Genomic DNA, 72,089 nt, shown 5'->3' on the forward strand with positions numbered 1-72,089 from the left:
AAAAATATACGTATCACATTTGTGTTATTACAAATTGACTGATGTATAGTAATAGGTAGATATCAATCTATTGTCCATAATGATGTATAAATGTAAATCGTCGTGAAAAGTTGAACATCTAACGTAGTTTACTTATAAAGTACAACATTGCGAGCCGGTAACTTTTTATTGACTATTCCACATTTGTAGGGTTTAGGGGACTGGTCGGCTCTTTTTAACCCTATTTAGCTCTGTTGTACTGAGTATTAATAATCATATTAATAATGTGCTTAAAATTTAAGGGTTGGGGATTTAGAGTACTATACTGAATTGTTGATAAAGGAACTGTATACTCGTGCTAATGTGTGACATATATTATACGAAGTACTATTTATCAAAAAAAGAAAAACCTAAATGCATCAGAGTGTATCCGTGCTAGCGCACGAAATATACGTATGTCGTGTACTTGTATGTATATGCAATGTAAAAGAAAAGGAATTATGTGGAAGTTATACTGTTATTGATTTTTTTTAAACAAGAAAAAATAAAAATAAGAGAAGTTGAAGTGATATGGTTAAAGTAATGGAAGTTGAAGTAATTAGAAAAATAAAAAGAAAAAAAATTAAAAAAATAAAAACAAGTAGAATGCATAGAATTGCTCCATTCAAGAATTAGAGTGTTGTGGTTAAATGTTGGAAAAATGACTCTACAATTATAATATAGATATTACATAATATCCTTCGGACAAAAAAAAAATGTAATCGATATTACATAACATCATGAATCAAACATCCCTAAAAATTTAAAAGTTTGTATTTAGGATGATAACACGCCTTTCGTGTATACCAGTATATAAAATAGAATCACAATGATATATTTCCTTTGTCTTCATTTATAGGATGTTTCTGGTGTAAAATTTCACTATCCCCAGATTACCCCTATCTGAATTTCCTAACTTAAATGCATTATTTCATTTTATAGTTCGTTTTTTATTTTAAAAAAACAAGTAAAGTGAAAATTTACGAAACACTTTTTTTCAAAAACATAGTAGCATAACTACCCTACAGCAACTGCTCCCTTTCATCAATCACATAAATTTACACTTTCAACTGTTCTCGCTCCACAAAAAAAAAAAAAAAAAAAAAAAAAAAAAAAAAAGTATTGAAATTCAGTTGTCAACTATATTATTTAATAAATAATAACATTTAATGTTCAGAAAATGAACAGATATATGAACTAAAATTGAACTTCAATCTTTGAACGTTAAAACCAATCACTATTCACAATATATCATTTTAAATAAGGAAAATTTGTCAGAAACAACCTTTTAAAGTGTCCACTTTATTTAAAACAACCTTTTAAGTTTTTTTTTGCAATTTCAGACCACATTATAAATTTTTTTTATCAAAGACAACCAAATGCTACTTTCCGGCGTTTGACTCTATTTGTCCCGATGTTAACCACTAGTGTGCAACGCACATGAACTCGTATATTGCTTAATACACCAATTTTCACTCCAATTCACTCGTACTAAAAGAGGGATGAAAGAGAAGCAGAGGTTTTAATAGGAGTTAATTGGAGGAAAAAGGGGTGTATTAAGCAATGTAGGAGGTCACGTGACTCGCACACTCGTGGTCAACGTCGAAAAGTAACATTTGGTTGTCTTTGATAAAAAAAAATTTATAATGTGGTCTTAAATTGCAAAAAAAAAAATTTAAAAGGTTGTTTTAAATAAAGTGGACACTTTAAAAGGTTGTTTTTGACAAATTTTTCAATTAAATAATTATATATTATAATTGTACTAATGATTCTAAAAATATCAAAATAACTCTTTCTTCGATTAATTGCTATCATTAAATCCATTATAATATTTTAATTTTCATTACGATTCTGAATAACTCAATTGCACGCTAGCAAAATATGGCAAAACATTTTACGTTTATTTAAATCAGCATTACTATATGGAGTAAAAAATATTGTTAAACAGTAACATCTTTCACAATCTCATTTTTAAATTCAAATAATAAATAAATATTATACAATTAAACAAAATAAAAACCAAGTAACCACCCACTACACCACTAACCACAAACCCAACACATGGTAACTGTAAAAAGTAAATTACTAGGGTACCACGATTTATTTTTATTAAAAAAAATAATGAAAATAATTGGGTTTTTAAAAAACGTCTACACCCACTATCTCTTCCTTTTTATAGTCTTCCAATTCCCCCCCCCCCAATATCAAATATAACCACCAGTTTTGAACCTCCTCAACCATACATTTTCAATTTCAAATATGGAAATAAAACTCATTGAAGAAGAAGAAGAACATGAACATATAGAAGAAGTGCAAGTATGTTTTATTTTTGAATCATTAATCGATCAGTAGTACTTATGAAGTTATTACAAATACCTTTTCAATTGTTTTTCTTTTTTGCTTTCCCAGGATTTTGATGGAAAGGGAAAAAGACCCTATGACACTGACGAGGGATCTACATCGTCTCCACAGAAAAAAAAATTTAGGGTACGCACTCCATTTCATTTACATTTGTTTAAATATATTTATATAAAAAACCACTTATTTAATATGGGAAACTAATTGCACATTCTCTTATAGTTTCCTGATGTTCCACAAGAACACGATGAATGTCATGATTTTGATTGGAGAACATACAGGGAACGGCTAAACGCCATAGTAACCCTTGTAGATATCTAAAGAAATGTGACTGCATTCAGCGTGTACGAGTTCTACAAAGTCTTGATTCAAAGTGGGCAGGTCCTATGTTACCAAAGGAGTTGTACTTTCAACTATGTGACTGGGGGGATATTAAACCTATGTATCCCGATAAGGGTAAAATGAAACAGATTTGGGGAAACAATGTACTGATGGAAAAAATTTGGTACCACATGTCTGAGAAGTTGCCATGTTAGTCTGTCGTGAATGGGGAAGGGATATTCCGTACTACGTGAATGGTAGCCCCGTACGCCGGAAATGGACTTGGCTTCATGATGATCCTATGGAACGAAAGATCAAAAGGCCCTTCCCCGATTTCCGTTAGATATCATGTATAAGTAATGCAATAGACGAATGTCCTTAAGTTTAAGTTTGTTGTTGCTATTGAATTTCAGTTTTGTTAAGTTATGATTTATTTATGTATGTCATTATGTTAGGCTAAGTTTGTGTTAAAGTAAACTAATTTTAATTATTATCATATGCAAAAGTATTATATTTATCATATTTTAAATTATATGACATCAAGAGTTGAGTATGTTAAGAAATTATTTTTTCCTTATTTTGTTTTTCCCTAATCAATCAGATTTCATATGCAGTATCAATTCTGAATTTACGCAATCATTAACTTGGTACCACAGAGTATTTTAGAAGTATACAATATTAGTACGTTGTTAATAAAAAATAAAATAACTTATTAATATATTTTTGTTTAAAATAAATTGTTTATACATTTTTTTAATTCAATGTTAACATGTGAAGTTATACACTTTACATATTTGTTTGTAGAGGACAACAAATATTATACATTGTTAATCTTTATAAAATATTTCATGTCACAATCTAATAATATTCATAATCCTATTGAATAATAATACAAAAAGTCATCGTCAAATATAAAAATAAAATATATGATAATCTAAAAAGTCCAATGAAATCATGAGAACAAAAAAATATAAAGATAAATTATATTTATGTGGGTAATAAATAACATTGGTACTGGCAATTTTCCTTATCCATCCTAGAAGTATTACTATTTCCAACGTGCTAAGTTAGAAGGGCATAATGAATATGTAATTATCAGAAACATTGTACGATACAATAAACATCGATTTGATTCCAGTATATTTTGATTGAATTTTTAATTTCACAAATAAGTTTTTACATTTGAATCCATTATAAAAACAGATAGGATACAATAAACATTTTTATGATACTATTAATTTTCGTTTTTATTTTACAATCAATTCTGGTGAGAACAAATACATTATATTTTTCCCGCCAAAATTTGTAATTATGACAGTACTTGGCGGGAAAAAAAAGGCTTATAAAAGAGGGACTAATCCATCTACAATTTCATAAAGGGTTAACAATACTCATCATTTTAAACCTTGGTTTACATTGTTAATTAAATTTCAAGTACTTAGTTGAGGTTTCTTCAATGGAGAAACGTAACCAATGCAAAGGTAACAAATCATTCTTAACACATGTTTACACTCCCTCTTTTATGTATAGTAATATAATGCTGACTACTTTTCACTATTATGCAGCCCCTAGCAAGGTCGAGCAGTTGGAGATGCAAAGAATGAAGGACTGCCATAACTTTCGAATCTTTATGAGGAACGTTTTGTACCACATTGGGCCACTTGACACGGGGAAGTTGGTAAGCTAGTGTAGGGCTATAACGTTTTGTACCACATAAGTTGTTTTCCAGACCTCTATATATGCATAATGTTATTTTAAATGGTAATCATTAATATATTGTGATGATGCTTACATAACATTCTTAAACTTCACGTACATCAAAAAAACAAAGCAGTAATATAAATTGATTCATAAAATCGAACTTAATGATAGATAATAGTAAAAATTCATAACTTTGCATACAAAAGCATGAATAGATCATATGAAATCCCTTCTTTTTTTTAGGGCTATTATTTCTTCACAAAAGATTGCTTGAACTCCCATGCATCGAACACTCGTCGCTTCATCATCCCACCATATGTTTGAATGAGGTATCGTTTACCTGAATTAAAGGCCTCCCCTCTCCATGGCACCGTCCAATTGCAGGTTTGACATTGCTGCATGTTGGAAAGGTTCTCATGCCCTCTACAAGGACTGTCATAAATATCCCGACAACAATATTTTTCTTGCTGCGCCCAATCGACATCTTTGTTGTCATTGATCCTTTTTCCGACTACAAAGTTCCAATCAGAATTAAGCCGTAACAAATTCATAAGATGAAAAATCTCATTAATCTTAGGATATAAATATGATTCACAAAAATAACGGGCCAGTCACCAAATTTCTCATGGACTGGATAGTATGGTTCTTCTTCCTCCATAAGAATTAGGGAGAAAATATGATGGTATACGAAAAGAAAATTATGTATAGGTGGCAAGTAAGAGGAAAGGGGTGGTATTGAGTAAAACCTACAATTACTGGACTCGACATTTATAAGAATGATTTATTTTCGTCACCTCGCTAATATAATTTAAAATAACATAATAATATTTATTAACTAATGACAAAAAAAGAACCGTTCATAGTCAAATTGTGGACAACACCAGAATTAGATTTTTTTTACAGTATCATGTCGAACTATAAAGTGTCACAAACGTTAAAATAATTTTGAGAGACTAACAGTCATACGAATTACGAAGTTGAACGTAGACATAAATTTAAGACATGTCTAGATAACATCATTAATAAATACCCTTTTACATTTCCTGGATGATAATAATTGGAAAACGAACAACCTTTCCATTTAACAATGTAATTTATTCAAGTTTCCAAATTAAAAATTTAAAGTTTATTAAGTCTACATTAAAATAATTTTAAAAGTTATTTTGGGGTTTACATAAAATAATTTTTTTTTTTTAAAATACACCCTTTTAACTTCCAAAAGTGACACCCCCTACAAATAGCTGTTTCACATCCATCACCCACACCTATCCATTTCACTTGCCAAAAGTCCACAATACATATATTTTTTTTAAAGCACTGCCTTTTACACCACGACATCTCCAAATCAAGAAGAGCCATACTACTCGGATCACGAAAAATTTGGTACATGGGAAACAATTTTTATAACCATGTCTACCCAAAAATTTATGAAATCTTCTACCTCCTAAATCTAATGTCGTTGAACTCCAAATACAATGAGCTTGTAGGTATAAGGATAAATGCCAATGAAGATGTGGACTACACTCAATTAGAGTCATTTTGCTGCAAGGATCTTATAAGAGTCAACATAGCTACTTGCGGGATCAAACACGGTTGCTTTGAGGAATTAATGGATTGCGAAATTTGCAACTAGAGTACTCCTATGAGGTAACGCGCAATATCAAGAGGGATCAGATACCTCAAAAACACATACGGTGGAATGCGGAAGAGTAGGGTTTACAACACATGGCCAGAAAGACGTTGGTTTATCGAGGATTGAAGATGGTCACCAATTAGCCGATGTCAATGATATGATGTTAAGCGTTTGCATTCTCTTTAGTTAGTTTAAAGGCCGCTTAGTTTAAGTAGTCCTTTTTTGTTTTTTTTTTCTTTTCCTTTTGTCAAGTCATTTTCTGTTGTTTTTCAAGTTTCATCCTTAATAATAATCCGTATTCCAGTTTTAAGATCATAGTACTACATTAAAATAATTTTGAGTTGAATAGACATATTCCGTATATTCAAAAATTATTCTACAAAATAAATTTTGACACAATAAACATAACCAAAATAAAAACGGATTTAGTCATTAGTCAAACGCTTCGAAAAAATATGGCTCAGTAAAAGTTATGTGTATAATCAATTATTGGGACAAAATAAGTCTTCTATGACATAATTGGCTCATGCATATAATCATTACAAGTCCCTCTTTATAAAATTATACGATTAATATGTCGAAAATATATCTAACTAAATAATGATTTCTTAAATAAGAAAAAGATTCTTTTAAATCCCAAATCCTTTAACTACGATTATTAAAAAAGTGTAAAATACTACAATAAAAAATAAATCAAATGATGCACATACTATTAACGCGTCTAATATCTATCGTTAACATTGAATATTATACAGTAGTCGTATTGTGTATGTTGAATTCTTGCTTTCATTGTTCTCCCTTTCGAATTATTATTTTTTTTTTTGCTTTTTAACAACAAAGTGTGGTTTTTTCAATATATTTTCCGTTTGTTTTTTAAATAAAAAAAATTATACATTTACAAATTCCTGTGTTCAAGGATAATATGAAAAGTTTTTGTTAGAAAATAAATAAAATAAAAAAAAAGGTAATGTAAAAGGTTGGTGTGTATTTAATAATGGTATTTGTAGTTTTTTTTTAAATAAAGTAATAATTATAAGGCAGTGAAGGGACGTGCACCTTCCTCATAAGGGTAAGGTGAAGCAATTCACAACCTCTATTTAAAGTTACTTCAACTTCTTAACATAATCCTAAAAATATTAATTGTGCTATATTAACCTTTAAAATGGCAAACCCAGGTAGCTCTTCATCATCTACTACGAAATCCGATTGTCGGATGGTTGGTTTGCAACACACTTTATCTTTTTTGCAAGGTCGTTTAATTGAGGCTTGCAATCAAGTACAAGCAGCCGAAAAAAGACGAGAAGAGCTTGGGGTCCTGGTTGAAAAAATAAGGGTAATATGGCTTTGGAAAAGCTTAAGGAAACCGATCCACAACAACATCAACATGCATGGCCTGTACCGAATGACAATTTGGTTGATGGTAGAGTTGTTGCGGGGGAAGACGATTTTACAAAATTGTGCCTCTAAGGCAGTACAATCTTGGTTTACTAAATTAACTTAATTGTGTTTTATTTTAAGTACCTATGTTTTAAGTTTTCTATGATAGCCTTAAGCTGGAAGCACTGTTTGTGACGTTGGTTTTTTGTTTCAAGAATTTGCAGTGATAATAATAATGTGTTCTGTTTTAATACATTTTTATTGTCCTTTATGTTTCTAAAAATTCAAATATGATATTCTAAATACATAACAAGATTCCGTGTTTAGAATATTGATGTATTCTAAATGTTAAATTAAAACACGGATATTATTAATTGTTAAAGCGCATACAATAATGGACAACAGACTTAAATGTTATAGGAAAAAATGAGAATGTGATCCATATTTGGTTAAACACACACATGAATGTAAACCAATCTCACTAATGTGATGCTATAAACAGTGGAACGATTCTAGGATTATAATTTAATTACCATAAAACGTATTTTTAGTGGAAGATTATAAGTAGGTTTTCTAATAAAACATCATTTAGGTCTGAAATTAACCTTAAGTGAATTAAAAACTAAATTATGCTTGGCTTTAAATCCTTGTATTTTAATAAATTCAGGAGATATCACGGGTTCTCCCTAACAAGTATAATTCTAATAGAAAAAAAAACAAAGATTGTGTATAAGAATTCAATATATTTACAATTTATGTCTCTGTTAATACGTGTTATTAAAGTAAATATAGTAGGGGTGTACATATTCGGGTAAAAAAAACGAAATCCAATTCAAATTAAACCGAATTATCAATTCGAATCGGATACAAACTTCGAACCGGATCGGATTGGATTTAGATTTTTCTTTAATTCGGATTTCCGGATTGGATCGACCTTACCCGGATTCGATCCACTCCAAAACGAAAACCTAATTACAAAAGTAATCTTGAATATATTAATGAGTTTACAAGTTCTCTCAAATTTAGCTAAAAACATGCAGTACTCCCGCCGTTTCTTTAGTGATGTCCACTTTCTATCATTCATTACTGGAAAAATACCGAGAAAGTGGACATTCATAAAGAGACGGACGGAGTACTACATACAATAAATCAATGATTTTACGCTTAACTATTTATTTCAATCATGATTTTGAATCCGTTTGTTAATATTAAAAGTTTATATAATTCAGATTTCTTATAGGATTAGAATAATCTGATATTAATTCCGATTCGAACTGATTGGATCAAAAGATAAATTCGGATAAGATAGGATTTCAAAATTGAAAACCAAATGATATTTCGTATTTGGAGTAAATCCAAACCGAAAACCGAATGGGTACCTCTCACATAAATTTTTGAATTCCCTAATAAAACATAAATTGTTAGATTTATATTGACATAGGGAATGACAAACAACTTAATTTTAATATAAATAAACATTACACTATTTTAATAATCAGATCGAAGAAATTATTACAATCTCTATAAAAGCAACTGACACCTCTGTAAAATGATCTGTTTAGAAAGCGATGCAAATCATAGAACAAAAGGTTTACATAAACTATGGTTATTTATTGTTGTTAGTAAATAATAGTAATGTAACCCTAAACCGTAAACCCTAAACCTTAAACCCTAAACCCTAAACCGTAAATCGTAAACCTTATACCCTAAACCCTAAGCCTAATTCTATGAAGCAGTAATGATCATTATGTATTAAAGAGAATCATTTTAATATAAACTAGATCATATTGAAACTTATATAACAAAGACATTGATTTGACATCAACATCAAAATTATGTTTGCTAACCAAACCCGACCAACATAATAACTGGAGATGTCATTTCCCATTCAAAATAATAATGGTCATAATTTCACATCAATATGCAACCGTTACAAAATTTTGTGAAATTTAAAAATTATTTGATAAAATTAAAAAATTAATTCGACTGTAACAATTACAAAATGATGCAATGAAATAGTAAGAGTTCTTGAAAATGACAAATTCACTCAATGTCAATTTTGATCCCAAACGTAAATAAACATCCTTTTAACATTTAAGGAGTCATATTATATATAGTAAAATCACCCCCTACTTTTATAGATGCAATAATATGGTACAAATTGATAAGTAATATTATGAAATGTGTGTTGATACCCTCTGGTGTGGTTGGTCATATGTCCTTACTAGTCACAATTGAGCCAAGTTCAATTCCTGACTACACCATGTTTTTGATTGTTTGATTTATTTATAATTTAAAATACTTATTTAAATATACTAATAATAATCAACACAAATTCACTCTTGATTACCTATAAAACATTTTATTTTCCTACATTCCATTATTAGTACTTTTAAATATCAATGTTATGTCACTACACGTAATTTAAACATCTCGAGGTGTAACTTGTGTAAGTCTGAAAATCTGAGAACCCCACCACAATACCAAAATCTTTTTTACACATCTAAGAGCATCATATTCAATTAAAAAGTATTTTCCACGTTAAAATAACATCAAAAGAGTATTAATAGGATCAGAAGTACAAATTCGATTACTGATTCAAAAACAACACATCACTTAGGAATTCGACCCAGAAACAATGGATGGATGTGGGGATTGACATTCGATTGTTGAGTAGTATTCTGAGAATTCATGCCAGCTTGTCTGGGAACGCCGCTGCCAAAACTACTGAGGTTCATATGTGTTCCAGGATGTTGAAATAGTTATCCAACTAGGCCTTGATTTAGCCCACCATATGAGTTGTACTGGTAAAACCCTCGAGGGTCAACATAACCATACTGAACTTGAGCACCGTAAACAGAGCTCATATTACCATTATGCTGCTGCGAATTTACTCCATACATCTGGTTTGTATCAACAAATATACCATTGTGAAAAGGATCATCATCCTCACCTTCATCATCAGGTTCCTACAACATAGGCATTTTTTGAAAAAATAAGTTCTTAATGATACCAGTAATAAAAAAAAAAAAAAAAAAAAAAAAAAAAACCTTAGTACGTGTATTTCAAACCATCTGACTCATAAACAACAAAAAAATTGTACCTGGATGTTCTTCATCTTCCTTTTCTTACTCCCTTCCTCTGATGGGTGTTTGTTCCTTGTAGTCTGTGCCCTTCCTGAACCTCTTTTGACTACAGGATCCTTGATGTTCCTTTCTTCGGGGGGTTTTGCATTCTGTTGAAGATTTTGTTGGTTTAGCTCCTTCGGCCTGAGCCTGTGCCGGCCAAACACCCTGTTCATTGAAGGGTCTGACCAGTCTTGTACACCATTTGTTGATCGAATACCAATTACAGCTTCAAGAGTAGCACTATAACACCCCCGATTTACTAACTGAAAATAAATAAGAATTAAAGGAAAAATAAACAACCTTTAAATAAAATTGCGGAAGTATACTCCTAAATCGAAGGTATTACTGCGACACTCAACAACCTGTCAAGTGTTAAGGCTTACAAATCCCAATAAATCTAGGTGAGCTATTTACAACTTTACGAACTCTTTATAGCATACTAATCGATCACTTAAGCTCCCTTTAGCTACGATCACTTGATCAAACCTGCTTATACAAACTTGACTGCTCACCATTAAGGACAAATTTCAAAATAGATCGTCGCAGGGCTACCATAAGAAAAAAAAAACATGGCCGCAAACACAAGTAACAGAACAAAATAACACACACGTCAGCAAGAAGTTGAGTAATCATCACATATCAGAATACAAAGAATAATATAATAATTAAAATTACTAGATCAATTAAACAATGTAGTTCGAAACTACATTACACATTGTACTCTGAATATAACCTTCATCGATTCAACCTCGAATAATAATACGAACCTTTACTCAATATATCCCATAAGTGTTCCATGCTCGTTTTACTATACCTAGCCTTGGACATGGGTAATTCGAATAAAACCAACAAGCATAAAAACTTGAATACTCTCAATAACCAGAAAACACCTTAAACCAGACCACATACGGGTCAATTCCCACTGTAGGGGACCATAGAAAAATGAATAATAAAGATTGTACCTCATTCTTAACTCATGATTCATCCTCTTACCAACATGCCAAGGACTAAGGTATATAACGTCGAGCCTCAAACCAAGAACAAAATAATAATTCTCAACCTTTTGATCTCATACATCGATCAAATAATAATTCACAATTTAATAATAATAACTCCACAATGGCACAAGTTCCCAAATAATACAACAATTCGATTCAAAAACATCTCAACTCTTAGGGAAAAATAGTACTAGCACTCAAAAATAATTAACTTACAACCCAAAAATAATACTCTGCATTAATAACTCTAAAACCTCAATAAAACAATACTCCCTATAAAAACAACATTAGAACCCTAGAATAAAACATAATCAATAATAAACAATAAAAGTAATACGATACTCATATCTAATCAAATCATATAATACTAATAATCAATCATATACATATACGAACTTGATCACACGAATTACAATTATAAAATTTACACATAATAATAATACAGAGTGCAAATAATAAATTATATCACACATAATAATATGAAATATCAAACATGTCAAAGTTTCGTGTGATTACCTCTGGACAATAGCACAAAGTCGGGTGACATTAATGTATGACTCTCGTATGCTTTGAGTTTTACAAACCTAATATAGTAGATAGGCTTTTCTATTGATCACATCATAAAACATTATTAGATATGATCATGAGAATGAATTTATTTTCTTATGAAGAAAATATCAAATCTTGTTTGGTTTCACGCATTGCCAAAAGAAAAAAATGACGACATTCTTTTTTTTTTTTTTTTATAAAATAATAATGTATGGTTAAAGGATATAAATACTATCAAATAAGATAAGAAAATGAAATTTAAAGTATACAACTCTAATTTTATAATTTGTAAAATCTTAAAATATACGGGTATTACAATCTACCCTCCTTAAAAGAATTAAATTAGAAAAATAACATACTTGTAAATTTGAGAGAAAGTAAAAATTTAAAAACCGAAATTTTCTTTATAAAATATATAGATAGGATACTAAAATATTAGGGTATTACAAGCACGAATTTTGTTTGTTGCTTCCTTATACAATTAGAGTGTCACCTCGCTGTGCATGGCAAACGATGACAAGTATTGATGTCTGACATTTATTTCGTTCTGCTTTTTCAGCTTAATAGAATCATTAGGGTCGTAGTATGACACACTAATGCCTTCGTAACCCCGTACTACACTCTTCCTCCAACGATCCAGAATGTATTTCGAAGGAGTAAAATCAATGTCTTCTTTCTCAATGGCACTGATAAGATGTCTGCAAAGTATTCCACAAAACTCAAATAGTTTGCATAAGCATAAAAATTCATTATCTTTGTCCACAGAAACCTTAAACAATTTTCGCCTTGCTTTCCACACAGGAATAGGAATCTTCTCTTCTGCGTCATACAAAACTTTATTCCCATCATTTTCTGTCCTCAACACATTTGTGTGCCTTAGACCTATCACCTCATCCCTTACCTCCAGAAATTTTTTATTGGTGTACGCATTGCTAAATACGCACTCCGCAAGAATTGTGTTATCATATTCAAAAGGATTACTGTGTGATTGGAAATTCAAATCCTTCTCATCTTTGACTTTCTTTTTATTGCTTTGTTCAAATTGATTCATGAATTGCAACAGTCCAGTGTTCAAACTAACGTATCCTTTAATGCATCGGTTTTGTCCTTCACTCCGTTGGGTGGATGACATCCCCGCCCAAAAACTGCCCCTCCAAAAACTTGGGGCCCAATGTTCCCTATTCTCGAATGTGTCATTGATCCAATCGTTGTTTTGCAACCGATATTTTGTCACCATATGTTTCCAAGAATCCTCAAATTCTTCTATAAACAGCGAATCATGCACGACAACTTTCAAATCAGCTTGTATCTCGATAAATTTCTCTAATTTTCCTAGGTTCCTGTGAGCAATCTGCAGAATGTGCCATATACAAAGTCAGTGTGGCACATCACGAAATACCTTCTTAACCGCCTTACCGATAGCTTTACACTGGTCGGTGATGATGCCTTTTGGCGGCTTCCCCATACACTGCAGCCATTGATTAAAAACCCACTCAAATGTTTCTAAATTTTCATTAGAAACTAAGGCTGCACCTAAAATGATGGACGACCCATGATGATTGCAGCCAACAAAAGGAGCAAATGGCATTTGGTACCTGAACAAGGTAATATATTTTTATTCATTAACATACAAAATAATTCAAAATGATGCTTTAAATTATAAACATATCCTATAAATTATTAACCTAATCATTTTAATAATGTATACACACAAATCCTGGCAGTACGGTTATTTAATTTATACACAAGATATTTTAATTCATAACCAGATTATGTAAATTATAAAACAACTCTGAAGGACCTGAACAAGGTCATATGTTTTAATTATATACTTTACATAATAATTAAACACGATGCTTTAAATTAAAAACAGATTCAATAAAATATTAACTTAATGCTTTCAATAATGTATAAACACAACTCCTAGCAGTACGGTAGTATTAATTTATAAACAAGATCAGATGTTTTAATTAATAACCAGATTCTGTAAATTATAAAACGACTCTTTAATTAGTTTGACTGTTTAATAAATTTGACTAATCCTAACAGTTGTATTAACCAATTTAAATCATACAAAAAACGAAACAAATCTAGTGGAGGCAACTCTTACTTGTTTGTCAAAAATGTTGTATCAAACGAAACAATGTCTCCAAAGTCTTTGTACTGCGCACGCGCCCTTGTATCAGCCTAGAAAACATTCAAAAGTTTGCCATCTCCATCTGTTTTGATTGCACTATAAAATTCAGAATTTGCTTATGCCGTTTTTTTCAAAATGTTCTTGTACAGCGTCAGCATCCCCACCAAATATGACACGTCGCCGAACAATGTTTACCGCATTCCTCAAATCGCTCTTGTTAACAGTTACATTTTGTTGTCCTCCTCTTGCAATAACAATAGAGTTGAAGCTTTTGGTCATTGAAATTCCCGCTGAGTCGTTTAAAACCATGTTCTCATAAGCACCATCATCAATGCCCCGATAGTTCACCATAAGCCGGCTATCATTTGGAAATAGGTCATGATTATGGGACAGCTCACAATTCTTAATATATATCCTACCATCAACTGACAAACGTGCCTCAACCAAAACCTTACACCCTGGAGGAGGACTTGATATCTTCCTTCCAGTTTTCTTTTTCCTCCTATCTTTCGTACCCATCTTGCACAACAGTCTAATACGAGACATCATGTAGTCTTTAGGCTCCTTGTCCCCAACACCTCGATGATGTACTCCTTTTTCACGATACTCATCCATTATTATACATGTTCGAACAAAATATTCAAACCCTTTCTCAAAGGCATACATATGGCAAAACCTTGTAAATTCTTCACCGCTTGCAAAATTCATACCCACAGCTGGAATACGACTTTGTTGTTCTTCACCGTTTGAACCATTCTGAAAATCATGTCCATTTCTAATGTTATTAACCTCATCATCAACCTCTTCATTGCCAATGATATTAAACTCATCATCTTCATTCTCAGAATCATGTCCACTTCTCTGGTCATTAACCTCCACATTAGCCTCTTCATTGCCATTGTTATTAATCTCAACATCATCATTCTGAGAATCATGTCCATTTATATTAAACCCTAATTTATCATAAAAATCAAATTAGGAATTTTAAACGAATTAATTCAACAACTAACAAGATTACCTGCAAATACTTGTAATTGATTGACGAAATTGATACGAACACTTGAATAATTTCTTCACAATTCGTTCCCTTAATCAAATTGGTTGTGTTCTTCGCCACCAAATTTTGGGGGAAAAGATGAATTCATGGGGCAGCAGAAGGGAAATCTCTTTCCTTAATTGGGAAATTAATGGTGTATTACCCATTAATCGAGACATTAATTGTTGCCGCCCACACAAAACTTTGCCGCCCACCTTCATGAGTTAGGCGCCCAACATGAAATCTTTACCGCCCAACTTTCCCTCTTCTTTTTTTTGTTTCCATAAATACATTGCTGAGTTGGCGTTTTTTGATTGGTGGTGTACAAAAAGAATCTTGTACACTTAGTGTACCCCTAGCCTTTTACACTTATGAGAGCCTTTCATAAATTTTCCATTCCAAGCATAAAACAAGCAAAATTAAATTGCCAAGAGTAGACGGGTGACCAGCAGACTTTCGAAGTGGAATGCAACAATAGATACAAGCCAAAGGACTACGACCCTTGAGAATATGGTGCACTGAACTAACTATATTCTTGATTTACAAACTAGTAAAGTATGCATTGATGCACATGAAAAGATCACACAATTACATATTTCGCCTTTGAAAAAGATGCTAATTTATTTAATTAATGATGTATCGAAACAAAATGTTCCAAGCTCTTGTGCACATTTGTTCCCTGATAAATTTAATACAACCTCAATGAAGGATTTCCATGACCAAAAAAAAAAAAAAATTCAAACCAAAATTGTGAGTTGGACCTTCCTGTCAATTAGATATTGTTGATGAAATTAACAATAATCACATCTGTGTTATTTGTATGTGGGAGAATTTGGTATTAGAGGTATCTCTTATTACAAAAGCAACCTTCTCATATCACCAAAGTTCGCTTGTAAAGCTGTGAGGAATTCCCCTGAAAGGAATACAAGCAAAAGGTGAAAAAATTAGTGAAGCACAACATATACAAGAGCACATAGGGCTTGTTTGGCATCAATTTTTATTTAAAAAAAAAAAACCAAAAACAGGAAACATAAAAGGTGCTTCCACTTTTTTTGTCAGTTTTCAAAATTATTACTCGTACTGTTTCAATAAGTTTGACTAATTTTTTATTCATTATATGACATATTACTACCTCCGGTCCAAATTACTCGCAACTTTGGAATATTTTATATCTCACAAATAATACCCCAAAGTTGCGAGTAATTCGGACCGGAGGTAGTATATGATTTTGAAAAACAAAACCAAAAAAAAAAAAAAACCATAGTGATGCCAAAAGAATTTTTAAGTGCGCTATACAATCACAATCATAGCTAAAACCTTCACTATTTTTATTTTTTATACATTCACCAAATGAAAGATTATAGCATGTACATGGTCCCATATACCAAGAATATTAAGGATAAAAAATAAGCATATGAGACTGGAAATTGTGAATTCCCTCACCTCCAACTTTTCCATCAAAAACACGATGATCAGCAGATAGTGTCAAGTTCATTTTTGTAACAACAGCAGGTTCTTCAATTCCTGAATATGAGTAAAATTATGATGAAATTTGCAGCAGAAGAAACAATTGATCAAAAGTGATTAAACATAAAAGCGATAACACACCATTACTTCCAACCACAGGTTCAACAACCTTGTTCCCTCGCCCAACTGCAAGAATCCCAGCCTACAAAAACGAGACAAAACAAGGTAAACCAAAGTTAACTACTAGTAAGAAACAGTGACAATTTATGTGCCTCATGTAATCATTCAACAGTAAAAGCATACTAGATCAATTTTTATTCAAACTGTTTTCCACTTACCTGCGGAGGGTTAATAATTGCGCAGAAGTTGTCCACTGGGAACATTCCTAGATTTGAGATGCTGCAATAGCATTACAAGAAACGTTGGAGTGATTTCAGTTCTGAAAGTTCAACTTTAAGTATGTTGAATTAAGAGACTATAAACTTGTGTGAAACACAAACCTGAATGTTCCACCTTGAAACTCATTGGGTTTCAACTTTCCGGCCCTAGCCTTTTCAGCCAATTCTTTAACCTACCATCAGCATTTGTTTTAGGATACTCACGTATTAGTTTGGTATAAGATCATATTTATTCAAAACTAATAACAAAAAGTATATGCATATTATGCACATTGGATTTCCTTTTGTAGTAAAAGGTTTGTAGATACCATTTGGGTTAGTCAGCCCAAAATTATATTGGATTTCCTTTTATATTTACCATTTGGCTTAGTTATCGATAATTCAAATATACCCATTGACAACTTATGCATATTGGATTTTCTATTGTAGCCATTTGGGTTAGTCATCCCATAACTAAATATTTACCCATTGACATAACATGGATAACAGATATTTGGATTTCTGTCTTTCAGTACATGTAATCTAATATTAATAAATTAACAAGCTAAACAAAGAGCATCAGCCGCACTGGTGGAGCCAGCATGGGACAAGGGGGGACACCTGTCCCCCCACTTTCCCAAAAAAATGTCAGGTTAAATACATAATTTTGTGCAATGTTGTATTAGCCAAATGAGATAGTGTAGTGGTTAGAAGAGTGGGCTTATTTACTAGAGGTACAAGTTCGAACCTTGTTGTGCTGTTTTGCAATCTTTTAATTTTTTTTTTTTATAAAAAAAAAGTGTAGTATTCCTTCCAATTTTCTTCTTTGCTGTGAATTTGTGATGTTTTGCAATCTTTTGTTTAAAAAAAAAATTATTAAGTGCAGTTTTCCTTCCATTATTTATTAACAGTTGCTACATATACTTATTTAAATTATAGCATGTCATTTTCCCACGTTTTATTACAAAAAAAAAATAAAAAAAAAATTAATTAATATAACTGTAATTTTTCATGAACAAAACCTTGGCTGTAATAGGATATTACTATTTATGCTTTTACGCTTTTTGAAAGAAAGAGATATTATTATTTATGCTAATTGCATTTAATTTGTTAGATTATCCAGTGTTTGAATTTTCGAAAATTCCCAACCCATAAACAAAGATTTCATGAGGAAATTTTGGTATATGATGTTAGATTTTTTACCCAGTTTTTTGTATTTTGGATTTTTTGATTTGTAAAACTTTAGCTATTGAACTTTCAGTGTTTTCAAGTATTGATTTTTTCCCCGAACATTTTCGTAAAACAATATGTAATATTCATTTGTCCCCCCGATTCAAAATTCCTGGCTCCGCCACTGCATCAGCCTTTGCTGATACCTTACCTCTGACGATATTGCAGATATGGTCTTCTGGTCAGCATTCCTTATAATAGGAGTCATCAGTCCCTGCAATCAAGGAAAATCATGTTTAGGAAAGATGGTGCATAGAGCTTTAAAGAAAAAAATTGAACCAACAAAAGAAACCTTCTCAGTAGCCACTGCAATTGATATATCAACAGAATCATTGATGATAGTTTCACCCTTCTCAGCATCCCAAAAGCCTACAAGAAGACTAAATCAGAATCACACAAAACCACCAAATGTACAGCATTGACAACTTCAAGCAGTTTTTTCTATACCAAATCAGAACAAGTTCAACACTGCATTAGAAAAATGGTTATAAATACTGATCAATTATACAATAACTTTAAAAAATACTTACCATTCGCATCTGGCACATTGCGCAAAGCAATAGCAACAGCTTTGATGACAATGTCATTTACTGATACCTTGACATTATGCTTTTCTGAATACACAAAAAAGGCGTTGGTAAGCTTAAATGTAATGATGCAACAAAAGTACCAAATAAGGAGGCCCAATACCTATAAGTTCCTTCCTGAATGACATCAGAGGATCTAGTATAACATCTGCCAAGACAACAATAATCATCACATTAAATAATAAATAAAAAGAGGTCGTGGAAAAAAAGGGGCATGACAATAAGAGAGAAAATTTGAAAATTTCAAACCTGTAGATAGGTAAAGATGTGGTGTACTTTGTTTTGATTCCAACAAACGTTTTGCAATAACCTGTAAATGATAGATACCAAGAAGGCAAGATGTACTCAGAATATATGAAAAATCTCCTACTGCAAAGAGAATAAAATTTGGAAACAAGCATGACATAAATATTGATAACAAAATGATATGACTTGGACATTAAGATGATGAACTTTTCCTCCTCTATCAAACTAGTAGATACTAAAACCTGAACCATAACATGTAATATTGATATAGACATGAAATGCATCAGATATGCAGAGCAAATATCAAATAAAATAGTACACATATCTACATGGTACAGAAAATAGAAAAATAAACTGCCAACAAATCAACAATCTCACATTAGACATATCAGGTTGTACACTTCACAAACCTAGTAGTTCAACCATTTAATATGCCTTTGCTGAGGCCAGAAGTAGCATAATCTAAGGCTGTCAAGAGAATATGATGGAAAATTTAAACTTTCTCCATATGAAAACATTAAAATTTAGACAGTTGTCCATAAATTGGATAGGGTAACCACCTTCCGAATTTGGCTATTTGAAAAATCTTCATACAAAGCGGACTCCGGTGCACTAGAAGGTTTACTTTGCAGAATTGACGGTGATGGGGATTGCTCCTTTGGTGCAGCAGTAGTAGATGACCCCTTCCCTGACTGTAGTGCAGCCAAAACATCTCCCTTTAACAAGGTACCACGAGGCCCTGATGGATTAAGCAATGACACATCAAGACCAAACTCTGAAATCAGCAACTTTGCAGACGGACTAATTCTGTTAATGATGCTTTTCTGCTCTTTAAGTTCATTTTTCTGTGGTAGAGCTACTGACTTCTCTTCTTTTGCTACAGGGCGAGAGCTGTATGATGCCTTTACGGTTTCAATATCCTCTGAGGCCTCCACCTAGCAATGGAAAAAGTCCCAAGTTGATAAATAATACTAAGCAATGTATATATAAAACAAGAGCAAAGGTAACAATCAAGGTGGGGCTAGTAAAATAACTTTGAATCTAAACCTCTAGCTCCACTTCCTACCCACCCCCAAGAGAGAGCCCCACGAGAGAGAGAGAGAGAGAAAGAGAGAGAGAGAGAGAGAGAGAGAGAGAGAGAGAGAGAGAGAAGGGGGGGGGAGAGGTATGCACTTGAATAACATACAGTTACTGCAATTGGTTGACCCACAATGACATCTTTTGAACAATCAGGTGCCAAAATTACTGCAAGATACCTGCATCAATTCAGGAACCACATAAGTCACAAAAATGTACTGCAACTTCTAGGCATTTCAGCACCCTTCAGGAAATTATAAATAAAAAAGCAAGTGAATAGCACATATTAAGTCTGGCATTAGGCTATTTGTTTAAGTTAAGGCTCCAGTTAGTCACAAGATCCCAGGTTGATCATAACTTTGCTTCAACAGGACATTTAATACGGTGACAAATAAGAGTAAACAATAATTGGTTACACAACATCCAAACAGGCTTTCCTTTAGATTAATGGTCTCAGAAACAATAATAACACAGGTGCAAGTTTATACCATGGTGATAGAAGGGGCAAACTGAGACAAGGTACAAATAGAGTATTTCAAGTATTGGCGTATTGCAGTGACCATAAATGTGAATCCAATTTAACACAGGAAATAACTCTCAGCAACAAACAGCCTCTTCAGTTCATGGCTTGTAGCAAATGCGTATTAAGGGTTGAGATTCTCAGTAAAGATGTCACGTAAAATTGGGATAAAGGTTTGTGCTAACATGTTACAAGAAAGACCACTGGCCACCTTCTATAAAGATCCTTTTGGCTGCTCGAAAAGAAGTAATCCTGTCTTACATGAAATTTACAAGCCCAAAAACAGATACATAGAAAGGCATTAAGGCTCTTGTATAGAGGGGCGATATGAAATGATATGGAGCTAATTCCCAGCGGGCTTGCAAGAAGCAATTCAAATAAAATTCCTTTAAAAAAAGGATTTTTAGACTCCTCTCCCCCTCCCCCCCCCCCCCCCCACCCATCACACACACACACACAAAGGAAAAATAAAAACCAAATTGTCTCTTAACATATTTTGTCCATGAATCCGTTAGTGGGCCCACCATTTAACATTTTATTCTTATTCCAGTTTCATTTTTACATATATATATAGGGGACGGATCCAATGAGAATAGGTCCATATGTGAGAGAACCCAAACTTATATGAGAAATGAACTAAAATTTAGAACATGTGAGTAAAAGTTTAAAACATACGAGTAAAAATTTAGAACATGTGACTCAAATTAATTAGAACATCTGATTTAAGAATAAGAGAAATGACCTAAAATTTAGAACATGTGAGTAAAAATTTAAAACATACGAGAAAATTTAGAACATCTGTGTGAGTAATAATTTAGAGCATTTGATTTAAGAATTAGAATATATGTAAAAACTTAAAAAATCTATTTTATGAAATTTGGAACATACTTATGAGTAAAATTTAGGGCATTTCATTTAAGATTTAGGACATGTGAATAAAAATTTAGAACACTTGATATAAAATATAGAAAATGTGAGTAAAAATTAGAACATTTACTTAAATTCTAGAACATATGATTAAAAATCTTAGAATACATGTTTTACAATTTAGAACATTTAAGTTAAAATTTTAGAACAAGTTATTTAAAATATTTGTAAAATTTAACTTAACTAATTTATTGTTTAGAACATGTTAGTACTAATTTAGAGCATCTTACTTAATTAGAACACTTGAGTAAATAATTAGAACATTAGATTTAAAATTTAGAACACACAGAGTGTTCTCACATAAGAAATGATTCTCACATATATATATATATATATATATATATATATATATATATATATATATATATATATATATATATATATATATACCTCTTTCACCTCAATTCATATACTAAAATCAGTTTCGCTCCTATTTTTGTTAGCTTTTTCCAGCAATAACAATGCAGTTTCAAACCATGGAGTGATTATTTTTTTCTTTATTTATTTAACAATAAATAAGCAAACATGCAAATTAGCACACTAAAATTGATTGAGGACGTTATTTTGCTGAAGAATTCAAACACCAAGCATGCTTTTTATTAATTTATTAACCACCAAATTTTCAAAAACAAAATTAGGGTTCATGTTCAATAGAAAATAGGGAATTTCTTGATGTTAAGCAATTTGATCCAATCAAGCATATTTATACACTAATTCAATTGTCAATGAGCTATTGCCCCTTAACTACTTAAACAAACCTCATTTAATCTCTATTTGAATGCCTCTATTTTAATTTAAGCAAATAAAAATAAAAATAAAAATAAAAAACCAAAATTTGAAATACCTCGATAAAAATCTTCTTTCTCTCTTGATTATTATTACCAGATAATTAAAAAAAAAGGCATAAAATTGTGCTGGTATTTGGTTTTAATAATGTTAAGTTTTGACAAGGTGTTGAAGAAGAATAGGTAAAATTTGTTGAAGAGTTAAAGAGGGAAAGGAATGGAAAGAGGAGGATTGAATAAATGATGGCGAAATGTAGAATCAAAAGGAATATGGAGGATAAGGGAAGTACGAGGGATATGGTTCTAACCATAACCATATATTTCTCTTGTGAAATGAAGCATGACAAATCAAAACTAAGAGAAAGACATTGAAAAACAAGATGTTTTATATTAAAATGGAGTAAAATTTAGAGGTTAAAGTAAATGTACGAATGGAGGTGAAGGTTGAGGAGAGTCAGAGAATCGTGAAGATGAAAGAGGATATAGAAGGGGATGAGCCCCACTAACGGATTCATGGATGGAATCATTAAGTGGTGGCAAAATCAAACTTTATTTTTTGAGGTAAAATAACACTTTTATCTGTTTGGATGATAAAAGACAATTTAGTTTTTTCCTAGATGTTACCAAAAAAAAAATCCTTTGAAAATTTTGGGAAAAAAAAAAGGAAAAGAAAGGCTAAAGTAGCACACAATACATTACAATGATACACATTAGACACAAAGATTCAGTAGCATGCAAGTTCAAAAGCAAGGAACAAAAATTTAAGACACAAGTTGCATAATGAGTATAAATTTTCTCATCGTCTTAAACTTGTACTGACAACAAATAAACTAGACGCTACTACTTCTGATAACAAAATTTTGTTGTTCTCAAATCGCTTGCCAAATGAAAACTCACAACAAACACAAACTAGCCCCACACTGTGTATATGAAAAGAGTTAAATTAGTCACTAGATAAAACATAAACTTCATGGAAGATCAAATATTGATCGTTGTACAAGGTTGTTTTTGTCCTTTGCATTAAGTTGGTTGCCTGCAATATTTTAGTACTCCCACCGATTGTTTTCTAATTGTAATGTTCTATATTCACGCTTGCCATTGTATTACTTCGACCATTGATAACTTTAATTACTAACAAGTACCTAATAAAACTATAGAAGTATTGTACAATAATGAATTGTTCAAGATCCTACATGACTATCTATAGTTCTTTACTCAAGTATAAATCATCATAGATAAACAAAACATGTTGTGTAATAAATGTAAAAGTTGGAACATTGTAATTAAGATAAACAGAGGAAGTATTTTGTACTTCACACATTCCCACATAAACACACGAGTCTAGAAATTTTGTAATTTTTCAATCCGTAGCCTAGGTGTTGATTCACGAGATAAACTCCTTAGCAAGAGGGTAATGTATATACACATTTCAAAAGGAAAAGGAAAGGAAGATGCCTAGGGATAATGTAGCTGAAACTGTAAGCTATAAATTGCCATTTCTAGTTTGCTTAGTAATTTGTACACGGTGTTCTATGTCATATGAAATCTAAGTATTTCACTGAGAAGCTCCCCTTTCTTTCAAAGTAAATTAGAGAGCACCATCAAGTTCTTGGTTGATGCCTTTACACATTAACCCCAATTCTTCATCCTCAATTTGGGGGCATTGCTTTACAATAATGGTGGTGAAACATTTTTCTTTTGCAATTCGAACATCAAGTATAAATAGAAACACAATGCTTTAGCCATATGTCTAGTAAATAAAACCTTAACTGTTACCTTTCTCGCATGCATCTAATACAAATAAATTCTAATATCAAGCTTCCAGTTTCATTTTGGTATACAAGCCATGTTCTATCAACAACATTTTATCCAATACAATTGACTAAATCACAGAGTGCAATGTCACTAACATGACATAATTACTATTAATGGATTAATATAACCACTGGAACATAACATATTAGCCAAAATATGGGTGCACAAAGTGGATAGCTTTTTTCAGAGTTTAAATTAAATAATTACCCCTCTTCAAGACTTTCATACTCAAGAGTAGCTTTGTCTGTTTCTATTTCACATAGAATATCACCGACTTCTATCTGCAAATTCATTTCAACTAATTAAAGAGATAAGTCAATAGCAACATTGGCTAAAAACTATGGTCTACAAAAACTAACCTTGTCCCCTTCTTTCTTAATCCATTTTGCAATATTTCCTTGGTTCTAACACAGAAATATAACAAATACCAAACAACCAAAAGTCAGAAATAGATGCAAGATAGGCAAGAAAGCTAGCACTGAATAAAATTTATTTTAAAAAAGACAGACATGAAGGTAGTAGCCCTAATCTGTATCATAAATTCTTACCATTGTTGGCGATAGTGCTGGCATATCAAGAACAGCGTGAGCAGGGAGCTCTGAGGTGTCAATCTTAACAGCACTGGTTTCCAACTCTTTATCTTGAGATGCAACATCTTGTGGAGCTGCATTTGCCTCTTTAACTTCTGACCCACCACTAATAGCAGGAACTTTTGTTATATTATCAGGGTCCTCGACCTTCAAAGAGTAGAATGTGCCTTTTATAAATGTTACGATGATCAAATATGCATGCAGAATATGTAAGTTCAACCTTCAGGTGTTATAGACGTGTCTCACAACTCTTTCAGTATTTCACTATTTTGTAATTCCTACTACTGTTATTCTTTGAGAAGTTGAATCTCTCTTTTATAGATTACTGATTGATGTATGATATGATTATTACAAATCTGCATTACCAATGGAATCTAAGCGATCTCTAGTTTGAACAAAATTGCATTCGATCGACGATAACACAAGTACAGGGAATTATTGAGTCGTGTAAACTTTTTTATGAATAATTCATGATCATTCATCCTGTAGTTGACATGACCTTGATCACACATAAAATACAATTACTATTACTCTTACTGTAATCCAATCTGATGTCTTAACATATTTTATAAACTTGCTAGCAACATTTACATAATGCTTTGTTACAGATAAACAAATGTTTTTCAACGGGAAAATGGACTTATTGAATCAATAAGCCTTTGACTACAAAGGCAAAGCTGCGTACATCTGTCCAATGAAAGAAAAAAAGATGTACATCAAGAGGTTTCAAGACACCTCCAAGCCCTACCTCAACAAAAATAATTCTCGGTAATTGCTGGCCCAGCTGTTAATTTTTATGTCTGTTGTATGCTAGCCAGGATAAGGGCAGACCAAATAACCCCAAAGAAAAGAACCTAATGCAGGATATATCCCCAAGAACAGCACCACAATGCATGTATTCTTTTCAACTGAATTACAAACAATAACCCCATAACGACACATCTCCAAAAGCCCCATTTCCTGGCTTCTTTTTGCAGCTATAATCTTATATCTAATTGGAAGGTGTTAGAGAACATTAGAGAGATACTCAAAAATCTCTTAAACACCTAATAGGTTTTCTCGCAAGTAACGGAAAACCCTAGTACCCTACTATACAAAAATGAATGCGTATGTCTCTAAATACATAAAATCACACAACACAGTTTAGGATGATAACCTAAGAAGGCCCCATAACCTACAAGTTGTTCAAGGCATTCAAGTTTACGCAAGGTGGGAGAGCTGGAAAATAACATCGGATATTATATGACATTAGTTTATAGCATGTCAAAGCAAAAATGGCCCAAGATTGTCTAAACTACTAATTTATTGAGAAATTATAATTGTTGAAACTTTTAATTTGTGGTGTCATGAAACTTCAAGGGCATGGCTCCATACACTTGACTACCCCAACCTGCCCAAGCCTCTTTAGTAGGATTGGGTAACGTTGATTTTTGATGACTTGGTGTTACAACAATGCAAACTAATGATTATGCTCTCTTTATAGAATTACCTTCCATATCAAAATGAAAGTAGAATACAGAGGTGTAAGTTCTTTTTAGAAATTTATAAGAAAGAAATTGCAAGAAATTACACTGGAAGGATCCACAAAAAATACAAAATTTCGCACAAGCTGCACAACTGAGAATCCCAGAATTCTAAATCAGCAATGTTCAAACTCTCATATTATTGAGCACCTCCGACATACTTGCACTTATTATTTTTTAGTGTACTACAAAATTTTACTTGAATGGGTAAAGTAAAACGTTTTGTGCCAGAATACACACATATAGTTTGAAGCTTCCTATTGAACTGCTTTTTTACTATATTGTGGTTCTCTACATTTAAACAAAAAAACTATAACCAAAATTAGCAAGATAAGGAAACATGGAGACCAATTCAATTTAGTTTATATCACATACTTGTTTACTAAAATCATATCAAGTACATCATGAAATGGATTATTACACTTAATTATACATATACACAGTCCATAATATTGTGTTTGACACGTAAGAAAACTCTTATTCACAATTTAGCCTTCGTAAGAAAGTAGGTGTGGCAGGCATTGCAGATAAACTAAGAGAAAATCTCTTACGTTGGTTTGGGCATGTAAGACGGAGACCCGAGGGTGCACCGGTTTGAAGAGTGGAAGAGTGGAGGACTTAAACAAGGGAGAGGGAGACCGAAAATGACTTGATTGGAAGGAGTTAGGAAGGATATGAGGTATATGGATTTGCATGAGGATGAAGCATTGGACCGTAAGAGATGGAGGAGGAAGGTTTATGTCGATACACGGAATAATCAAATTTGGTTCATGTTAGCCGACCCCACTTTTGGGATCAAGGCTTTGATTGATTGATTGATTGACAGCCCATAATATTGTGTTTGACACGTAAGAAAACCTTATTCACAATTTAGCCTTCGCAAAAGAAATATCATGAAAAATAATTGAAGAGTTAAGCAGCATGCTCTCAAGTGTTATCAGTTAACCACAGATGAGTTCAGGATATCTTAATTACATAATGCAATGTCAAAACCATCTCTACTAGCTTCAACAGAACAAGAAATTCGTAAATAATAGTAGTTTACCGTTATTGCAATTGCTTGTCCTACAGGTATATCATTTGAACCTTCAGGTACCAGAATCTTTGCTAGATACCTACAAAAGGTTTTAGCTTAGACATCAATCACAAAAGTTTACAATATGAGTCTAGAAACAAATACAAACTTACATGAAAATGCCTCAAATTATAATGAGAGAACTGCACAATACATAGTTTACAGCAACAACAAATAGCCATATTTAAGGGCACTAAAGGTCTAGTTCCAATATTTTGAGTACAAACTATGTGCAAATGCATCAGCAAGTTATTTTTAAAGTAATAAGATAGCCATGATAGTTCATATCACAGATATATTTCTTTAACTACAAAGCAAGGCTAAAGCGACAAAAACATAACTTAAATTTCATTATTAGTATGCAATAAGATTGGTTCTACTTCTTATAGTGTGTTTAGTACAGAAAGGTGCTTCTATTAATTACTTGTTGCTTTATTGTCCATCCTTATTATTGCAAAAGCACAACAATAATCATGATGTTATTGCTTTAGAAATTTGGCTTATTGGAAAAGAAAATGCTTAGTTTTGAAGAGGTAAAAGTTGATTTTGTACTCTAAGTTTCGTTATCATGGTGCTTCACCAAGATGATCAGATCTAACTAGAAATTGTTCTATGAGTTTATGACAAATGCCTTTCAAAATATAGGTTTTGCAAGGAGCCAACTAAGCATCGTTCTCCAAGCTTAGGGTAAATATCTATAAATTAAGGGGCCTTCTCATTAAGGAAATTCCAGCTCAACTTCAGCTCTAAACCACACGCACTCTTATAGAGGTTTTTAGCTATTCATATGCTAGGATTTAGTATGAAAACAGAGAGAATATCAAGCAAGAGAGAAGAGAATTAAGCAGCCAAGATATTTGTATTGCATTGCGATCACAATACAATAGCCTTCAACTCGAGTTGACTTCATCAAAGAACTCCCATGTGGTCTCAAAATTTTGTAACCCCTTCCACTGTATCAAGACTTCCATGGCAGACTGAGAGTCTCGCACCACCAGCACAGCCTCAGGTTCTACCTCCAAAAGTCAAATCAGCAGACAAGTGCACAGGGAGTTGGGTTGGGGTATGAGTGGCTCCAATAGCCTTCTTCAACTGTGAAATATGGAAAACAGGGTGGATTTTGGCATAAGGAGGAAGCTGCAACTTATAAGCCACCTGACCTATGCGTTGAATGACAGGGTAAGGCCCATAAAATCGAGGAGAGAGTTTGTCATTGGACCTCCGCACCAAAGACTTCTGCCTGTAAGGCTGTAATTTCAGGTAAACCAAGTCACTAACCTGAAAAGTACCCTCACGCCTTCCCTGATTCTCATAGTGCCTCATATACACTTGTGCTTGAACCAAGTGATACTTCAAGTCATCCAACATGGCATCCCTCTCACTCAATTGTTCTTCCACAGAAGAAACAGTAGTACTGCCAGCAGAGAAGCGAACCAGATTTGGTGGATCACGACCACAGAGAGCCTTGAAAGGGGTGCAATTGGTGGCGGAGTGAAAGGAAGTATTATACCAATACTCAGCCCAAGGTAGCCAACGAGACCAACTATGAGGCTTCCCATTCACAAAGCACCTCAAGTAAGCCTCTACACCTTTATTTACCACCTCGGTCTGACAATCCGTTTGAGGATGGTAGGCCGTACTACGCATGAGCTGAGTTCCTTGGAGGCGAAATAACTCTTTCCAGAAAATGCTAAGGAATACTTTGTCCCTATCCGAGACAATAGAGCAAGGTATGCCATGGAGCTTGACCACCTCTGTGACAAAAGTGTGGGCCACACTCTAAGCGGAATAGGGGTGTTTAAGGGGAATGAAATGCCTGTACTTAGTCAACCTGTCCACGACCACAAGTATGGTATCCCACCTCGAAGATTTGGGTAACCCTTCTACGAAATCCATAGATATGTCCTCCCACACCCTTTCCGGAATGGGTAAGGAGAAAGAGTCGAAGTTTTATTTTGCTGACAAACATGGCAGTGCTGCACATATTGCTGAACATCCTTCCTCATACCAAACTAGAACCATTCCCCTTCCCCTGCTAAACGTTGGTATGTTTTGAAATCACCCGCATGCCCTCAATCACTGTGCTTGGGAATCACTATCCTCCCCTTGTATTTCAGCACCCCATTATCCAAACAGAACCACTTAGGAACCGATTCTCCTTCCTGAAATTGTGATATCAGCCGGAGGACAGCATCTTTCATAATGAAAGATTGGACATAATCCCAACGAATGCCGCAAGAAGTGACCAAAGTACAACACTCCATATCAGGAGAAAATTGATGAGCTAAGGCGTCAGCAACTTTATTCATGGGTCCAGGCTTATAATGAATGTCAAACGTATAGCCAAGTAGCTTGCTCACCCACTTTTGATATGCTTGCCCAATTTCTCACTGTTCAAGGAGGTACTTGAGGCTCTTTTGGTCCGTCCTCACAATAAAGTGACGGCCAAGTAAGTATTGCCCCCATTTCTCAATGGCGAAGACAACAACCATCAATTCCTTCTCATAGATTGGCTTGTCCCGATTCCTTACTCCTAAAATCTTGCTATAATAAGCAATGGGGTGTTCAGCATGAAGTAACACTGCCCCTAGACCATGCCCCGAGAAAATCAGTCTCCACAATGAACGGAAGAGAGAAATTAGGTGCTGCGAAGATTGGAGCATTGACCATGGCACTTTTAAGAGAGTTAAAAGCTTGTGTAGCAGCCTCAGTCCAACCAAACTTATCCTTACACAACAAAGTGGTTGAGCAATGAGAGCATATCCTGGAATGAATTTTCGGTAGTAGCCTGTGAGGCCAAGGAAGCCCCGCAGCTCTCTCAAGATCGAGGGAGGAGGCCAATCAACCATAGCTTGCACCTTCGCAGAATCAACTTCCACCCCTGCTGCAGAGATCACATGACCAAGGTATGCTACTCGGGACTTTCCTATTTCACATTTTTTGGAATTGGCATACAAAGCATGTTCTGCCAGAACCTCCAGCACTTGTTTCAAGTGAATTAAATGAGTGGCTTCATAGGGACTATAGACGAGAATGTCATCGAAGAAGACAAGAACGAACTTGCGAAGAAACGGCCTGAAAACCTCATTCATAGTGACTGAAATGTCGCTGGAGCATTAGTGGCCCTCGTGAGTGCAAAAGGTCGTCTTATGCACGTCTTCAGCCTTGACTTGACTCTAATCTGGTGATACCCAGATTTCAAATCGAATTTGGAGAAGATAGCTGCCCCTCCCAACTCATCCAATAACTCATCAATTATTTGAATTGGATACTTGTCCGGAATAGTTTTCTTGTTAAGAGCCCTGTAATACGCCAAGATCCATCTTTCTTTTTGACCAACAATACCGGCCTTGAGTACGCACTTGAAGAGGGTTGAATAATTCCTGCAGCCAACATGTCAGCTACTAATTTCTCCATCTCATCCTTCTGAGATAGAGGGTACCTGTAAGGCCTAACGTTAATCGGGTTAGAGCCGCTACGAAGCACAATAGAGTGTTCAATTTGGCGTTGCGGGGGCAACCCTGGTGGCATATTGAAAACTTGTTGGAAATCGTGCAATAAGGGCTGGTACACTGCTGGAACAGGTGGTGCTTCTTTCTCCTCCACACTGCTAATATGATTGAGTTCGAGCAAATAGCCTTTTCCCTCTTTCTGAAGAGTTTTGAGCATTGCCTTCAATGAAATGCCAGTCCGACCCAACTGAGGATCACCCCGTAGTGTAACAGTCTCGCCATTCAATTGAAATTTAAGTGTCTGGGTCTTCCAATTGGTGGTTGTGTTCCGGAGCTTTTCCAGCCATTGAATCCCCAAAATGACATCCGAATTACCTAAGGGTAGAAGGAGAAAGTCTTCCACAATTGTGACCCCTAAAGGTCCAATAAAACGCCCTTACATTCCATTTCCCCTTGCACTGCTTCCCCTGTTCCAAGCGTCACACCGAAGCTCTTAGTGGTCGATGGCTGGACTTGTAAGTGTTGGCACCCACCAAGGACAAGAAATTATGCGTGGCCCCTGGGTCAATCATGACCACCACAGGCCTGCCGTTGACAGCACGAGCCAGCCTCATAGTTTTAGGCCCACTTAAACCCATCACCGAGCTCTGGTGGTGTAAGGCTGATTGCGGCAATGGTATGGGTTGCGGCAATGGAGTGGGGACAGGAGGCTGCTCGGGGGTGTCAGGTAGAGATTCGACCATGGAGAACTCACCTGAATCGTCCCAGTCATCGTCATCCACCGTGAGAAGCACGTTGAGTCCCCTCCGCTGGCATCGGTGATTGATGGTCCATTTTTCATCGCAGCGGAAACATAACCCGAGTTCCCGTTTCTGCTACAGTTCTTTTTCCGACAACCGGCGTAGTTCGGCAGCTGGTTTGGTGGTAGATCTGGTGGTAAAAGGGTGGGTTGGGGTGTTTTGGGTGAGGTGTGTGTTTGGGTTTTTGTTTTGGTTTGTGTTTGGGTTAGGACGAAGGTTTGGGTAAGGTGTTCTCCAGGTTGGTAGGCTAGAAGAGTTGGATCTGGGCTTTGGGCTCAAATTTAATTTTTCCTCGACCCGCATCGAAAGATCCATAGCCAGATCCAAGGTGGGTGGGCTAAGGATCCGAACTTCAACCCGGATATCCTCCTTGAGTCCATTTATATATTGCCCTTTGGCAATCTCTTCAGGTACTCCGTCAATAGGAGCTAAGAGCTCAATAAAACGGCGCCGTTAGTCCGCCACCGAGCCAGATTGCTCGTGGGCCAACCACTGCTCATGCAGGGACCCCGTCGCGGTGGTTCTGAAACGGCGCAACAGTTGCTTCTTCAAGGCTTCCTAAGTCTGCAAAGGTTGACGACGGTGCTCCCACTGGTACCAAAGCAGGGCGTCGCCATCAAGCGCCACCACCGTGGCCTCCAGTTGATCTCTCTCCTCCGACAGACGGTAGAAATGGAAAAATCGCTCCGCTCGGAGGATCCATCCATCTGGATTTGTACCGTCGAAGATGGGTAAGTCGAGCTTTCGCAATTTCCAATTCGATTGTCCACCTAGGAATCCACCATCTCCATAATCTAGGTGGTGTTGCGAAGAAAAGGGGTTATCCCACTGATATCCTTCGGCTTCCCGTGGTTGCGGACCGCCGGACATAATAGACCGCACCTTGGAACGGAGCTTCTCCTGACCTTCAGCCAACTGGTTGGTGACATCCGTTTTAAATGTCGCCATAGCCGTGGAGATCTCTCGGGCACACGAGCAGGAAGCCCAAAAATCTCCTGCTATAGTAAGTCCAGTCTCTGACCATGATTCAGTCGCGCCATTGTCTTCTCCGACAAGAATCGACACTGCTCTGATACCAAATTTGAGCAAGAGAGGAGAATTTAGCAGCCAAGATAGTTAAATTGCAATCAGTGTGATCACAATACAATAGCCTTCATTCGAGAGGAAGGAACTCTCCCAACAAGCAACCTCAATAATTTTCTGTATATCCTTCCCCTATGTTCACCGGACTCGGCTAAAATGTCGGAGTGTCAGTGTCGACACGACGCGGATTCGGACACGAAATTCGTGTCGGATTCGGCAGTGTGCACTCGGACACTTCAGAGAGAGGGGAAGGGCAGAAATAAAGCTGAATTTTAAAAATAAAAAAAATAAAAAAAAAGCCTTATTTTTCAAGCAAAGGAGAAATATAGCTATGGATAAGTAAGAAATTTGAGGGAGCGGGAGGTTAAAGAAGAAAGACAATACAAAAAATCTGAAAGTAAAAAAGTCAGTGCTTTACAGCTGTATTCCCCCCTTTTATTGGTTTTTTATTTATTTTTAAAATCCCTTTTTACTGTTGTGACAATTGTGTGTTTGTGTCCATAACTTTTTTACCCCTTTATTTAATTTCTTGCGGTGAGTTACTGAGTTACTTAGTACTTCATCTTTATCTTTTTTTTTTTTTAAAAAAATAAATAAAAAAAAACCCAAATAATAAGTGTTGTCATAGTTTTAGCATTATATGGTATAAATTTTTTGAATATTAAATGAAATATTTAAATATTTTGTAATGTATAATTTTTTGCAAAAAATGAAAATGTCGTGTCCCCGCACCCGTGTCAAAATATAGGACAGAATCCCCGTGTCCTAAAATTTTGGAAATTGGCGAATCGGACACTCGGACACGTGTCTGTGTCCGACACACGTACCCGAGTCCATGTAACATAGTCCTTCCCTCCCCCTATTAGCAATACTTATAATCAAAATTAGCCTAACAAACTCAATTATTACAGCTAATGCAAGGAATCAAAATAACAAACTATTTCTTGAATTACTATCATGCCCTTGATCCCAAAACTGAAATCATAACTAACTGTTGTCCAGCTCAGCCTCCAGCATTTGCTACAATATTCTTGAACCTTTTCCTAGCATATGTGAAACGGACCTCAGGACGGGGTTGATCTCTTGCATCATAAGTTCAAAAGTAGTAGTTCGGATGATAAAGGCACTGGGGAAAGATTGAAATCAAATAAATAATGAAGAATTGTGTACGTTTGATGAGCTTGATATTTTCCACAGAGTATTCATGTGAAACTGTATAGGCATAGTGTAAACTTTGCTCATATAAACTAAATTTTTCACTTCCATAAACCAGTGGAAATGCAGATGAACACGAACATGAAAATTACAATCAACATCAACTAAAGAGAACTAATTGTAGTAAAAGTATAAAACTGATATAATAAGCCTGACCATGTTTACCTACATGACGAAAGCACATGATTACCCAGAACAATGCTTACATAAATTTGATTATTCCCTAGTAATTACGTAATAGTCAATTAAAAAAAAAATCTTTTAAATAATACAAAAGTTGTTTGGATCCCATCTGTGGATCCAATGTATCACACATGATTAATGAAGAAAGGTCAAGCAGCTTGAAAAAAATAATTGATTCTTTAGGATCCATCCATCCTACTTTCAAACAAAAGGAACATAACAATTGATCTAGGCCTTGGGATTTTCATGAGGGTCAAATTGATAAGAAAAGGATACATAAAATAAAAACCCCGAGGAGGTGACACAGATTTACAAAAGAAGGGCCATGAACAAAAAAACCTATTCCCTTGAGTTATTATAAAGTAGTTCATCTACAAAATCAAGAAGAGTCAAGTGGCACTCAACCATTTTCACAGTTCAGCAAACAAACCCATTCATCCATAAGTAAGGAATAAAATTGCAAGACTGCACACCTTCTAAAGAAAAAATTCGTTACTTAAGAGCATCATCAGTGATTTTTTTTTTTTTAAATAATCTGTGGGTCTTAATATATATTTACATTGTCTCAATGACTTTCAATCTTATATAATTAATATACTCCAAACTTTGCGCTAGATATATGAATGGAGCTAGTTCTTAGGTCCATATTGCTTTGTGCTTAAATCTTAATCCAAGACACTATCCAAAAGGTATGATCCTCTTCAATTGACCACAATATGTATCAAACATAGAAAACCCTAAATTTTATCCTTCTAAGCGAAGAATTATGAGTCAAAGTTCAGATCTTCAAAGTGCTCAATCTCCGTTAAAATTAACGTTGAAGTAATTTCCAACCAGTATGAATAAGTGATTGCAAGGAGATAACACCAAAGTTGAGAACCTCAAAGTGCTCTATCCCTATAAATTTACCGTTGTAATAATATTCAACCAATATGAATGAGGGACTGCTTACAGTCTAACTCCAAAGCCTACCACAAGTTAACAATGGATTTTGGAATGGCTGAAGTGTAGTGGTTGTTAAGGTAAATTTGATTGACAAAAAAAGAACAATTTAACTAATACTACAATAAGAACAAGATATATTTTGAAATAAGTTGCCCCTAGCATTAGCCACACCTATGAAAATATTGGTTATTGAAACTACAAAGCCCCAATATGCAAGAGATACTACCTATATAAGCCCGTAGTTAGACCCATGCTTAATGATCCATAAAGAGTGTAAAACTCATAAAATGAAACAAGATGTCATTAGTTACAAATTTATAATTGGTGATAAAATTTGCTCAAAATAGAAGTTACTAATAATTTACCCTTCTTCAAGGCTTTCAAACTCCACGGTAGCTTTATCAGTCTCTATCTCACATAGAACATCACCCACAGCAATCTGAGAGATGAAATTAATAGTAAGCGAATTAATCCGTGAAACATTAACATTAACACTTTGTTTGGATAGAAGGAAATTGAATAAAAAAAAATAAAAAAGGAAAAGAAGAGAAAGGAAGGGGGACAAACTCTCTTTTTTGGGTAAAGGATTGGGGAAAGGAAGGGGAAGGAGAGGGAGGGATCCTTTTTCCATCTCTCTTTAATAAGCATAATCCCTCCAAAATTGGAGAGATCGGGAGGGAAAATGGAGATCATCTCCCCCCTCCCTTTCTTTTCACTTTGCTGCCTCTTTCCCTTCCCTTCCCTTCCTTCCTTATTTGCTATCCAAACAAAGCGTAAAGGAAAATATAATTCAAGAGTGAATATAAAGTTCAAATATTACAAATATATAGTTCACTTTTCACTATATTAGGGTACATTTTCAAATATTACAAACATATAGTTCTTATTTACTTCGGCAGTGAAGATACATTTCTGAATATAGCAATTATGGACAGATAAGTTTGTAATTTTTGAACTGTATGATCAGAATTTTTGAGCCATATGTTCATCCATATCCAAGATGCACACTATAATTCCCATTCCAAGGTGTATAAAATTGCAGACCCCCCCCCCCCCAAAAAAAAAAAAAAAAAAAAAAAAAAAAAAAAAACTTACTTGCTACTTACCTTATCTCCTTCTTTTTTCTTCCATTTTGTAATGTTTCCTTGATTCTGCAACAAACCACTACTTGATAATAATTCCTCTAAACGAAAAGAGAAAAGAAAAAAAAAACAAAAAAAAACTAGGGAATAAGCACAATTTTGCCTAAGATGATTAAGACAAATACATACCATAGTTGGGGACAAAGCAGGCATTTCGAGGACTATGTGTGAAGGTATATCTGCAATACAAGTAAATGCAGTGGCTACATTAGAAGCAATAATAATGGTACAGAATTAAAAATGCCTTCATTTGTTAGTTTAATTTCCCTAGTGATCAACATTGTGATGATGTAATGCTCAAAACATCACAACGTTTAGCATATAGTTTAACACATACACTTTGAATGGTGTAATGTGTGCACAGAACATGCTCACTAATAGTCATTTGGTAAATTATAAAGATACTAAATTTAAGCTCTTGCGATGAATGAGTTGGGTCAAACCGTCCAAACATCATTTTGCAAATTTATTTTTATTATTTCAAATACTAAGATGTAAGACGAATAAATAGGCTAATTTTGAAATTTCTTCAAATTTATTATAGATAAATGTTATCATAAAATTTAAGCTATTCTAAAAAGTACATAGATTTAATAAATTTTTAAAATAAGTATTGTAGATAAGTAACCTCAAGAATTTTATTGCGATTCAAACTCTAGTTTCTCTTATATGTTATGGAGTATTTTTTTTTATTTTTCTTTTTACTGCGTACTCTTTTAAGTTCATGTTTAATTAATATTTAGAGACATAATGCACTTAGGTGGTGCTCATGCTCCCAAAATATTCCTATTTCACATGTATATACATCAACTGTGTTAAAAATTATATTTTAAAGTGACAAAAATAAATAAAACGAAGCAGCAGCCATGAACCCACAAGTTCATTTACAAGAAAGAAGAGAATTTGTGGGAAAAATATTGGTCAGCATGGTAGTGAACAACATTGCTTGGAGAGATTACCCCTTTTGAGAGTATTGAGTGCTATAATAAAGCAGCCTATCACAAATAGAGTATTCATCAAGTCAATAATACAATGATAATAAGCATAAGGCCAAGCTATTTGTGAGAGTCTTAAGCAGGAGGTCAATCAATAAAGTGACAAATTCAGGCAAAGAATATTAGCCAATGTCAAAAAGTAACTAACGTATATTCAAAAATGTTATCACACCTACGTATTCCCCAAATGGTGTGACAATTCATAATGAACTCTATCCCATTGTAACTTCAACTGGTTGTGCACTCCTTTTTTGTTGTTTTAGAAAAAGAGACATACCATATTACACACTAATCATATTAGTCTCAATTCCATAGCCAATATTTTGAATTGGAATCCAATTGTGACTCACATATATAATGCGAGTTCATTGAACCTAGTGGAGGTGGGAAATAAGGAGATACCACGTGGCCCGCGTGTCATGACTCTAGGGCATGGAGAACTTTTTGAATGGTCAACTCTCAGGATTGACCATCCTCAAACTAGAGTAAAGCACTGAAGATGAATTGGAGGTTCAAGGCTTGGTAGTTAGAGCAAGGGTCATCAACTTGGAATTATAGAATGGCTCATGAAAAGGTGTAGGCAGAAGACTTGGAGTGCCAAGTGCCCGCTCTGATTTCACAGAGCACCCGCTTCAAGCTGCAGGGCAAATTTGGGACTTTGGCAGAAAGCATGGAGCGCCTACTCCCTTTCCTAGAGAGCCCACTCCAAACCCTCTGAAGCGCCAGGCATTTCAGAGCATCTGATTTTGGGACTTTAATCGGGAATGGGAGGTGAATCCAGAGAAATAGTGGGAGGTGTACGTCAATATCTCACATAGTCCTTTCTCGGGAGTGGGAGGTGTACATCAATATCTCCCACGGTCCACTAGCACCAAATAAACATTCTCCCTTGGTAGTATTTTTATTCTGCTGTGATTAAACCATTTTCCTTGTCATTTATTGTCCTTAAAAAGAATCCTAATAATTTCTCTTGTTAGAACTTAGAACAAGAGGTTGTTGAGACGTCAACAAGAGAAGTAGATACAACGATAGTGAGTTTGTATGCATTTGGGTGGTGGATTGTGGAGGGTGAATTCTCGTGGTGGTGTGTAGAGGAGAATGGAAGATAGATAACAAAATTTCTGTCAACAAAATTAAGCTCGTTCAACTAAAATAAGTTCAGCAAATTGATTGTCATACATAGAATTATAGATCACATTGATAATAATCATATCAAAATGTAAATCATATACTTAAACCTCATATTATATTACAATTCAAAATCCATATACACACACAACAGTAAATAGGTCAATTCCTAAATAATCCAAACAGAGAAAACAAGGAAGCTGAAGATACCTGCTGATGACATGTACCGAGCCCCAAACTGAAACTGCAAGGTATGACAAGAAAAAAAAAAATCAAATCATTCCCCAAAATAAAAAGTTGAGAATTTAATAATGTAGAACGCAAGCAATCTTCAAATTTATTCTTAAAAAACTAACCTTGATCTTAGACAAGTCTCCTAAAAAACCAGTAACCACAGATACTGACGTACACCTGAACATCATGGAATTAAATTATTTGCACAACCTAATCATTAAACTAGAAATAAAAAAAGTATCGAGAGAAATAATAAAGCATCCAGAGAAGCTAGAAACTGTAAAAGAGGGGATTTTTCATTTCAGAATATTGAACAGACACAAAAAGCCACTCTATTTTTCTAGTAGGACATCAGGCACTAAGTCAAAAATCACTAGAACACAATCAAATCAATCATTGTTTGTACACTAAGTACATATTTGACTCTTACAGGATTAACAAGTTTTGGGTTTCAGATAACATTTCATAGTAGAAAGAAAATATATAAGGAAAATCTTCTCACAGTTCAAGACATGTCAATCAATACCACTAGGGAAAGCCTAGCATGGGCCTATATTTACTGCATTTTCCAATTAAAGAGTTCAGCGCGTCAAAATCGAGTTTTAAGAACATTAGGAAAAAAATCATCAGTGTATGAACCAAAATTATATACAAACTTCCGAAATTCCAAGAATGGTAAGGCAGATAGTAAATGACCTATAGGCTGGTTAATGGGTTAGTTGAGCATTGAATTGAGGCTTTTTATATGATAAATTAAGGATCATTTAGCACTAAACCAGAAAATAGTAATGTAAACAACTGCACTAAAATTATAGACAAGATGCACAAAGCCCTGTTAAATATAATGTGAAAGAAGACAGTATGAGACAATAAGATAAATAGACAATAGAAGTCTCAACAGAAGATAATTCAAGCAGTAAGCCAGTGACAAAGTGAACAAAAACAAACCTTAGCAAACCCCCATTTCCATCCGTGGATAAAGCTCGAGGAACATAGTATCTGTGTAGCCAAAATAAAAAAAAGGCATTATAAAAGAAGAGCTGTTTAAAAAATTAACACCAAAATTTGCTTGGAGTTGTCTTTATGAGGTGGAACAAGTTGTATTTCTTAAAAATAAAAAATAAAAAATAAAAAATAAAAAAAGGGTAATAATAAATGAACACGGAAAGACAGAAAGTGTACTTTATAAATACAATGAAATCCTAATTAAGGAGCCAATTTGAAAGCCAGGGTCATCGCAAGTCAGCTATGTTCTTTACCCCAATTATCCTTATCCCAGAGTATCATTTATTTCACAGCAGCACTAATGAGTTCCAAATCCATGTCTTAGCAATTTTTTCTCAAGTAGAAAAGCATTGGGCACCAAATATCAAAATAACTAAGAAGATGATGATTTCATTAAATAATTCTTACATTCACACAAAATTGTCTCACGAAATTAAGCTCACATCCCTATTTTAAGCTAAGCACACGTGAAAGCTAAGTCCTACTCATCCTGAAGAAAGCATAAAACTAAATCCAACAAACTCACAGCTAAACTGACTGAAATTAAAACCAGTCAACTTAGCACCAAAGCTAATATAGGCTGACACTCTGAATGTAAGATAATCAACCAGGCCAAAACAACAGCCAAATTAATAAGCACCGGTGACACCGCCAAAGCATAAGGGTGCCCAAACAGCAACTTAAAGATTCCAGATGATTCACATGTCCTTGCAGTTGCGAATGCACGGGGATTCACATGTTGTTTCCCTTTGTTCATTCCATTCCATTTACCTTGTGTAAACCAAATGGCCCCTCAATTTTTTTTTTCAAACCATTCCCTCCTTTAAGAGCACCTCACTATAATGAGACGCACCTAAGGCGAAGGGAAATCCTTATCACCTTGTTGCACCTTTCGCCTTTTATACTATGTACCTAACATATCAATTCCAATCCCTAGCCCAAGACCCTAGTCACACCACCTACCACTATTTAACCATCTTCCCCTAACATATCAATTCAATACATCTCTTCTTTTCTCTTGCTTTGCTCGATACATTTTTACCATTAGGTGTTCATATCTACTACGGAGTAAAATTTATTAAAGCAACTGAAGTCTCATGCTCGAATCTCTTTTAACTCAATTCAAAAGCAAATTTACCTTATTAGAGCTACACATATTCTCATGAAAGAAGTTTTATTATTGTCATTTTACAAAAATAAAAGCATTATAATAATGCATATATGTGCACCATTTTAGAGTAAAAATTCAAAAAGGTGAAATTCAACTTTCAGAATTATGTAGGGCTTATGTATCATCTAAACAATTTACTAGATTGCATTACCAGGCCCGTATCTGAGCCGGGGCAGCCGGGGCAACTGCCCAGGGCCCCAATTAGAAGCCCAAAAATTTGTTATAATCAAATTAAATGCAATCTATTCTATGTTTTTAACATTTGTCTTGCTGGTAAGCATTAATGAATAGTGTAGGCTTTGATTGAACAGTCGGAGGTTCGAGTACCACAACTTCCATTTTTGAAAAAAAATTTCTTTTTGTCCTTTACACCCAGTAAAACGCTTTCTTCAATTTATTTTTTTATTTTTTTTAAAAAAAATCCTACTTTTATCTCTACATCATCTTATGAGAAAAAATATATTTTTATGAAAGACTCATGCATAATGTGTTGTTTTTGACTTGGTATATGAGAAATGAGATTCTATAAGCACAAATTTTTGGATAATTTTACGTATTTTATGTACATATTATTTTTAGCTATTACTACATATAAAATATTATTTATACTACAGTATATATAGTTGGACGATATGATTTTTTTTTTTTTCCTTTCTAAAATAGCGAGCTAGCTAAATGTAAATTTTTTATTCAAACTTGGAAAGTAATAACTCTTACATGGCTACATTATCCAAGTAAAAAAAACTAGATCCAGAGATGAGAGAAAAGAAAAGCCGACCAAAAGCTGTCACGTCAGTTGTATGAAGTATATTTCCCAATTCAAAGACATACTATATTTTTTCGACCATACAACGTTTTGCAAACTAAGATGGTCATTGTTTAGTCGTTTACTGCCCGAAAAAAAAAGGAGAATTTCCCAGTGGCAGAATGTTCGTGGAAATGGATAGTTATTAGAGTGGTTACTTTTTTAAAAAAGAATTACTTTATGGTAATAAAATTTGAGAATTAGATACATATAATTAAAATAAGGGCCCCAATACATTAGTTCGCCCATAGCCCTCCAAAATCTCAGAAACGGCCCTGTGCATTACAATAAACCTGTTGAAATTTCAATCAAGAATAATTGACAGTATACCTTGATATGGATGGTATCGAAGACGAGAAAAGACGAACTCTGAGCAATGGAACGCGTGACAATAATGGTTGTCGAAGCCTTGAGAGCGCCATCGACTTAGTCAACCAATTCAATTAATCCCAATTCTAAGAGATGAAAAATGCAATCAAGAAAATCAGCAGAAATTTTATAGAAACAAATAAAAAATTCAAATCACAGAATCAATATGCAATTACTATTATAATGTAAATGTGAATTACAGAAACTAAAAAGAAATGCACAGTTTAATTGAAGAAAAATCCAGAAATAAAATAAATTAAGCAAAGATCTCAAAATTCATCTGAATTCAATAAAGTTGAGCGATGAAAAAAAGAAGAAGATTAAAATTATTCACCTAACGAATGACTGAATTCAATTTCTGGAGTAGTTTGAATATCTGCGAAATCCTTTTTTTTTCTGAAAAATGGTGATTGATCCTCAAGGGAAAGAGGAAGAATGAAAGACGAACTCTTTGACTTGCGATTGTGTTGATAAAAAAGAGAAAATGGAATTTGTGCTGTGTTCTACAGTAATATTACCTACTCAATTAATGAATGTTTTATTTGATTAATTAAAATAGCGTACGTATTAAAAGAATATTTATTTCAAGTGTTTAGGAAATGGGAGTTTGTCTTAGCTGTTATGAAATATTGCGTGGATACCCTAGGGTTTATTGTTATCTAAGCAAACCCTAGTTATATTGTATGTATATATATCCCAGTCTATGGAATAATATAGATCTTTAATTTTTTTGGTGTTTAGAGAGGTACAAGGGCGGGGGTGAGAATTGATCCCAAGATCTCCTGGAATCGGGAGGGAAGCTCTAACCACTTGAGCTATCCCTCACTCAGTCACTCTCTCTTTCTCTTTAATTTTATAACACGTTATCAGCACCAAATCTAACCAATTGATCTGAGCAATTTGACGAAACCAACCTAATAAGAAGGATCTCACGAAAGAAGTCTGAGTAACAACATTACTCTTTTCTGCTAAAAAGGGTAACCCAACATTCTTATTCTCTTGCCCACAAACTTTATTATATTAAGTCTGCTATTGTTTACTTCAACAAAATTAACTATGGGTGTATTACACTTGTTATTCGCTTGATAACTTATACTATGTATGTTTTAAAAGAAGTATGAATATGATGTTTTAGTATGGAAACTAAATATGCTATTCGATTTATTTCGACTAATTTATCCTATTTGAATATGTATACTTTTAATGAATGAAATTAGTTTGATTAGACAATCGTACTTTCATTATCAATTTCCATTGTATTCTCTGATTAGATGATCATAGTATGTTTATTTTGAATTAAATCTTTGATAATGTTAATTATAGATTCAGATGGGTTTTTCGGAATTCGATTATCACTACTATTGTTGAATAGGACGTTCAGAACCCTACCTACCTTTTTTTTTAGTGAAATTTCAGGTTTTACCGAAATTTTGCATTACTAAACGGTGGTTGTTAATTCAATTTTGTTATATATTTCACCCTATATAAACTCGTGCGTGATTCATATGTATTTCGTCAAGTATTGATTAACTATGTTTAATTATATGTATACTTTAGTTGGATGGTATATCTCTGTGTCAATTTTCTTATATATTATGTATAGCCTATGGGCTATAATTAATAATACAGTAAGCCAATATAATGAATTGGAGCAAATTAAGTAACTTTGACGGTGGAGTGGTAGATTTGCAAATTTATACTTCCACCATGCTTGTTTTAATTTAGTTTTATTGATGTCTAGTTGTTATTATACATGAACAACAACTAAATTTATTTTATAACCTGCTGGCATGAAACCCTCGTACTGCTAATTTTTGACAGCTTATGAGTAATATGTTAAGAGTATACCAATACTTTTGTTTGGTATGAGTGGTCAATTGGTCATGTATAAATTCCTAATAATCTTACACTAACAGAATGTTATGATACCTGCCTCTAAGTACATTTTCTTTTAATTCGTATTTTTTTTTTATTTTTTTTTTATAATAAGTTAAGTCCAATCTTACAAAAATAGAATTTATTAGTCTTGATATCATCGGGAAATATTATCTGTCTTATATGTGTGTGCTGAAATACACTTAGATGTATCGGTGCTTGGAAATAATACTACCAAAGAAAATATTTCATACGTAGTACGAGAAAGCAGTCGATACTATGACCATATGTTTGGGGGCTAATCTATTTGAAGAATGATCTACTTGTAATCCTTTGAAGCTTATAAAGTTACTTACTTTTATGAATGTGATTATTTATATATACATGATGTTATTTTTATTGGCCACATGAATGTTTATTCGACCTAAATTCATGCTAGCTAGCACTTGTTTGAAAATGAATTTGACAGCAATTATTTATTGTGTTAATTAGATTTGAAATGAATTCATTGATGATGTCTATTTTATGAGATATTAACGATTTTTTATTTATGAAATAAAGAAAACAAGTAGTGAACTACTAGTAACTTGCTAATCAATACTCTACAATTGCATACTCTTTTAAATCTATTCGACTATAAGTTCTAGATCTTATTAAATACAGATTGTGTAATTTCATTTGATTAAATGTGATTTTATAAACACAAAGTTATGAGATTGATTATACAAAAGTTTTAGAATAGTATTCTAGATATCGAACTTTGGGTCAAAATTGATGGTACATAAATTACTAGAATTACTCAATCTCAGAAGTGAATAAGTCTTGTATGATTGGAAAGAAACATGTTTGCACGATGTTTTTGTTATTAAAAAAAATCATTGAAAAGTTCAATTAGAACTGCAAACATGATTATATGTATATCATCTATTAGACCTAAAAATAATGTGTTCCTATATACACAATGTCATGTGAAAATATAAAGAATTTGTATAGTTTATATATTATTGTCTTTTGTTTGGATATCCAAGATACCAAACTCTAGCTGAATATTGATAAATAACTAGATATATTCATTCCCAGAAGTGAATGAGAAATTGCATACTTAATAGAGATAAGCATGTTTGCATGATGTTTTTTTAATATATATAATTCAAAGAAAAGTTCATAAGATAGAATTGCAAACATGAGTACATATTATCTTTATGAGCGAGAGATTGGACATGCATGACATTGTGAGCAACTCACTTGATAAATTTTTTATGCCCATACTTATGAGATATATTATTCTTTTCATTAAATATGTAATCCTTGCACATAAACAATAAAATAACACTAATGGTCAGTTTGACACATACATTAACTTAAATATTAATATTTATTCGATAGAGGTGGCCACATGATAATTAAATCTTTAGTACGATACCATCTTGGAGATATATATGAATAATTGTATTGTCATTGACTATATACTAGTTGTAAATGCTCCCATTAAAATTTATGTCCTAGAAGGACAATATCAGTTGTTAATCAACCAAGGAGATGCCTGAAGCGTGGTAGATTAATAGATACCTATAGATAATATGAACTTTTGGGAAAAGAAAGGAGCAACGGTTGTCAATGACAGATTTGATGAAGTGATAAACTTCATTAGATCACTAGAAGCATCATGTTTAGTAAAATTGAAATTTACCATATTTATATAAAAGACTCCATAAGAGTATGAAATGTCCAACAAGATTAGCATGTATCAAGATTATAGTTAATACTCCAGCAGAGCATAATTAATTCATTATTATTGATCAAGTATTAGTTGATTGTCTTGCCAAGTGAAGAAAGATATGCATGTTACTGTTCTTATATCACAATATATTCATGGCCATGCATAAAATAAATCTGATAAGGTGATCACGGAATTGGAAAGTTGACCATATATAGTTTAAATTCAAAAAGTGATTGAATGTGAAAATTAAATAGGCCATTCGGGTTTAATAAATACCCGTTATGAGAACCTGAAGTTTCATTTGATATGAAAGAAACAATGTGCTGACGCTCTCTCAATCTTAGATATATGAAATGAATTGAATGGCAAGACATAACATTGAGATTGAGATACATTTGAATTGTGATTTTAATAGTTTATCTTGACGAAAAAAAAAAATTCAAGAGATTGTACATATATATTAGTTTCTAACAACTTTGTATGGGCATATGTAATGGGTGGCCAGAAGTTCACCAAGATAGTTTATATTTTGTTCAGTTTATTAGGTGAGTAGAAAATCATTGTATTAGGTGACTGAAAGCTCACTAAGGCTACTTGTATGTTAAATTTTTGAGTAACTAATATGTCATTATTAAAATCTTTTGATGATCCAAAAGATCACTGTCTAGTAAAGATCATTGTCTAATGAATTACATAGAAGTGACTAATACTTGTATAACAATCTCTTGATTATTGAGGCTATTATCAGTCATCACAAGAATAAAGATAAGAATTGATGAACAATTGCACAATATACTCTCCCCACATTAATAATATTCTCCAAAAGAGATAAATTTTATTGAATATGATCTTCCCAATGAAATAAATTATTTTGCAAATTTATATACTAAGTTGGTCAAAAATTTTAATTTGATGCCCCTATATATGAGTTGTTTTACCAACTTAGGAGGAGAAGAGTTCGCATAAGTTAGCAAAATAAAAATCTTGATGATCCCTGTAACATAAGTTTGAAAAGTTATATGCCAACTATTGTCTACATATTATCAAGATATGTTGGACATATATGATTTGATTTGTATTTAGTTATGACTCATGTTGCATAGCGTTGAAGATACATTTTGGTCATATTAATTATGTGTATACGTTGAGATAAAGCTTGCCAATTATATATACCTGAAGCGCTACACCTGAAGTGTAGATTGTATAATCGGTTCCAAAATAAAGATGTGATATATGGCAAGATAGTGCAATTGACACTTTTAATAGTGTAATAGTATATTAATACCAGGTGTATGAATCACCCTTGAAGTTGTGTAGATATCTGAATTATTACAATAGATGGCCTATAATATAAGAAAAATTATGATGGTACCAATGAAAAATGTATTCAGATATCATTGTCAAAATAGCAAGAAATCATAATTGTACCTTGAGTAATCATATAATGATACCGGTATATGATGGAACTAATAAATAATGCATATGCATGATATAATGGACTAGCGAATAAGGGATCTAGAATATATGTCCATTTTGATGTCGACATAATGATAATCATCATAAGTTTATCAAGGACCAGAAGTCCAATGATATATGGATTTTTAAAATCCACACTGTACAGTGTCTTGTACTATTTCGAGTCCTATGTATGTTCATATGCATGAGTGAGTCATATGTTACTGGATTATTCATTGCATATGTTCGCAGTTATTAGATGCATTATTCATTGTATATTTTGTTTAATATGTTATCATGATTTTTATATCTCATATTTCATGCACTAATTTCTATTGAGTTATTATGATATGTGTGAATGTTTGTCCATAATATAGTATGGCGTATTTACAACATTGATGTGAACTTTTAAAGAGATATTTATATTTTAGTGGGCTTACAGTTGTGATGAAATTGTTGATGACATTGATTTAATATCATGTAAGAAAAATTCCTGAAGAACTTATATGCAACGTATTTTACAAATTTTATATTCTGAATATTGTAATTATTATCAAACTTTTAGTCTATGTGACTACATCATTGACATCTCAACCTGAAGATTGAGCATATAAAAGTTAGTAAGAATTACTATTTATATTTGCAAGAGAACTATCATGTCAATTATGAAATGTCTAAGGAATATTAATGGAATACTTATGCTCGAGGATGTTTTTCTTATGGTTTAGAAGAACCATGGTCAATGTATATAATTACATGTGTTATATTATAATTCATATGAGATTGAATAACGACATTAGTAATATCAAGTTTTGTCATCAAAATATTATTAATGAATGTTTTATCAAATAATAATCATCAATTTCTATTATTCACGACTTCCAGAAGAAGTTGTAACCGCATAAGTTTAACTTTTAAATCAACTATTAAACAGTGATTTGAAATAATGATATTAGAGAAAAACACATGTAAGGTGAAATGAAGATACTTCACATGTTCACATGAAGACTTGAAGATTTGAAGATGCATTTTCAGTTTGGGAGGATCGAAGATCAACGAATGCTATTTTATTACATATGAGAAGATATTCGACTATATTGGATTCATCGATGCGGGACTAAAAGATTCAAGTTATGTTACTTATGTATTCATCAGGGGGAGAAAATACGCGCTGCACTCTTTTTCTCTTGACCAAGGTTTTGTCCCACATTGGGTTTTCCTGTAAGGTTTTTAATGAGGTAGCATCTTGAGCGTACTACGAAGAATGTTGTTCTCTTTTTCCTTAATTAGGTTTTTATCCCGTAGGTTTTTCCTATTAAGGTTTTAATGAGGCACAATCTTCGATAATGGACATCCAAGGGGGGGTGTTATGAAATATTGCGTGGATATCCATTATTCTCCTTATCATCCCGGAATGTTCTAGATCTAGGGTTTATTGTTATCTAAGCAAACCCTAGTTATATTGTATGTATATATATATCCCACTCTATGGAATAATATAGATGGATCGATTCTTTCCGCTACTTTCTCCTCTTTCTCTTTAATTTTATAACATCAGCCTCTTTTTTTTTTTTTTTTTTTTTGACAAAACCTGCTCTCAGCTCTGTATAACTCAATTAAGGAGTTTAAATCATCAAAAACAAAAATAGCTACTTCACTAGGGACCTCCTCCATCCATACTCTAAGATCATGAAAAAAAAGGCTTAACTTAGCAAGATTATGGGCAATACGATTGCCACTTCTTTTAACAAAAGAAAAAGAGCAAGAGATACAACTACGAGTAAGCTAGAGAATATCATTAACCACCAGACCAAAGGTAGTGTGAGGAGCAGAGCCCTTCGACAAATGAGAGTACAACTTTGATGCAGTTTGTCTCCAACACACACCTTGTTAAAGCCTGATTCCATAGAGATGGATAGTGCGTGTCTCATATCTAACAACTTAGCAACATCAGCATCAAAACTACCCATAAAACGCAGACAAGTAGACACCACCACATCGCCCACCGAGTCTCTTGAAACACCACCCAAACCTACACAATCTTTCCCAGCAACCGCAGCATCAGAGTTCACTTTAATCAGCCCATGTTCAGGGTGTTTCCATCTCGTCTCCAGAAAGGGTGAGGGGTGCATCATGCTTGAGCCTTCCCGAGCCATATACTCACCCACCATGCCAAAAGCTTTGCGAATAACCTCCCCCACATCTCTATTTTTGCCTTCGAAAGATCACCCATTTCTCCATAGCCAAATTCCCCATTAAACATACCAAAATAAATCCCACCAATGTGCATCCTCATGGCTATGCCTGACCGAGCAACACCAATCACCAAAGGACTCACCCACATAATTATCAACAACCAAACGTAATGGTGAAAGATACCGTATACACTTGGCCTTAGCACACATAACAAGCATATGCAGCCCACTACCATTTTCAAAACCACACATCGGATATTTAGGGTCGACATTCATACCTCTTTTCACCAGATTGTATCGAGAAGCCACAACCCCTTTGTTAGCACGCCAGGCGATATTTTTAATCTTCGATGGGACCTCTGCATTCCAGACGGTTTGCTATTCGAAATTGCACGCCACATTGGAGGTGGTAGCTGCAGCATTTTGTTGCTCCGTGGTGATCAGGTTGTAAGCACTGTTAACAGAGAAATTCTCATCCTTTGTGCAATGCCAAACCCAAGAGTCATTTCGAATGAAAAGGGGAAGAGGGAGTTTGCATATTTCACTCATTTCCATGGAAGTAAACATCGCATTGAGAGCTTGAACATCCCAAGAATTATCGACCCATAGATCTCGGATATAAGTGGGAGTCCCTTCTTCTAGTCCTCGACTCGACACCACCTTGAAATTTGGAAGATTGAGAACCCAGGGATCATCCCAAATGTGAATAGTCGATCCATTTCCCACAAGCTCCCTTAGACCTTTAACTAGCACCTATGAAGGTGTACCAGGTCCTAATAACAAAGAAGCTCAAAGCTTCTATGATTTGCTTAAAGATGCCAAGGAAGAATTATGGTCTGGGTGCAAATTGACCAAGCTATCATTGTTAATGCTTTTATTTCATGTAAAGAGCACTAATAAATGGACTAATAAGTCCTTCAATGAGTTAATACAAATATTACTACTTGCAATTCCTGCAACCTTGCCTAAGTCGCTTAAGGAGGCAAAAAAGGTCATAGACAAGTTAGGACTTGGTTAAATTAGAATTCATGCCTGCCCGAACCATTGTCAGTTATTTTGGAAAGACAAGATTAACGATGATACATGCTCTGTATGTGGTGCTTCTAGGTGGAAAAGAGAAACGGAGCAAACAACTTTTACGGGAAGAAAGAAGAAAAAAGGGTCTCCTACAAAAGTGATGCGCTATTTTCCGTTAAAAGCGAGACTTAAGAGGTTGTATATGTCTAAGAACACAGCTGCCTTGATGAGGTGGCATGATGAAGAACGTTCAAAGGATGATCAGGTGTTAGGCCATCCTGCTGATTCTGAAGCATGGAAAAGTTTTGATACTAGATATCTGGTGTTTGGTGGCGTGTGTTGTAATGTTAGGCTTGGGCTTGCTAGTGATGGATTTAATCAATTTGGAATGATGACCTCTACATATAGTTGTTGGCCCGTTGTTTTGGTATCATATAATTTGCCACCTTGGATGTGTTTGAAACAGTCTTCTCTAATTCTATCAACATTAATTCCTGGACCAACTAGTCCAGGGAATAAAATTGATGTGTATTTACAACCCTTTGATTGAGCTTTGGAATGATGGAACTGAGACTTATGACACCTCTAAGAATGAAACATTTAATATGCGTGCTGGGCTATTAATCTATTATGGACAATCAGTGACTTTCCCGGATATGGTAATGCTCTCTGGTTGGAATGTTTACGGTGGTAAAGCATGCCCCCTATTGCAATTCAAAAACAGAATCTTAATGGCTAGATAATGGGCACAAATAATTTTTTTGGGTGATCGTCGTTTCTTAGATGAAAATCATCCACTTTGCTGGAATAAAGATGCTTTCAATGGCAAAGAAGAATTAAGGGAAGCACCCACAATGCTTACAGGGGCTGAAGAGTTCCATAAAATTAAAGAGATGGAAGACTTTGATGACTCAAACACATGGAAGAAAGAGAACATTTTCAGGTCATTGCCTTATTGGGAATCTCACTTAATTCGACATAATCTAGATGTCATGCACATCGAAAAAAAATGTGTGTGATAATGTAGTTAGTACATTGCTGGATTTGGATGGGAAGTCTAAAGATAATTTGAAAGCTCGTTGGGATTTGAAAAAATGGGGTATAAGGGAGGAACTTCATCCATTAGAGAAAATTTCAAGGAGTGGAATAAAAAGATATGAGTTGCCACCTGCCCCTTACACAATGTCTAAAGATGAAAAGAGGAGATTTTGCAAAACTCTTAATGACATTAAAGTTCCAAATGCTTCAAATATTTGCGTAAATTTGCAACAAGCCAAATTACTTGGGCTTAAAAGCCATGATTGTCATATTTTAATGCAACAAATTCTTCCTGTTGCATTGCGAGGGCTTCTTTCAAAGGATGTGTTAGCAATCTTGTTTGATTTATGTGGTTACTTTAGAGATATTTGTAGTAAAAATCTTGATGTGGATGAGCTTAAACGACACGAGGCTCAAATACCTATAATAATGTGTCATTTGGAGATGATATTCCCACCTAGTTTTTTTTTACAATAATGGCACATTTGGTTCTACATCTAGCTACCCAAGCAAGGATTGCAGGGCCAGTGTTATTTAGATGGATGTATTTTATCGGGAGGTACCTTGGCTCATTGAAATCACATGTGCGTAATAAAGCTCACCCTGAAGCATCCATTGCTGAAGCTGTAAGAGATTTAGAATGCGTTAATTTTTGTTCTTGGTATCTCGAAGGATTCGACATCATATTTAATCTAATTTCAAAGGATACGAATGATGCTTCAGTTGATCGGATACTTCTAATAATATGAAGCAGGATTTTCAGTATTTTCACAAGTGGGGAAGCCTTTAGGGAAGCCTATTACACGCACCATTAGCCAAATGGAGAAGATACAAGCACATCGATATGTTCTTTTTAATTGTTCAAATGTCATTGAATTCTTACAGTAAGCACCCTAACCTTACCTAATAACATTAAATAAAAGTTTCTCAAGTAATTGACTGAAAATCTCTTCTTTTTAGAGTACAAGCTGGTGAGCTTAAGAGACGTAGTCGTCCTAGGCACTTAACATTGAATGTTATTGAACGTCTTCAGCATGAAACATTTCATGACTGGTTTAGACAACATGTAAGCATCTTATTCTATTTTTTTCACTTTTAATATATATTAATATTGATTAATATTAAATAATGCATGTAAAACAACCCTATTCATAGGTTATCAAGTTAGAGGAAGCAAATGGTGTAGACTTTTTAAAATAAGAATTTCGAATGCTAGCACGAGGTCCGATTGATGTTGTCACAAAATATCGAGGGTACAATGTTAATGGTTTTAGTTTCAGATCGAAGAGGTATGACAAGTGTACTCAGAATAGTGGTGTAGTTGTAATCGCAAAGACATCAAGCTATGCTAGTTCTAATGATATAAATCCAGTGTTGGGAGACGTTTCTTTCTATGGTCGAGTAGTCAAAATTATAAATTTGAAATACTTGGAAGGTGTAGACACCTAAAAATGTCTCCCCAAAACCAAACCCGTTGATGAACACCTTTCACCGCCATTATTGGTCGAGTTGAGTATTTAATCTTTGGAGTGCTTAAATCCATGTTCTATCCAATATATTTCATGAACCAATCCAATTTCCAGCTTATTTCCCTAAACCATAACCTATTTTCCACTTTTCGTGTCCACATCGAAAAACTGAGAGAAACTGATTTTATGCCTATACAATTTTGATCCAATTATTATTTTTTTGGATAGGCCTTTAAATAAGCTATCCAACCATATATCATAAGCCCAATTCCGAGCTATAACGAAAAAGATATGAGCAAAACACTAAACTCGGCCTAAAACCGACACCCTTCCACTAAAACAGCCATATCTTAAAATCTACATATTATTTTGACTTAATTTTAATTGGGTTGGAAATTAGACTTGATAAGATTTTCAATGATATATTATATGCCTTATTCCGAGTTACGGATCAAAAGTTATGATTATTTTAAAAACGGGTAAAAAACTGAAATTACCGCGCAACAGCAAAAATGCCGCGACGCGGCAAAAGCTGCCCCGTGACACGGTGCCCATTTTTGTAATTCTGCACAATTTTCTCCCGTGTCATGGTGCAATTTCCCGTGTCACGGTGCCCATTCCGTGACACGGGGATATTCCGTGTAATTTCCACGTACTTTTTACACCGTGACACGGCATATTGCACTGTGCCACAGTGGACAATGCCGTTTCACGACATTTCTTCCCGTGTCACGGTGCACATCCCGTGCCACGGGATTGCTCCGTGTTTTCTCCGCGTAATCCCTAAACGCGTTTTCACTTCCCGTAACCTAATTATTTCCCGCGTCACTCAGTTTTTCCCCGTGTCACGGGATCTTCCCCCGTCTGACGGCGCCTGTCACCGTGTCACGGTGCTCTTTTCCGTGACACGGTATTATTTTTTAGGGTTCCGCGTGTTCCCTCTGCTCATTTTCCCTATAAATAGGACCTCCCTTTCTGCAGTTCAGGGCACCAATAATCATTCTCTCTCACCTTACACCAATAATCATTCTTCCTCACCTTACACCAAAAATCATTCTCTTCTCCCTCTTTAACCTAATTTCTAGCCTCCTTATTCTTCCATAATAATTCCCCTAAGCACTCCAAGGAGTCTATACTTAACCCGAGGTTCCGTCCTTAAACCAAGGCGTGAAAGGTACAAATAACTGAGGGTTTGGACCAAATCAACTCTACTTTTTATTTAATTTAACTTTTCATTTACTTTATATTTTTTTTATTGAAGTTACTAACAGTTTATTCATGATGTAGCAATTTAAAGGAACATGCTGAATGTAAGTAATTAATTAAATTAATTACTCTTATTTTATTTTATATTGCTAGTATCATGATTAGGTTATTTTATATATGATTTGACTAACGCTATTATTGTTGAATTGCTTCCAATATTAATGTTTGTTCTATTATTATTTTGATCACCATATTGCATGTTTAAAGGGAATATGTAATTGAAAATCACGCCTAATAAGATAATTTGGACAACCGGTTTAGGTTCCTTTTTAATCTTGTTATTTAATCAAGTGATCACAACTATTTTAGAATTATGTGTTGCATTAATATTAAACCAATTTAGCATAATAATAGTTTGGAGCAAATTGAATATTTTGTTTGTATGCCTTTGAGATCGCAGGAATCACTTTTCACTATAAGAATCGAGTAGAGGCCAATACGGGCGAATGTGACTCCATGACTCACTTTGTACCATCATCCCCGATCCTCCTTTCGTGGTTCCGAACCATATGGAGTTAGTAATCTCATGGATTATGAATGGGGTATAACCTTCACGGGTCAATCGCTGTTGCCTATCGTTGTCCCTTTATCGAGATTGCCTTTTATGATCCGTGAACGGTTTACAAGTTCCTTATAAACTTGTTGGCGGCTCCCTACTTTATTTGTCCCTAATCGCATACGTCAATTCCCACTTCCTATGAGTGCCAAACATATTCACCACATGCTTTTAACGTAGGCGCACTTCGAACGACGCCTACAGAAGGATATTCAGTTGTGTTGTTTAAATGTGAATGGTTTGATTATGCAAGTGGAAGAGGTGTAAGGAAAGATGAATTGGGTTACACATTAGTCAACACCTCTCGTCTTACGCACACAGGGGAAAACAAAGAGCATGCATGAGCCATATATATTTGCAACTCAAGCTGAACAAGTTTTCTACGTGGAAGACTATAGTGACCTTAATTGGTTAGTGGCTATAAAGATGAAGCCCAAAGATGTATATGACTTAGGAGACGATGACATTAGAGAAGACAAGGAAAATGAACTATATCATATCTCAATTTTGAAGGACATTCTAGATGATGGAAATGGAAATCTTTGTTGGCTAAGGAGGGGTGTGGAAGGAACTATGGTTGATGATGACTCTTAAGTCATTGAATCTTCTTATGTTATCTTTATTTTTCCTACGGTTTTTTCACCACATACCCTTGAGTTTTTTGTTTATTCACCATATACCCATGAAAATTTTCAAATTCACCATATACCCCTAAGTTGTTACAAAAATTCACTACATGCCCCTAATAAGAATTAGATGAGTGGAATTTGATTAATTATACCTCGAAACCACCTTAGATCTCTCTCTCTTATCACAAAACCACTCATCTCCTTTTTTCAGCACTCGAAACCACTCCAAATCTCCAAAGCTATATCCGTATGATTGATTTTGAGGATGAGAAAAGGAAATTTAGGGTGATTTTAGAGGTGGGAAAAGGAATGTAGGTGGTTTCGGGGGTTGGGGAATGTATTTAGAGTGGTTTCGGTTCATAATTCTCTAATGATTGACAAAATTAACAATCATTAGTCATCAAGGGTATATGGTGTATTTTTGTGAAAACTCGAGAGTATATGATGAATTTAAAAAAGTTCAGGGTATATGGTGAATAAACAAAAAACTCAGGGGCATAGGGTGAAAAATTCGTTTTTCCTAAGTGTCATGATAAATGTTCTTTATTTTTCCTAAGTGTCATTAAACCATGGTTGTTTAATTTGTTTACCACTATCAAAAATAATATTTACTACTTTTCTTATACTCACCTTTGACATCTTGTTTTCTGAAGTTTCCTATACGCATAGTCTCTGTCTTTTAGTAGCTATTAGTTGCAGGTTCGTTGATATTTCCTTGAGTTTTTGGTGTCTTTCATTGCATTTCAAAATTTGTAGGTATGATCGTTGATATACTTGGTTATTGGTAATTTTCTAAATTTGTTACCTTTTGTGTTACTTTTGTAGTATATATATGAATTATATCATATGGTTCTATTCAATGGTTCTATTCAAATTTCTTTTACAGGAAATGGCGTTGCAGCGAAAGAACAAGAGATTGCGATTAGCTACAAATTCAAATCAAGCTAATGGTAATATTGTGCGTGAAACAAATAACTCCATGAATGAGTCACATGCTCAAAGATCTACAAACGACAGGAAGCAAATGGAACAACCTTCAAATGAATGGGAACAAAGAGGACAAAGAGACCAAAATCCTACAAATGAAATGCGACAAAGGAGGCAAAGAGATCAAATTTCTTCTCATTAAAGAATGGAGCAAAGGGGACAAAGAATTCAAATTCCTACAACTGAAATGCAGCAGAGTAGTCAAAATATAACAAATTTTTCTAAATAAAAGAAGAGAGGAAAGGCAACAAAGGAGTCAAACAAATAAACATTCTTCAAATACGAGGCAGAACATTTCTAGGGAAGAATCATCAGGTGATCCTAACCACAGAAATGATGGACAATTTTATGAATACACTGTTGAAGGTATTGTGAATTACATGAACTCATAGATTTCAGCTTATATGATTTTTTTTTATTTGCTTGAAAACAGGGAAACTATATTGTTTTATTAATTGTAACATATACAAATGGAAATAGAAGACGTGGGAAAACTGTTCTGGCAGATGTTTTGGAATTTACCTGATGGGAATTGAATTGTTGTTGAAGTTAATAAAGAGAACCAACCAATTGGTGATGAAGGAGGGGTACTGTAGACACCCATTTGTGTCTCCCCAAAACCAAACCCGGTGATGAGTACCATTAACGTCGGATCATAATCGAATGAAACGAAGTGTGGAAAGGTCTAGTGTTGCGGAAAGTTTTATTCTTTTCTCTTCTTCCTGTTTTTGAAAACTTTATTTTAAGAAAACAGCCAATCCAGTTTGGTTGGTCCATGATATGGGTCCAATAGTGGTGTAGTTGGATGGAGCTTCCAAAGACCTTTCCAACGATATATTATAAGCCCAATTCCGATGAATATTGAGGAAATTATGGCCAATTTACTAAACTGGACCCGGTTTGAGCTTTAAGTACGGCCTAATGATCTAGGGGAGGGCCTAATATAATTTATCATTCCTAATGCAATTAGGAATGGTTTTAGTCTTCTAGAACATTCTAGAAGGTTCTTTTCATTCTTAATTCAATTAGGATTCTTCAGAGTTTTAATCAAGATCAAATAACATTTTCGATTGAAATTATATTATTTTATCTTCCAGTACGGGAAATTTATCAGATTTTCGAAAACGTGTTAAAAGTCAGTTTGGCGTCCAACCCCAGGCCTTGGCGCCTGGAACCAGGATTGGCGCCAGGCGCTAGCCACTGGACCTGGCGCCAAGGTTGTTTTTCGATCTTCAAACTCTGTTTTGTTAAATTATCTTTTTTGGATGATTTTCTCTATAAATATCGTATTAAAAACTCCGTTTTCAATCATCATCTACATCTATCAATCATCAACTCTCTTTATTCACCAACTATCTTCATCATTCATCAACAAGCATCAAATCGTTCATAAATTCTTTTCATTCATTCATTTATCAACTTTCAATAATATTCATTCTTTAGCATTCTTTCTTTCTTGCTTTTTCAAATACAAAATTCCGCATTCGCAAGATCTTGATACACCTAGCCATATTCGAAGTTGCCTTCGCCCTAGATGTGAAAGGTTTTAATTTCTGAGGGTTTGGTCCCAAATCTCTATTTCAATTATTTAATTTAATTGCTTTGTTTATTATTTTCCTTGAAGTTACTAACGTGTATATTTTGTTATTAGAAAGAGGTACGAGGCATCCAAGTAAGTACTTTAATGGTTTAATTGATTTATGATGTAGAAATCATGTTTACATTGTTGTTATGATATTCCTAGTATCATGTCTAGGATATTTTTAATATTAAATATGATTGTTATGATGCTTCCTATATTCTTCCTAATATTTATGATTGTTAGTATCATGTTAGGGTTAAAGATTTGATTTTTATTGCTTAGTGACATGCTAGGGTTTGTTTTTAATCTTGTTAGTATCATGCCTAGGATCTTGCTATGCTTTAACATCATGATTATGATTATGATTGATATTATTATTATTAATGATGTTGATTGTTTATTATGTTGCTTGATATGTATTATTTTATATTATTTATTGCTTGATCACTTTTATTGCCTGTTTAAAGGGAATTTGGTACTTGTAATCACGCTTAATAAGATAATTAATAATCTTGTTAGGGTAATGTGATTATAATTCAAGTGATCGCCAATAATAGTTTGTATGTGCATTATATTCAACCAACATAGATTAAACAAGTTTAGGTTTAATCCTATTGATTGCATGTTAGTCAGAAAGCGCACATGAATACGATCAGAATAAAGTAGAGGCCTATTATTAGGGCAGGTTCAATCTCTTTTAGGTTGGATTTGTACCATCATCCCCAAACCCTATTTTGGTTCATGACCTTATGGAGTTGACGATCTCTTGGATCGTTAAGGGGTGTAACCTTCACCTCGTGAACGATTTACAAGTTCCTTTTAAAAACTTGTTGGCGACTCTTTTGTTCTATCTTCTTCCCTTTTGGACGCCACCGTACTTTAGTGTATGATCACAGTGGGGTTCAAGCTAGTGGGATTTTAAAGGCTTGAAAATATTCCCTACAGTTTTTGGCGACTCCACTGGGGAGGATTTCTATTTTAATTCTTGAATTTGTTTCGGCAATGATTTAGAATGAGTGGATGAGACTCGAAAAGTTCTAAGTATTTCATGTGCGTAATTTTGATTAACATTATTGTCATCTGCATAAAAAGGTTCTCATTGGAAAGACCATCCGTAATGAGTAAAAAACATAGGATTTTACACGTAGGAAATTTGAGAAATGTCTTTCACAACTAGGACTGAAATAACACCGCGTGAAACTGGATGATTTTATTGAGCACAGAAAGCTGCTGAGGCATGTGGGAAGTAACGTCAGGGGCCAGAGCTTGGCGCCAAACTTTTAGCCGTAGCGCCAGACGCCAGTATTGGCGCCAGGCGCTACAGCTAAAAGTTGGCGCCAGTCTCTGTTTGCTGGCGCCAATTTCCCCCAATACCGAGCCAGAAATACGCGTTCTAATTTCGACCGGTTTTTCATATTGTTTGCTCGATCCTACTTCCTGATTGAATTTTTTCTCACTTTTCTGAAACCCATATGTGTTCTACATATGGACATAACCCTCTGGGAATTCATGCTCTATCTACCCGATTGAACGCTCCTGGCAACAAAGGGTACATCTGAGAGGTTGAATTCACCAAACCATGGAAGTGAGTTTTTTCTAAAAACTCGCGGTGTTCTATCCACACGCGTTAACCCTTCACGGTTAGGCTTCTACGCGGTGCATCTGGACAATTAACCATGGACCCTATTTGACTAAACCATATCCCGAACTTTAGAGAACTAGAGCCACGGTTAGGTTGCGAACTCATTGCATCATATTGTGCCTACTTGACTAATTGTGCATTATTTGTTGTGCATATATATTCTATGCTCCTCTTAACCGTTTGTTGATTTGTGTTGAGATTAAAATTAATGACTTAAAGAACTTTGCCTAATTAATTAATTAATTAATTAATTTGAGTCAATACAGTTTCTTTTTAATCGGAATTGACCTAGTACGACTTTAGGCATACCCCAGTTGACTAATAATACCGAAAACAGTCCCAGACCAAAGCTCCAATATTGGTGCCAAAGCCTGAGCTGTAGCGCCACTGTATGGTGTGTAGCGCCAGATATTTACTAAAACGTCTGGCGCCAATCACTATATTGTGACGTTAGTCCTGTCGCTTGGCCGACAATTCGGATTATTTGTCGAGTCATCACTACTGTCTAATCAGTCAGTTTTCTGTTTAATTCGGTTAATTTTTCTGAAGATGATGCTTAATTAAATTAATGTTCGAGTTTAGACACTAAGTCCCATGGTCTTACACAAGAGTCCAAACATGTCACTTACACTCCATACACACACCAATGCACATGTCTTGACCATGATTAAGAGAGTCTTGTGTGCGCGCGTCTTTTCTTCAATTTTTTAGGGGGTAAGTCGGATATTAATCCTCCAATAAATAGTAATACTGTTCCCCAAAAACACATGTACATTTTTGCTCCCTAAAAATATGCATATATTTCTTAAAAAAAAATAAAAAATAAAAAACATAAAGTCAAATTGATTCGAGTCAAGTAATTAAAACTCAAATTGGCTTAATTTACAGCGTGGTCAAGAAAGGAAGGACGATTAATCAAAGATAACCTCTTCGTACAAGTCCAACTTTTCGACAAACCTATAGCCCGCAAGAGGAAAGCAAGAGTCATAATGGCAACTCAAGAAGAAGTCAATGATCTCAAGAATCAACTGGCTACTGTAACTGAGACACTGAAGCTTCTCGCACTTAAGATTGAGGATCCCGTGAAGCAACAACAAATGGACCTCATGCAAGAGAGCCTAAGCAAGTTGTCCAACGACTACAAGTTTCAAGAACTCACATCCCAAGGGGTCTCGGTGGATAAAGATCTTCTTCCGCAGAAGTTCAGTGCCAACGACATCCCAAAGTTTAGGGCAATCGACAACCCTTACTTCCATTTAAGGGCATTTGAAACAATAATGAGTATCAAGGGTATCGATAAGAAAGTCTTCCCTTCCCTGTTCTCACTATCTCTCGAGACCGTTTGCCAACAATGGTTCTTTTCTCTTGAAAAAGAAAATACCTCTACCTGGGAATCCATAACAAACGCTTTCGTTGATAGGTACAAGTGCAACATTCAAGTCGAAACTGACCATAGAGAACTTGAAATCCTCAAACAGAAAGAGAATGAAGGCTTCACTGCTTTCTTTAACAAGTGGAGAGAAACCTCAGCTAAAATGATCGAGGTACCAAGTGAAAAAGAGTCCGTGAGACTGTTCATTAAAAACCTCCAAGAAAAATATTCAAAACATCTTAAATATCAAAATAACCTTCATACCTTGAAGGCTGTTTACGATATTGGGATTAATATTGAAGATGACTTGGCTAAATCTAAAGCTGCCAACAATAGCTCCAATAGTGGCTGGAAAGGAAAGAAGAGCGACAATCCTTCTTCTTCCAAAACCGCCCACTCAAATAATGTTAGCACCTTTAATCTAGGAGAAGTTCTCGCTATGAACAACCAAGGACAAAAGAAACCATTTAGGAGGAATTTCACTCCTATTGGCATGAGTTATGACACCGCATTTGATCTATTAAATGCAAAAGGTCTTATAACTCCCATTGGACCATTTGGAGATCCACCAGTTGAGAAGAGGTCGCCTAACTGGAACCCCAACGCACATTGCAAATATCACCAAGGTAGAGGCCATTCTACTGAAAGCTGTTGGAAGCTCAAGGAAGCTATCCAAGACCTAATTGACAGTAACAAGCTGCCGTTGCCCCCTTCCAGTAAGAAGCCAAGTATCGACAATGCACCTCTAGCTCATACTTTGGCTATTTCCGATGAAGAAAGCGAAGTTGACCCCTCATCTCTCATTAAGCCTGTCGAAGCAACCAATGTCGAAGAAGGAGAAGAAGAGATCTTTTTCGATGTCAAAGATAACCTTCCAGAACCAGCAAATGAGGTAGCCACACGGTTGCTCACACTGTTTATGAGGGAGACATCACAACTGTTACGTGAAACTCTTAAAATTATGAATGAACTTCACAAGAAATATGATGAACTTCCTAAAAAAGAGTCCACACCAGTGAAAACGACTTATGAGGCAAAATATTTTCCCTTACAAGTCACCGAAAGACCCAAGAAGAGCAATAAAGTTTATACTCCAATTGGGATCCCGTATGCACAAATGTTCGAAATGCTCTCCGAGAGTGGCAAGGTCAAACCTCTCGAACCGAGACCATTTGAATCATTAAAAAGGACAGATAGATATTACTATCAGTACCATCAGTCAGGAGGGCACACCCTAGAAAACTGCTTCAAATTCAAGGATTTGGTGCAGAAAATGATTGATAAAAAGGAGTTAATCCAAGTTCAACAAGAAGAGGACATAACTGTTAATGGAGTATGGGACAGTGATGCAGAAGATGTCTACCTAAAAGACATAGTAGGACCTTCACCTTCTGTATCATACACCACGGACGACATTTGGGCTGAAGAAGATTCATCAATAGACGTCCTCACAAGATCCGGGAGAATGCAACCTCCCGTTTCAACACAACCTATGCCTACTGTACAACAAGTTCCCATACCTATCATCGAAGACAATGACATCGTTAAACAATTCAAGAAGACAAAAGTCGAGATGAATGTATGGAAGCTTCTCGCAACATCTCGAGAACATAGGTTGGCTGTGATGAATGCCTTGGATAAAATCGAGATAGATTCTGACACCACTCCTGAGGGACTACCTAACTTCCTCACGAGTGAACTCCCTAGTCCAATTAATCTAATCACCTTCTCTGACAAAGATTTACCCCCAGAAGGTGACAAACACTACAAGGCGTTAAACCTCACAGTAGTCTGCAAAAGGATGAATGTTCCCATGACTCTTGTAGACAATGGATCGGCTATTAATGTCTGTCCACTTAGGACCGCAAGGATGCTCGGCATAAAGGATGAGGATTTAACTCCGTCCACACAAGGAATAAGAGCTTACGATAATACTCGACGTCAAGCTCTTGGCAAAGTAACCCTAAATGTGACGGTAGGAGCAATAGAACATGATACTACTTTTCAAGTGGTAGACATCAAAGCCTCATTCAATCTGTTGTTAGGACGCCCTTGGCTCCATGACCTAAAGGCCGTCCCTTCATCTCTCCACCAACAAGTGAAAGCTATAGTTGGAGGAATCCCCATCACTATTGACGCTTCGCCGATGAGGATCAAATCAATAGAAAATCCAATCATCAACGTGGAGCACGACGAAGATGATGAAGACCTATGGGGTTTTAACGAAGAAGTCTCCTTAATCCAAGAGGATGAAAGGACATCTCTTTGCCACGACCCCCATTCCAACATGATTATCAACACTATGCTGAAGAAACAAGGACACTTCCCTGGGATGACCTTAGGAAAGAAGAAAGGGATAGCAAAATCGATAGAGTCACCTGGCCTCCTTAAACTAGATACTTTCGGACTTGGTTTCGAACCGACTCGGAAAGATCTCAAGCGAGCCCAGGATAAGTTGAAAGCACATAGGGATGCTCGCATTCAAAAGAAAGCAATTCCAATGGATCAGTACCCTCTTACGCTTAATGGTCAGTTTATAAAAGAAGGAGAGGACTATCCATGCCATGAATTTCCCGAACCATTTGTTGTAAATGGCATACAACAACCAGGATTCAAGATTTTCTTAGATTGCTATTTCACTGATGAAATCCCAACTCCCGTCCATAAGGAGAAAGCACCCCCATGCTTTGAATTTAACGTCATGGGATTACTGTTTGGGCGAGAAAAGAATGAGCCAGTTCATGAGGAAGACAACTCCTCACTCATTCAAACGGTCCTACAAAGCGAAAACTTCGACCCCTCAAAGCTAATTATTCCAGCTGAAGGATTATTGCAAGGGTGGCGCAAGACTATCAAGGTGACTACTCCGAGTGGAAGGAAGATATCAATCACGACTGGACAAGGGCCGATGTTTGAAGAATCGTCAGAGTCAGAGTCAGAGTATGAGTTAGAGTCTTTCCCTTTAGAATCTTCTAAGTCTTTATCTATAATGCCTCCCCTTCCTGTTTCTTCTCCTAGGATAGTTAGTGACCCAGTCCCTGAGGACATATCACTCTTTGATGTAATGATCTCAGAGTATAATAATATCTCTCATTCTTCTTACTCCTCGTGTTCTTCCCTAACCCAAGATGACGAACATTGCTTAGCTAACGATGAAAAAGATAAAGAAGTTATTAAAGAAATGGAAACACTTGAAAAGAAAACACCAGTAATTGAAGAGACTGAAATAGTTGACATCTCAAATGATTCAACTCATAAAAGAGAAGTTAAAATCGGATTAACATTGAATAAACAAGAAAGAACCGATTTAATTAACTTGCTTAAAGAATTTATCGATGTATTTGCTTGGTCATATGAAGATATGCCAGGCATTAACAGAGAGATAGCTCAACACACTATACCATTAATTCCAGGAATGAAACCTGTAAAACAAAAGTTGCGTCGAATGAAACCCGACGTAGCACTTAAAATAAAAGAAGAGGTTCAAAAACAAATAACTGCAGGTTTCATCAAGGTATCCAAATACCCCGAATGGGTCGCCAATGTCGTCCCAGTTCCAAAGAAAGACGGAAGGGTAAGGATGTGTGTCGACTATCGAGATCTAAATAAGTCAAGTCCAAAGGACGACTTCCCTTTGCCACACATCGATATTCTGGTAGACAACACGACAAATCACGCGCTTCTCTCATTCATGGACGGATATGCAGGGTACAATCAGATTCTCATGGCAGAAGAAGACATGGAGAAAACAACCTTTATCACACCATGGGGGACTTGCTGTTACACGGTAATGCCATTTGGGTTGAAAAACGCAGGTGCTACTTACCAACATGCAACAACTGCCTTACTCCATGACATGATGCACAAAGAAGTTGAAGTATATGTCGACGACATGATTGTGAAATCAAAGGACCGTCCAGGCCATCAAGTAGCCTTAAGGAAATTTTTCGAAAGGCTAAGAAAATACAATATGAGGTTGAATCTATCAAAGTGTGCTTTTGGAGTCACCTCAGGCAAGCTCTTGGGATACGTCATAAGCTTTAGAGGAATAGAGATAGATCTAACCAAGATTAAAGCAATCATGTCGATGCCACCGCCCAAGACCGAGAAACAGATCCGAGGATTCATTGGCCGGTTACAATACATAAGTAGTTTCATATCAAAACTGACAACGATATGTGAACCAATCTTTAAAAAGCTCAAGAAGAATGTACCAGTAATATGGGATGATGAGTGTCAAAAAGCCTTTGACCGGATCAAAGCCTATCTCGCAAATCCTCCCGTATTAGCGCCAGCACTTCCTGGAGTACCTCTTAGGTTATATTTGACGGTTACCAAAGAGACAATGGGAGCCATGCTAGCACAAGAGGTAGAAAACAAAGAGAATGCAATCTATTACTTAAGTAAGAAGATGCTCGAATACGAAACACGCTATACACCACTCGAGAAATTGTGCCTCGCTTTGGTGTGGGCCACAACTAAGTTGAGACATTACATGTTGGTGCATACCGTTTTCGTGGTATCTCGATTGGATCCACTCAAATACTTGTTCGAGAAATCAACACTCAATGGACGAATTTCAAGATGGATAGTCAACTTAGCTCAGTTTGATGTGCGGTTTATGCCACAAAAAGCTATTAAAGGATCTGTGGTGTCAGACTTTCTGGCAGACTTTCCAATAGAATACTCGACACCGATACAGGACAATGAATTTCCAGATGAAGATTTGATGGTCACCGAAGATGATACTTGGACCTTGTATTTCGACGGAGCCTCAAACCAAAAGGGATGTGGCGTCGTAGTGCTACTAGTATCACCTAAAGAAGAACACGTCCCAATCTCAATAAAGCTTGATTTCGACGTTACCAACAATGCTGCTGAATATGAAGCATGTGTGGTAGGCCTTGAAACAGCTCTGGCATTGGGAGTAAAGAAATTAAGGATATTCGGAGATTCCTCTCTAATTATCAATCAAATATCTAAAAGGTAGAAAGTAAGGAGCGAAAGCCTAGCCCCTTACCAAACTTATCTGGAAACTCTTACCGACCAGTTAGAGAAGGTAGAATACACATATCTACCTAGAGAAGAAAACCAATTTGCTGATGCCTTGGCAAGATTAGCCTCAATGGTTAGGATTCCCACGGATATCGAGCAAATGCCTCTAACTATCGAAAAAGGCACAAACCAGCATATATACAGGCTATAGAAGACGACGACCCAGTCCAAGACGAAGATGAAGAACAAGAAGAAGAACCATGGTACACAGACATTCTCAACTATGTCACCAATGGAGAATACCCTCCTCATGCTGACAAAAGAGCAAAACGAGCCTTGAGACTTTTGGCTTCTCAATACGTACTCATAGATAACGAGCTACATAAAAGGGTACCTAAAGGTCGAGCTCTCCTATGCGTAGGAAAGGTGGATGCACAAAGAATAATGAGACTGGTCCACGAAGGAATCTGTGGAACTCATGTAAATGGCAAAATGTTAGTCCAGAAAATAATGCGAGAAGGGTTTTATTGGACTAACCATGAATAGGGACTGCCATCAATACGTGAAAAGATGCCCTAAGTTTCAAATCTATGCCAATTTACAACATGTTCCTCCATCTTTGCTGTACACCTACACATCACCATGGCCATTCTTTACATGGGGAATTGACATAATCGGCAAGATCACTCCCCCAGGGACAGGAGGCCACGAATTTATTCTAGTAGCAATTGATTACTTTACAAAGTGGGTTGAAGCGCAATCATACGCTAAACTCACTGCAAAACATGTAGCACTCTTTATCGAGAGAAACATCATTTGTCGATATGGGGTCCCACATGAAATGATAAGTGACAATGGAACTCACTTTCAAGTCGAATGTGAAGAATTGCTACATAAATATGGTATCCAACCTCATCATTCGTCCCCTTATAGACCTCAAGCAAACGGAGCAGTTGAGGCAGCTAATAAGAATTTAAAGACTATCATTGAGAAAATGACAGAAAATTATAAAGATTAGCCTGACAAGCTCCACTTCGCACTGTGGGGTTATTGCACGTCAATCCGTACGTCAACAGGAAATACACCATTTTCTTTGGTATATGGAATGGATGCCGTACAACCTGTCGAACTAGAAATACCATCTCTACGCATTGCGTTAGAGAGTAAACTTGATTAAGTCGAATGGACTAGGGCACGATATGAAGAATTGATCCTACTTGACGAAAACCGACTAGAAGCTCTACATCACACTCAGTGCTATCAAACTCGTATGGCTAGACATTTTAATAAGAAGGTTAAGACAAGAAATATCAAAGTAGGAGATTTGGTATTAAAAGCGCTAAGGAAAAATGTTTTAGATCCAAGGGGAAAGTTTAGACCTAATTGGTCTGGCCCCTACATTGTCAAAACAATCCTGTCAGGTGGTGCAGCAAAATTAACTGATATGGATGGCAATGAATTCTCAAACATGACCAATCTTGACCAACTTAAATAATACTACCCATAATTACTTGAGTAGGACACTCAAGAGAGCTACGTTCGGCCTGATTCCTTAGGAAAGGATACGAAGGCAACCCTTTACGGGTGCGGCCACTTTATTTTTCAACATCTCCGCGTTCCAAAATCAATTAAAATTCAACAAGAAGTCGGAAAACTATTGGCGTCGCAGAACAGAGTCTGGCGCCAGCCACAAGCCATTAGCGCCGGACGATGGTATTGGCGCCTGGCGCCAGATCTTAATAGATGGCGCCAATCTGTAACCACTGGCGCCAACTCAGCAATAAAATCTGGGCGAATTTCAGTGTTTTTTCGGAAAATTTTCGACTTCCGTACTCGAAGAATTTCTGGAAAATTAATTTCTTTTCGATTTTTCATTGCTTTAATAAAATAAATTTAAAGTAGCAATTTAATTGAAAGCTAAAATTTCATTAATAAAATAAAATTACATTGTTAATGGAATTTAAATAAGGCTGAAATAAATTAACTTTAAATAAAAATTAACAATCTAATAAATCTAAAGCTAAGCAATGTTCTAATCTTTCTTCTCCTTTTTAGCTCTTTTCCAATTCTTTTTTGTTTCCTCCTCTTCATCCATTACTTTAGCTAGTAGGCATCCTTTAGAGGACCTACATTCAATTTTGAAATAGATTGTTTCCTCTTCCGCTAGCACCCCATGCTTCTTTTTCACCCAAACCTTTTTGTCTGTGGTGGTAGCTTTCCTTTTCCCCTTGTCTTTAGTAGAATTATTCTTCCTAGGCATTGTAGGTGTTTTGAATTCAATTCTTGCACCTAAGTGCTCTTTGGCCGGTGTCACCCTGTCACCTAGACGATTCTTCACATCGATTCTACACTGATCAATTGAGGATTTCATCAACAACCACTTCTTTACATCATTAGGTAAAGAAGGGAGAACCTTTTGGGTAAGCACTTCCCATAAAAGTCTAGCGCTCCAGTAAGTGTCAAATTTATCCACTTCTTGAGACACGGGATACTCATAGGGAGGACGAAGATCCCCGGAAGGAATATTTTGAAGCAAGCCATATTGACTCTTTACTCTGCAGGGATAATAATATGTTACACAAGACAAGCTTGGGAGACGGCAGAAAGGTTGCTTGTTAACACCAATCATCCTTTTTATTTTCCACCACGGGATGACCCACTTGATAGTAAAATCACGTGATTCAAAGACTTTTCTCCACCCATGGCGCCCGATTTTAGGGATGCACTTCTTCCTTCTCACAAAGCAAGTGGGAGTATAATTTTCAATGTCGTCCGGAGGGCTAATTAATCCTAACCTCTCCATTAGCCACATCTGTAAAAAAATTGCAATGCAAATAAATTAATATTACAATACAAAAATATATTTTTTGATTTCTGTAATTAAAAATATTATTTTTCAACCTGTAATAAAATTGGAGAGCCGCGAAGAGGTGCTTTTGGGTCCCTTTTCAATTCATCTAGACTAATCATAGTCTCTCCAACAATCAATGGCTTTGGATTTCTCCCTGATTCAATTTGTTCTAGCACAGTGGTTATAATTGATTGACCCTCATTAATTTTACCACTACTAAGACAATATTGGTTAAGCATGCAGAATAAGAACGCCCTTCTTCTATATATGTGAAAAGATTCAGAAAGCGGTTTATCAAAATAATAGCTTGCGAATTCTTTCAAGTTCACTACATTGCCATCTACTATCTTTGATAAATCCCTTTCCTTCAAATTAAAGAAGCGCTCAAAATCCTTATAGTAATATGCATCTATTTAGGGATTACTACCAGGTCTATTGCAGAGAAGCCTAAAATAGCACCAAATTCCTCTGGCAAAGGGCTAATTTCATCATACCCTATTCTAAAACAATGTGTATCGATGTTCCAAAACTCTAAAGCGGTATGTATGAAGTCTATGTCTAAATCTACCCCTTTGATGCCATAAATTCCCCCCAAGTGAAACAAATCCAATTCTTTTCTTTCTCTAGCATTAAGAGATCGACACCATTCATGAGAATATTGGGTGAAGGTTTTACTGACTAATGACATGGTTATTATTTTTTCTCTGAGGAGGAGAATAATTTTTTCGCTGGAATGATGAGAAGAATCGGCTGAGCAGGGGGCTATTTATGTACACATTGCGAGGAATTTCAATCTGACTGAAATACGGAATCAGCGTCAATTGGCGTCGCAGCCTCGACATTGGCGCCACTTATCAGTGCTTGGCGCCACACGCTAAGTGTAGCGCCTGGCGCTACGCACCACAGGCTGGCGCCAGCCGGCGCCAAGTCAGCAGAGAAGCCGCGCGTGCTCAGTTTGCGTTTTGATATTAAACTTGAGTCAGTTAATGACTTTATGGCCCCGTTTTAATATCTTTTCTATCCTTTTCCATTAATTAATTAAATATAGCATTTATTTTTAATCACTTTTATTTCTTTTTTGGATTTTATATTAATTTTCAAAAAAAATCAGCATTTTTTTCTGTTTTATTTTTCCTTTTTATTTTTCTTTTTGGGGGAGAGAGTCGGATAATACCCTCCATCAATAATAAAAATGACGGAATTTTTTGCGCAAAATTGTTATCACACTTCTTTTTCACACACTAACATACACTAACATAATAATAAATAATAATGAAGTTACAATGACATAAAAATACAAAGTGTCTAAATAATGAGTCAAAGGCAAATTTCTATAAAAAGTCAAAATAAAATACATATACAGAAACAAACTACGGCGCCGGAGGACGTAGGCCCATCATGCCATAAAACTGCGCCGTTCGAGGAGTCACCTCTCCACCAGCTCCGGCCTCAGCACTAGCTCCAGTCTCCGTAGGAGGAGGAAAACTCAAGACAGGACCGCTCCAACCAAGATCAACATGAGGCTGAGATCGCGGAGGCTGCTGCGATGACGAGCCAACCTCGTACATCCCACCAACTCTGAAAGCCGAGGTAGCCTCTCCTACCGGTGCAGCAGGAGCACCCTCAGAAGAAGATCCTGAGCCCTCAGCAACATCGGCTCGAGCAGCCTCAGAACGACCACCTCTACCTCCGGACAAAGTACGACGACGTCTCGAGCTAGACCTCGCCGGATCTCTCCGCCCCTCAGGCCTCGTACGGGCGTGAGAAGCGATCGGCTGACCCTGCAAAAACCATTAAATCAGAAACAAGGTAAAACTGAAGCATAATGTAGAAATAATGAGTGAAGAAAAGTTACCTCTCGGACAGTGTCGTCTCGACGACAGGTAGCCACGTTCCTTATCCGGATGAGCTGGCTCCGGAAGGCATCTATACATCGTGTCATAGCCGAAACCACCTCGCGTGGGAGCTGTCAAGAAAATAAGTCAATGAAAATACATGATAACTGAATACAAGATTCTGAATTAAAACTAGACTTAACCTAGTCTGCTGACGAGGAATCGACCGCTCCACGAAGCGCTCGCCCTCAGGAGCCGGAGAAATCATCTCCTCGATCGGCCCGTACGTCCCCTGGTAGTGAATGGAGATACGGGGTGGCACGAACTCAGTGGGACCATCCTGATAAGACGGAAAGAAATCAGCAAGATATTACTTGGGGGCTACTCAGCGAAAGATAAACGCTAAGGATCTTACCCTCACATCCTCGGCCGGTACAAGGGCTGGAGCTAACAAAGGAAGTAGCTCCTAAGCGTAGCTCCACCCAAGGATCACATGGGACCGCCAGAGGGAACCAGACTCCTCAGCCATGCTCGGCAGCTCTCTCTCGTCGAACATGTGACGTGGTGGAGGAACAGGAACAACGAAAACATCAGAAGAGTTTTGTCTAGCAACTCTCTCTCCTAAGTATACAACCGCTCCGTAGGTCCCCATAAAGTAGCGACGCTCAGCAGAGTACTGTGCGGCTAATCCAGGGACCGTCTAACCGCCCCACGGTCGGTATACTACCTCAGGTCCCTATAAAAAGTACCAATCGGGTAAGAACATGTCCAAAACATCACAGAATAGCAAGATAAACACTAAAAGTCGTACCGAGATGATCCGACTCCGGACACGTGTAGTAGACATGTCCACATGGTGGCCGCCCCAAGAGGCGCTCACCGGATATCCCCTCAACGATGGTCTCGCCAGCGCAACAAAAGGAAAGTACTCGTAGAACCAGATCTACAAGAAGTTAAAAGCGTGAGTAAATGCTAACTAACATGTAGGGCTAAACTTTACAGGGAATAATGTTTACCTCTATGACCTTCCAGAAAGCAGACAAAGCGACGTTCGTCCTAAAGGACCGGCGGCGACACGAGTCCCTCAGCGCGCGAACGAAGTCAGTATAGGCCAAGCTGGCCCAATCATAAGTCTCGATCCGCTGGAGATCGCGAACATCAGGGAGGTAGTAAAGCAATGCTCTACTACCCCTATCAGGGGAGAATGTCCCTGACAACAACATCAGCACAAAGATGCGCACCCGCTGCTCTCGGATGGTCGCATCATCATCAAGAGCCGCTGCCAGCGTCGAGCGGCGAATCCCTCTAGCACTGAACTGAGTCGTCTCGACCTCAGCTCGGGCCCGAATAGCAATCGGCCCCAACAGCTCCTCGACCTCTGGAGAAAAGACGTCGATCCCGCCGTCGAACGGCAGCGGCACAGAAGTAAACTCTAGTCCTGTAATGAGACTGAAGTCTTTAGGGGTGACCATCATCTCGCCCCATGGAAAATGAAAGGTGTTGGTGGTGTCCCAGAAGAACTCCACCAAAGCGCGTACTAGTGGTGACCCCTCTGGAGGCGACCATAGCCTCGGAGGTCTCGAACAAGGCAACCAGTCCACAG

General features: G+C 35.5%; 2 protein-coding genes across 2 annotated transcripts; both read right to left on the minus strand.

The window, feature by feature from the left end:
- Positions 1–10,170: 10,170 nt before the first annotated feature.
- LOC110738945 (protein FAR1-RELATED SEQUENCE 5-like) lies at positions 10,171–15,423 on the minus strand. Its single transcript, XM_021919390.1, has 7 exons — positions 15,420–15,423; positions 14,368–15,173; positions 14,194–14,270; positions 13,483–13,678; positions 12,577–13,434; positions 10,512–10,799; positions 10,171–10,377 (listed from the first exon to the last, which is right to left on the minus strand). Exons 1-7 carry the CDS (start codon positions 15,421–15,423, stop codon positions 10,171–10,173), a joined length of 2,436 nt encoding a protein of 811 aa, XP_021775082.1.
- A 312-nt stretch (positions 15,424–15,735) lies between these two features.
- On the minus strand, positions 15,736–42,528 carry LOC110739002 (dihydrolipoyllysine-residue acetyltransferase component 1 of pyruvate dehydrogenase complex, mitochondrial-like). The gene is made up of 24 exons (XM_021919455.1): positions 42,337–42,528; positions 41,964–42,088; positions 39,601–39,651; positions 38,775–38,829; positions 38,629–38,662; positions 36,425–36,474; positions 36,260–36,304; positions 35,519–35,592; positions 27,446–27,515; positions 24,836–25,024; positions 24,647–24,691; positions 24,495–24,568; positions 20,350–20,419; positions 19,724–20,098; positions 19,167–19,227; positions 19,021–19,065; positions 18,861–18,944; positions 18,623–18,699; positions 18,482–18,544; positions 17,224–17,294; positions 17,062–17,122; positions 16,865–16,925; positions 16,700–16,780; positions 15,736–16,169 (listed from the first exon to the last, which is right to left on the minus strand). Exons 2-24 carry the CDS (start codon positions 42,053–42,055, stop codon positions 16,111–16,113), a joined length of 1,887 nt encoding a protein of 628 aa, XP_021775147.1. The 5' UTR covers positions 42,056–42,088; positions 42,337–42,528; the 3' UTR covers positions 15,736–16,110.
- Positions 42,529–72,089: the final 29,561 nt, after the last annotated feature.

This window comes from Chenopodium quinoa, unplaced genomic scaffold, assembly GCF_001683475.1.
Source record: "Chenopodium quinoa cultivar QQ74 unplaced genomic scaffold, ASM168347v1, whole genome shotgun sequence".
In the NCBI taxonomy this organism is placed as follows: Eukaryota; Viridiplantae; Streptophyta; class Magnoliopsida; order Caryophyllales; family Amaranthaceae; genus Chenopodium; species Chenopodium quinoa.

Coding starts and splice junctions, on each gene's coding strand:
- LOC110738945 (XM_021919390.1), bottom strand. Junction 13,679..14,193: donor ACAACATTTTTGACAAACAA/GTAAGAGTTGCC, acceptor TACCTTGTTCAG/GTACCAAATGCCATTTGCTC. Junction 13,435..13,482: donor TCGGTAAGGCGGTTAAGAAG/GTATTTCGTGAT, acceptor CACATTCTGCAG/ATTGCTCACAGGAACCTAGG.
- LOC110739002 (XM_021919455.1), bottom strand. CDS start 42,055: ATGGCGCTCTCAAGGCTTCGACAACCATTATTGTCACGCGTTCCATTG. Junction 38,663..38,774: donor GAGACTTGTCTAAGATCAAG/GTTAGTTTTTTA, acceptor CATACCTTGCAG/TTTCAGTTTGGGGCTCGGTA. Junction 16,781..16,864: donor ACCTGTGGTTGGAAGTAATG/GTGTGTTATCGC, acceptor ACTCATATTCAG/GAATTGAAGAACCTGCTGTT.